The sequence below is a fragment of the Carya illinoinensis genome, chromosome 3 (assembly GCF_018687715.1).
Source record: "Carya illinoinensis cultivar Pawnee chromosome 3, C.illinoinensisPawnee_v1, whole genome shotgun sequence".
Classification (NCBI taxonomy): domain Eukaryota; kingdom Viridiplantae; phylum Streptophyta; class Magnoliopsida; order Fagales; family Juglandaceae; genus Carya; species Carya illinoinensis.
In genome coordinates this window covers 9,181,828-9,251,605 of record NC_056754.1, presented here as the reverse complement: position 1 = coordinate 9,251,605, position 69,778 = coordinate 9,181,828, and the positions used below count along the sequence as shown (strand labels likewise).

General features: G+C 37.1%; 7 protein-coding genes across 53 annotated transcripts in view; 4 read left to right on the top strand and 3 right to left on the bottom strand.

Moving 5' to 3' along the window:
* The window catches only part of LOC122303111 (F-box protein At5g07670-like), an 11,947-nt gene extending 4,828 nt beyond the window's left edge, over positions 1–7,119 (bottom strand). For 29 of the 43 annotated variants that reach the window (XM_043114680.1, XM_043114684.1, XM_043114685.1 and 26 more), the window contains exons 1-5: positions 5,533–7,119; positions 3,535–4,881; positions 2,866–3,284; positions 2,746–2,779; positions 1–263 (exon numbers count right to left, since the gene is read on the bottom strand). The exon at positions 1–263 is cut by the window's left edge. In XM_043114680.1, coding sequence (XP_042970614.1) covers positions 4,614–4,881; positions 5,533–6,602 — 1,338 coding nt within the window. In that variant the 5' untranslated portion in view covers positions 6,603–7,119 and the 3' untranslated portion in view covers positions 1–263; positions 2,746–2,779; positions 2,866–3,284; positions 3,535–4,613. Of the gene's footprint in view, positions 264–2,745; positions 2,823–2,865; positions 3,285–3,534; positions 4,882–5,532 lie in introns of all 43 variants that reach the window. The other 14 variants (XM_043114687.1, XM_043114694.1, XM_043114707.1 and 11 more) reach the window with 4 other exon arrangements.
* A 5,237-nt stretch (positions 7,120–12,356) lies between these two features.
* LOC122303110 lies at positions 12,357–20,044 on the top strand. Of its 3 annotated transcripts, none has more exons than XR_006240602.1 (5): positions 12,357–13,065; positions 13,911–14,152; positions 14,720–16,786; positions 17,714–19,334; positions 19,420–20,044. XR_006240602.1 is itself a non-coding variant. In XM_043114678.1 (4 exons), exons 3-4 carry the CDS (start codon positions 16,705–16,707, stop codon positions 18,907–18,909), a joined length of 1,278 nt encoding a protein of 425 aa, XP_042970612.1. In that variant the 5' UTR covers positions 12,357–13,065; positions 13,911–14,152; positions 14,720–16,704; the 3' UTR covers positions 18,910–20,044. The 3 variants fall into 3 exon arrangements, 1 of the variants encoding a protein (XP_042970612.1); XR_006240601.1 differs by having other exon boundaries at positions 19,416–20,044; XM_043114678.1 differs by having other exon boundaries at positions 17,714–20,044.
* Positions 19,136–23,253, top strand: LOC122304447 (pentatricopeptide repeat-containing protein At2g03380, mitochondrial-like). The gene is made up of 2 exons (XM_043116721.1): positions 19,136–19,664; positions 21,200–23,253. Exons 1-2 carry the CDS (start codon positions 19,136–19,138, stop codon positions 23,251–23,253), a joined length of 2,583 nt encoding a protein of 860 aa, XP_042972655.1.
* A 3,901-nt stretch (positions 23,254–27,154) lies between these two features.
* Positions 27,155–30,965, top strand: LOC122303109 (probable mitochondrial saccharopine dehydrogenase-like oxidoreductase At5g39410). Its single transcript, XM_043114677.1, has 2 exons — positions 27,155–27,880; positions 30,036–30,965. Exons 1-2 carry the CDS (start codon positions 27,215–27,217, stop codon positions 30,726–30,728), a joined length of 1,359 nt encoding a protein of 452 aa, XP_042970611.1. The 5' UTR covers positions 27,155–27,214; the 3' UTR covers positions 30,729–30,965.
* Positions 30,966–32,175: 1,210 nt separating this feature from the next.
* On the top strand, positions 32,176–36,211 carry LOC122303108 (tRNA (guanosine(18)-2'-O)-methyltransferase). Its single transcript, XM_043114676.1, has 6 exons — positions 32,176–32,400; positions 32,519–33,029; positions 33,826–33,964; positions 34,316–34,377; positions 35,066–35,204; positions 35,785–36,211. Exons 1-6 carry the CDS (start codon positions 32,265–32,267, stop codon positions 35,920–35,922), a joined length of 1,125 nt encoding a protein of 374 aa, XP_042970610.1. The 5' UTR covers positions 32,176–32,264; the 3' UTR covers positions 35,923–36,211.
* Positions 36,212–36,524: 313 nt separating this feature from the next.
* On the bottom strand, positions 36,525–51,490 carry LOC122303106 (probable ubiquitin conjugation factor E4). The gene is made up of 16 exons (XM_043114675.1): positions 50,318–51,490; positions 47,764–47,968; positions 47,414–47,565; positions 47,027–47,318; positions 46,793–46,945; positions 42,512–42,715; positions 42,297–42,409; positions 42,062–42,176; positions 40,735–40,824; positions 40,390–40,593; positions 40,182–40,277; positions 39,911–40,033; positions 39,466–39,558; positions 39,167–39,331; positions 37,064–37,153; positions 36,525–36,920 (listed from the first exon to the last, which is right to left on the bottom strand). Exons 1-16 carry the CDS (start codon positions 51,169–51,171, stop codon positions 36,741–36,743), a joined length of 3,129 nt encoding a protein of 1,042 aa, XP_042970609.1. The 5' UTR covers positions 51,172–51,490; the 3' UTR covers positions 36,525–36,740.
* A 7,150-nt stretch (positions 51,491–58,640) lies between these two features.
* On the bottom strand, positions 58,641–68,123 carry LOC122305621 (phosphatidylinositol 3,4,5-trisphosphate 3-phosphatase and protein-tyrosine-phosphatase PTEN1). Of its 3 annotated transcripts, none has more exons than XM_043118210.1 (9): positions 67,832–68,123; positions 65,877–65,919; positions 63,655–63,973; positions 62,496–62,672; positions 61,833–61,955; positions 60,529–60,717; positions 59,780–60,013; positions 59,154–59,255; positions 58,641–58,980 (listed from the first exon to the last, which is right to left on the bottom strand). In XM_043118210.1, the coding sequence occupies exons 3-9, from the start codon at positions 63,931–63,933 to the stop codon at positions 58,834–58,836; spliced, it is 1,251 nt and encodes a 416-aa protein (XP_042974144.1). In that variant the 5' UTR covers positions 63,934–63,973; positions 65,877–65,919; positions 67,832–68,123; the 3' UTR covers positions 58,641–58,833. The 3 variants fall into 3 exon arrangements, with proteins under 3 accessions (XP_042974144.1, XP_042974146.1, XP_042974145.1); XM_043118212.1 differs by having other exon boundaries at positions 61,833–61,946; positions 67,832–68,119; XM_043118211.1 differs by lacking the exon at positions 65,877–65,919 and having other exon boundaries at positions 67,832–68,122.
* Between the last annotated feature and the right edge of the window lie 1,655 nt (positions 68,124–69,778).

The following is a 69,778-nucleotide window of genomic DNA, read 5'->3' as shown; positions in this document are numbered from 1 at the left end:
CTCATCATTCATCAAATAAATGCTAGGATCTAAATGAATTCCCAGCCAATGGTTAAAAACAATGAAATTGGTTCATTCAGTAGATTACATAATATAAAATACTCCAAATGCATATGAAAATGCTAATCGTGGCAAAACACCACGAGGGGGAGAGTGGAGGAAGAAGAAATGAACTGCATAAATGTTTTACATCCACACAATTAGAATAGAAAACATACCTCAGTTATAATTGGCTTCCCATCTTTCATAGCCTTCTTCAAAACCTACAAAGATACAATCTTACTAGCACCAAGATATAATGCATACAAAGATACAATCTTAAACTGGCCGTTATCTTTTGCATAGAATGATAACATCTCTCTCTCTCTCTCTCTCTCTCTGACTTTTCCTCTCCGCATTCCCAGTGCTTCTCGCCAAGAATAATCCATTAATCTTCATCTTTCTTTCTTCTTCTAAATTGTTTTTTCTGTTCTTTTCGTTATTCACTTCTTCTTTTCTTTCTTTTATATTTCTCGTTGTTTTCTGGACTGTTCTTGGTACTGTTTTGTTTGATGGGTTTGTGTCGGTCTGAAGCTACATATTGATCAGAAGCTCTTCGAGCTTAGAAAAGAAAATGCACAGTAGTGGAGGATCACAGAGAGTAGTCATAGGGTCACTAAGTTCATTTCCATTGATAGTGCTGCTATGGAATGGTTGGCATCTGTGGTGGAAGCTTGTGGAGCGTCCGTTGGCTCTTCTGAGTTTTACAAAACTCAAAGGAAGGGGAATCAAGTGTTGGAGGTTCAAAGATATCACAATAGTTATAGCAGGTTTCTGTCTTTGTTGGAGTTTGGACAAGAAAGAAGGCATGGCTTCATCATTGTTCCAGAAGAGCCAAAGGGTGAGGGGTGGAGGAGATTTGAAGAATCATTGAGAGTGGCTGTTTCTTCTTCCTCTGTTTTGGGTGTTAAACATAGAGTACCTAAGAAGGTTGCATCACAGTCTTACGTTGAAGAGGGAAGAAAGGGGACCTTTGCAGAGGTTTTGAAGATGCCGCCTACATGTATGGAGGAAAGTAGGGAGGTCCGGGGGAAGTGTGGTGGGAAGATCTTGCATTCGGGAGGGCAGTCGTTGCAAGAGTCTGTTCATATTCTCAAGGGTGATGGTCTGAATTCTCATGAAGGGCTCATCAAGGGTTGGGAAGGATTTCTCGCTGAAGGCCATGTATGATGCGTTATTGGATATGAATTTAATGTGGATCTCATGCTGAAATGGGTTAAGTTGGGGTTGGGCCCTGTGGGCTCTGAAGGTAATAAGGGAATGGATATGCAGCAGGGTGTTATGAAGGGTGGGCAGGCTTCTGGTTTGGGTCATAAGAGGGATGAAAGTTTGAAGGGTAAAAATAAAGTGAATGAACTGGGCCTGGTTAAAAGCCCGAAACGGGTGTGGAAGGCTAAGACTTGATCAGATGGTCTTGGGTGTATCAGGAGTCTCAGGTGAGTCTAGCACGACGGCACTGCTACATGATCTGATGGTCTCAGAGGTTGCACAGACTATTTCCCCGGTCATTGGCAACTCCTCTGGTGGTGTGTCGGAAACATTTCTGTTGCCGGAGGTGGAAGAGGGTGAATTAGTGGTACGAGACTCTGAAAAGGATGTGGTGAGTGAAGATGTTTTTAATCCATTTGTGTCTTTGGCTCCTCTTGTTAATGGAGTGCATTTGTTGGACTCGGTTCCTCTGTTATTAAAGCCTATTCTTCCAGTTGAAAATCTTTTGCAACCTGAGATGAACAATAGCTCGATATTGGTTTGTCTTGGAGATTTACAACAGGAGTCTTCTTCTAAAGGGGATTTGGTTGAGCCCAATTTACAGTTGGAATTATATGAGGAGGAAAGCTTTGATGAGGAAGTGGGTAGCTCGATTCCTATACGTACCCTCCCGTCTCATGCTTCAACCAGAAATGCCTTGGATTGGGTTTTAAAATAGGTTGAAGATTTACAGGCATGTGTGGGGAAATCCTGTGAAGGGTTTGAAGGGCAGTTTAAGGCTCTTGTTGCTATTGAAGCATGAAGATCTATGGCTTTGAAGTCTGCAATGAAAAAGGACAGCGAGTTGAAACGATTAACTTGGTCCATTAATTACGATAACAAGGAGGGAAGTGTGGGGAGGGACAAATTGAAAGGGAGGGGGTCTTGGTCATCAAATGAAGCCTAAAATCCTCTCTTGGAATGTAAGGGGGATTAACGATGTCAACAAGCATCTCCGTATTAGATCCCTACTTCGTAGCTGGAAAATTAATATTGTTTGTCTTCAAGAAACTAAGTTGAGCTTTATTGATAGAAACATCATTCATAGTTTGTGGGGATGCTCTTTTGTGGGTTGCAGTTATCTTGCTTCATTGGGTGCTTCAGGAGGTGTGTTGTTGATATGGGATAAGAGAGTGGGAGAGTTAGTAGAGGAATGTATTGGGAATTATTTGGTGCCGGTTCTTTTAAAAATATTGGGGATGGGTGGACATGGGCTTTTGCGAGTGTATATGGGCCTAATGTGGATAGGGATCTCAGATCACTACACTACGCAAATACAACCTAAGTTGCACACTTATGACTTAACCTATCAGTGATCTTACTACCAAAAAAGTAACAGTGAAATGTCATTAGATTCCCACATACAAGGAAATATTTACCAGAATAACAAACCGAATATCATAAGGGAAACAAAACCCTTAAAAGTAGAAATGTGGTTAAATTGTACACACGGCATACCTTAAACAGATTAGCTTCCAAATCTGACTGAGAGCTGAAATATGATACAAGTATGCATGTGAAACTCTTAACTAAATCTGGATAAAAGAATATAGAAAAAATATAGTAAAGATGACATACATATCTAGAAGGCTGTTGTCTATGAGAGCAGCTTCTTGAGCTCGAGAGCAATTTTAATAGCTACATGATTTGGTATCTGCAAACATCAGGCATAACTATCCAACAGAAAAGGGCAACGAATACCACGTGACACTTAATCATGTTGATGTGAAATGAACGAGGCACGTTCATTGCAACAAGCTCACTATCAACATGATGTGATATTCATTTCCAACAACTCGATGCAAAAACAATAAACAAAACAAAATAAGGACTATCAGAAAATTAAGATCCCATAAATGGACTATGGAGCCAAAACTAAACAATCTATAAAAAATTATACAAAAATGATTGAACTGGGCGCGAATTTAGACCTTAGTGAGCAAGAATCTGGATAGAACGTAATAGTGATCAGCATTGTCACCCAACCAAACCTTTACCTATAACAAAAAGAAACGCAAGGAAGTTTGGAAAAAAAATAGTAAAAACTATTTTAAGGACTAAAATAATGCATAAAACAATCATCAGATTAACAAAACTAGTTTCTGACTGCTTGCAATGAAAGTACAGAAACAAGAAAGATCAAGCCAAATGCACCGAATGCGATTAATTGCATGGGGTATAAGAAGGGGAAAAAAAAGAATTAACTAAGATTTCATAGTTTTCCCAAGAATAAAAGGAAAAGAAAACCTTGACGAAGTCGTATTTGGAGGAAGCATTTCGGGAAGAGGGTCTGAAGGTTGGTACGGGTTAATTTTTCTCGGTATCATTCCCACTTTTAGGGCTTGAAACTGTCACTTCCTTCTCCTTCATCGCTCTTTCTATCACTAGGTGAACAGAAAAAGGTTCTCTCTCGCTCTGTGTCGCTTGCTCGCCCTCTCGTTCCACTTCAAAGTTTATACTACTATGGTTTTGCCACCTCAACGACAACGGAGTTACACTAAAAGCCAAAAAGCAAACTTCACGTCAGGAGTTTGATCGATACTCACGAAAATGGAAAATTTCAAGTGTGAGGGTTTCATGGACATTTCCTTTGTTCGTTTTCTACCCAAATAACAAAAGAATAAGGAAGCGAATGCCCCCCGAAAAAGACGAAAGATAAAGATACTTTCAATCAGCCGGGTTATGACTTATGAGTAGAAAACACCGTGGTAACATATTATGGTTCCTGTTGTACTGAATGAATTATGTTAAAAAAGAAGACAGTTTGCCCTTGCAGTGCTCTTTCTGTTGCAGTGCTCTTTCTGTCATCTTGCCTACATCATTATCTTGACAAATATTCTAGCAAAGTAGCTTTTCTTAACTTCAGCGCATTGGCAATGTGGCAATGTTTCTCGTGTGCAGCATCAGTTGCATTACGTGGCAATGAATTTCCAAAAACCAATCTCAAGATTGATTTAAAAATATTGTTTCAGAGTGCATACGTCTGGCACGCTTAAAAAGCCACCTACATAGATAATGAACTGCAGCAAGCCATTGACGTTACAAGCATGCTCGAGTATTATTGACTGAACAGTCAAAACATGACCTAGATAATCTGCCCTGTTGAATCAAAATTGTGGTGGGTGGGGAAACCCCCGAGAGAGCGGGTCAGGCAAAATGTACGATGTTTACAATCTTTCTTTGCGAACATCAATATCTATTCTAACCATCTAAATTAACGTAATGATTACAGAATATTGGTACAGTATCACAACTCCTTTAACAATGTTTGCCTGAATCATCTGTGTAAGATCAAGCTGCAGATTCCGGTTATCAGCTTTTAGGTCTCACATCCTCCTGAAAAATTTACCACCTTTCTTTCCCATGCCGGTCCCCACAAGACTCGATGGAAGAAGCGACTTCGTATCTGGCCTCCATTTCAACTCTTTAAAAACAGAAAACAGGGTTGAGAGTGAAGGAGAAATTTCACTATCCTTTATATTCTTGCAGGAGACGACTCTAAGTCTTCGAAGTTCTTTCCAGGAAAGAATTACAGAGGCCAGACCTTCGGTTGTCAGCAATGAGCATCCGTCCAAAGATAGGAACTCTACCCTCCTGTTAGAAAAAGCAAGACCCATTAATCTTCCTATCAAAGAACATTTCCCTGCAGATATTCAAATCCTTGAGATAGCATCTTCCGAGTCATCAGAACCTTCTCTAATGATATATCGATCTATTCAATAGATTGTGATCCGTCAAGCAGAATTTTTTTTTGAGACCGGTTGTGGACTGTCAAGCAGATATGCCATCACCTTTTTTACATAATTAACACTTGATTTTGCATAACAGACTTCAATGGAGGAGCACTTAAGCATAATTATTCCTATTTCCAGGCGAGCCCATGAACATAAGTTGGTAGCATAATAGGCCATCTATCATTCTTACTATGTGTGATCAGCATTGTACACATAAAAGATAAGAACATAGGAATTCCATGGTTCTCATGCTTTATGTGCAGAGGTACGTGCATATACAATAGAATTAAAAAGTAATACGAATAGACAACATTTCAACTTGAATTATACATTATAACCATACACAACAATATTAGAAATGTGAAAATGAATATATATATAAAGACTTTAATCAGCAAGGGAGTCTCACCAACTGTATACTAAAAGTGGATGCTTTATTATCAATTCATTGTCACAGAGCTTTAAGGAGAAAACGAAAAGTACGCACTAAACAGAGTCAAATAACGATAACCTGCAAGTACTAGCGAAGATGAACATGTCGTTATCCAAGCCCCAACAGTCCTGAAAAACCATCTCCCTCACAGCCCCACACAACACAAACAGCGCTCGCAGGCTATTCTTATCCCGCAACTGACACTTCTGCAAATGTAACCGTTCTAGAGCCGGGCAACAGCCCAAAAACTCGTCTGGCCCCGGACTCGGATCGATCCCTTTACAGGACTGAAACTTTAAAGTCTTGAGATTTTCACAATATGAGAGCCCCGCTAACCATCCACCATCCATCCTATGATCACAAATTGTCAATTCCTCTAACATTAGGCAACACTGCCCAATTGCCTTAATCCCATCAAAACTCCCTTCACAACCATGAAGCTCGAGCGTCACCAACCTCTTACACCCTCGTGCCAATATTGTTAACCCAATATCCGAAAGCACGGAACTATAAAACCCATCCACATTGCCAACCAGCTTCAAGACTTGCAAATTCGTACACGCGGCAATGCTGCGCAATGCATCATCACCACACTTATGCAACTCCAACTCTTGGAGTGTCGAGCACTCCTCGGCCACATTCAACAGCCCCACTTCACTAGCGCCAATCACCGCGAGTTTGCGCAAATTGGGGCAACCACTAGCCAACACGTTTAGCCCCATATCAATAACCTCAGCAGGCAACAGACTATCTTCGCATACCTTCCACATCTTGGAGAACGTGGATCCGATATGAACCGAAACAACTCTATGGCTCAACAGAATACCCGAATTTCGGGGCGAAACCAAACACCCAGAAACCAAATCTACATGGGTCAGATTTGGAAACCGAAAAACCAAGCGACCCGACTCGAGAAAATGCCAATCCAAGAGCTTCAGGGAGCGGACAAGGCGACCTTGGAGGTTAAGCCAGCGCTTGCAAACGAGGGAGTTGGGTTTGCGCTGGGAATCAGGGAGTTCGGCGAGGATTTTGAGGAGGACTGCGTCGGGGAGGAGGAGGGTAGGGTCTGATTTGGATAAACTGGGGGTTAGGGTTTTGGAGATTTGGGGGGAATTGATGGTGGGGGAAGAGAGGGACTGTAGCTGCATGGTCAACACCACATGCTTGAGAGGCTTCTTGGTGTTCTTGAGCCAGAGGTCGGACCAAGTTGGAGACCGCTCCTTCACAGTTGGGGGGCTAGGGATTTCAGGTTTCTCCGCAGATAACGATATCGTTTCTTCCAGATTCTTCAATTCGAAAGACGAACTTTCTCCCTTTCTCTGGCTCTTCTCTGCTTCTAAATTTACATCCCCAGCCCCCAGCCCCAACACGCTCTCTCTCTCTCTAAAATCTTTTTCTCACAAGAAGTCTCTTTTCACTACCTCTTACTTTCTTCCTGAACCAGCTTCTCTACTTCCAATTTTCTTTCACCCCCAAGATTTTCTTTCACGGACCCTCGATTCTCTCTCTCTCTCTCTCCCCCTCCCTCTTCCGTTTCTCTGCGGATATGCTTTTCTTCAACTTGTTTCTTCTGCCATGAAATAGTTCTGTGTGTGTGCGCGAAGACTTGAGGGCCAACGGAAGGCAATGGAAGCGGTGGGGGAATGAGATTTGAACATCTCCAGCCATTTGTTTTTATCCTCACTCCTTTGAAAATTTTGAATTTTGGGGCCTACAAATTAATGTTTTCAGAAATACAATTTTTTTTAGTAATATATATTCAAGGATAATACAAACGTCATATATTCTTTAAAAAAAAATTTTTATTATTTAAAAATTATTTTTTTAATAAAAATTTCATATTTATTATTTATTTATTTAAATAATATGCAACGTTTTCATATTTTATGATTATAATCATCATTTCTCTATATTATTTCTCATCTTAAATGTATTATTTTTAATAAATCTACTTAAAATTATTTAGTATATTAATAAATATTATCGAAGATGATAAGGTATAAACCGTGTAAAAAAAATTTATTTTTTAGAATAATTCTATATATAATCATAAAGTGCGTAAACGCTACATAATTATTTTTAAAAGAGTGAGATATATTATTAAAAAATTAATTTCTTTATATTAATCTTATATTTTATTCTTTTATTTCAAAACGATTGTATAATTTATGGTTACAAACATCTTTACCAGCTTTTGTTTCCTTTCTTTACTTTTTCATTTTTGTTTTCTTTTAGTTACTCAATTGACATGTCTACCAAGTGAATGGTAGTTATATCCCAAGGCATTACCCTATTATTGTGAAAATAAAACAAGAAATTCCTTAATAATCCAGCGTTGAGTTGTGATCCATCGCTGAAAACAACCTGTTAGATGACAGTATTAAAAAATTCTGGTACGCAAATAGGAACAAAAACTCCATATATAGACAAAGCAATGCATAACAAACGATTCACAGACAACAATCATTGAAGGGATACGATGTGATGATATCTTCAGCCTTACAACAAAAGAAATATTCATCAGAAAATGTTCACAAGACTCACTAGCTTACAATAATGTTAGCTGAAAGTGTTTGGATCTCAGAAAAGTTTGTGTGCTGGAATAAATTATGTAGGACAGACAGGGCATCCCAAGACTCGATAATTTAATTAGTCTGAGAAATAGACAGAGACACACACTCTTCTTAGCTGGCCCTTCACTGGCCTTTTCGTGTGGGATTTTTGTCCAATTTGATTGCTATTATGGGGAACCGAGGCTGTGCACAATACCCAACTTGACCCATAAAATAATGCCTTAAATTTCCCAACAGCATTTCAAGAAAGGAAAATATAAGTAAAAAAGTTTCAATATTTAACCCACGCCCTAATGGGAAGTAAACTAGTACACTTTCTGTTTTGTTTTTTGAACCTTAAATGGGAGTGTCTTGAATTCATGTAAATGATCTGAAAGTTTTGGTTAATGCGAGATTAATGTCTCTGTGCTTTTTATTTGGATCAAAACATTTATTTTTTCTCTCTCCTTTTGAGGTGGTGCAATTAGCCTAGCTGCTTAACTTCTTCTCATTTTAGCTCTTTTCAGTTTTCTGGGCCCCTTTACCTTTCTTAAAGTACTTTGATTGATGGGTAAAAATGACTCCCTTGAGTGTTTCAATACCAAACCCAGAATGCCTATCCATATTGAGGCGAACTGAAATCATACACCTTTCTCTCAATTTTTTTGTTTTCTTTGATTGTATATCAATATTTCCAACACATCATCTTGATTTGACGGTAGCAAAGCTACTTGCCTTTATCACATGGTCTAAGGAAGAAAACTACTGCACTTTTCTCTGCATTATTAAACATATATATAGATTAATAAAAGGGGGTGAAACTATAAGATTTTATATACAGAGAACACTGCCTTTCAAAAAAAAATATATATATATATATATACAGAGAACACTTATCATTTTCAGCCTTACAAGTGGATCACCTCAAAACCATATAACAAAAGAATTTTGCTATATACAAATATGGTCACGTACTAATTTATGTACCAATACTGATTCATTTATACTTAAAATTTAAATTAATATTATTTTTAATAAAATCTATTTTTTGATCAATCACATCACATTGGTGCAGATTAGTACATAATTATACTTGCAACTATATTTTTCCATAACAAAATATTTTAGTAGATAGAAATGATATTTATAGTTTAGGATCAGATTAGATTGAGAAATTATTTCATTTTATCTTATTTTATTATTATAATTTTTTTAAATTATTACATAAAATATAATAAATAATTTAATTTTTTTAATTTTTAAAATAATAATAATATTAAAAAAATAATAGTCTAATAATATTTTATTTAATTTTTAATTTTCATTTAAAATTATCTTATCTAATTTTATTATCTAAACGATCTTTTAAAATGTAAATTTCACGTGTTTTTTTAAAAAATAAATAAATTTAAAATTTATATAAAAAAAATTATTATTTTAAATAATAGACTTTTTTTAAAAAAAAATTAAATACGTAAGATTTATATATTTAAAAACTGTATCTAATATTATCGTTTAAATATAAGCTAAAAACAGGTTACAGATAGAGAGAGATGGAACTATTTTACGTGTCGTTTGCTTCTATAGACCACGTCAAAGGAAAATCTTTCTCGATAGATCTCTGGGCTATCCAATTCTTTTCTTGATATTTCCCAAAAAGACAATCGACATTAAAATGATGTCAATTCTAGGATAATCTCGAAGATATTTTTGAGTAGGCAATAATTTTAGGGTCAAAAACGTAAATTGATTGTAATTGCGATTAGCAATTTTGTTTCGTCATCCAGACAAGGACGTGACAGCCTTTTTGGTACAACAACCAAAAACAAAAAGCCCATCAGCCCTTTAAACGTGCAAACCCAATCACCATTAGATTCTAGTTATTATTATTTTTATATATAAAGGAGTTAAAAGTACATTTACTAATATTTTTGGATGAGAATTTTTTTTTTCAAAATTAAATTGGTGAAAATTCTGCCAAGTAATTTTTATAAGATTGTCCCTTATTCATTTAACAGAAATGCTGAGTCTACAAGGATAAAAAAAAAAAAAAAACGTATAATATAATATAATTTTATATAAAATGTTAAATTTATTTTATAATTAATAAAAATTTTATATACAGTCATTTTTACGTATTCTTTTATACACTTTATTAATATGATTTATTTTATTATTATTTTTAATACAAAATAATTATTTTAACTAATTATATTAATAGAATACATAAAAAATATATAAAAATGATTATATATAGAAGAGCTTGACAATACATAGCAACAATATTTCTTTGCAGTTTAAGATATCCTCTTAGGTACCTTAATAAGATTAGGTTTAAGGAGAGATAAAATAAGAATTTTGAAATTTTTGTAAATAGTATTAAAATAATATAAGTTGAAATTTTTGAGTTGGGTTTAAAAATTTATGTGGTCCCATAATAGATATGTTTGGGAGTAAAAGATTAAAATTTTATAACTTTTTGAAAAAGGAAAATGTGGCGGGTCCCACAAATTGCCTCTACCCTACAAAATCCTCACTTCAGAAACCCCAACCTTTTGTATCTTCCATCTCCCTATTGCTATTCCCCCTCTCCCTCGCGCAGCCAATATCTCCACCCCCTCCCTTGCATACCTAGTTCATCTCCCATCTCCCTCGCGCAGCTGATTTCCCCATCTCCTCCCTCCCTCTGAGCCCCGATTTGCCCACCACCTCCATTTCACACAAATTGATTTTTATTAAAGAATTCATGTTCACACGTCAAATTTCTCTTGATTGAGACTGAACGAAACAACTTTTTCTTTGAGATTCCACAAATTCTCAAGGAGCTGGGGTTTGCAACTTTGCCTCTCCTGGAAAGATTCACAAGGCCTTTAGGTTAGGGCTAGTTTATGGGTTCTTGCGGGATGGAGAGATTTTTGTAAAAAGGGCACAGATCGAATGGCATCATTGCATTTTTACCAAACAAAAATGCGCACAAGACGTTTGGTCACCTGTGTTGGGTCTGCATATATCTTGGATGAAGATCAAAGGGGGTTCATCGTGACCATTTTGCTAAGGAAGAGAGAAAGGAAAGCTATGATTCAAGGATAGGTTTCACTGTTGTTCTTGTCAATGTAGTTTCCATCAAGCTACAATATAGAGACAACAAGGGATAAAAATTCTTAGCTAAGTTGTATATAATAATGACTATTTGGTAATGTGGTCTTATCCGAGAATGAAATTGTGATAAAAATTTTGCGTTTTATCTTTGTTACCAAACCCAACATTAATGGTAGTGATTTTTCTTTGAGTCATTATATCAATACCTGTCTACTTTACTGCGCAACTAATATGATCACAAGTAGTACTGTAAAGGAAGGATGTATACATCACGTATTGAATGCTTCGTGTTGCTCCAATTTTTGCATCTATGATTCTATCTCACTTTCTTTGATACCAACTATATTCACTTAAAAATGTATTGTGCACATATTCGAAAAACCACATGATAATTTTTTAGGTATTATATTATTAGAAACTATACTCAACAAACTTATAAAACATTAATGTTTAGTATAAGTTTAATAACTGTATATAGAATTTTTGTCTTTCAATATAATATGAAGTGTATAACCTTTCTTTTCATTTAGAAAATGCTTCAAAAGGTTAGAAGGTACTCAATAAAGTATCAAATATAGAATGAAGAAATTAAGAGTCTTTTGGACTAAATGACACAAGGCCTTGTCTTTAAATAGAAAAATCATGTTCGAATCTCATTTCTGTATAGAAAAAATATGTATACGATGAAGAAAACCATAAAAGTATCCAATTGTTTATTTTCACATACTTCCCTAAACCAAATGATATGATTACAATATAATTAGCATTATTCTTTCACAAATTAGTGCAAGAATTTTATACTCTTCATATAATGTGATATCGACAAGCCATCCGTGAAAGCCCGCGAAAATTCTGTCTAAAAACCTCCATGAATGTTGCATTGTTTGTTCATCTATTCATCCTACGATTACAGTTCAAAGTTGGCAGAAGATTCCTCATCCCTGCATTGTTCATTTGTTTGTTCATCTATTTTACATTTATTTATTTACAAAATTCTACAACTAAAAAACAGACACCGAATTTAAGGAAAATCCGTTGCCACGCGTGTCCAAAGTATGTGTAAGATTGCCCTCGCAAACTAAATTCGTGAATAATAATTAAAAAATAATAAATAATTTATAAATAATTTTAGATGGATCACCTCACTAACTAAACTTGATGCTAGTTCTGTTCATCCGTCATCGTCATTCGTCAATGCGTTACGGGCACACGCGCGTGGCTGTAAGCCTATGACACTAACTAAGAAAATCCAATCAAGTGGGGTCGGATAGGTTACATACGGAAACTGTTAGGTTGTTGCTTCAGCAAACCCAGGTGCCAACATTTCTCTGGAGTACTTTTCCAATATATCTAGGTTTTGCCCAAAAAGCATGGAAGTGGAGAGAATCTAGAAAATGTGAAAAAAAAAAAAAAAAAAAATCAAAGAATAACAAAAAAAATACCCATTTCTTTCCCATTCAGAAAAGAAATGTAAATAATTAAATGGGGAAGAAATGATTGCACCACAGCCATTAGCAGTTAGGTGAAGCAAAGCGCATAGAATAATGGCGGACCGCAAGTTGACAAATCGAGACGTCATTTTTGTTGCTGTTATTTTTGGAGAGGTGTCATATGGTGCTGTGGCTTTTGTGTAGAGAGGATCTCCTATATGGGCTGTGGGATCTCTATATACTCTTATCAGATTATGGCCCATCAGATCTGAATTCCTGAATATTCTTTTCTCTGGGGATGATCTAAGCTTCTTCAATGTCTGTACAGAGATACCCAGACTGTCTTATTGGTTCCATGTGTTGGTTTCCTTTGTCTGTTGGTTCACGGTCTTCCTAGGTTATTCTGGTTTGTGGCTACTTTTTGTTCTGTACTGTGGCTGTGAAGGATCATGGAGCTGGTTCGTTGTTTGTTGTTGTACAAAATTTCGTGAATTGTGGGTGATCTTTGAAAAGGGTAGAAGAGGATTTAGGTATAAATTATTATTCTCATTTATTTTTTTGTCTATACTTGGTTATGATAATTTGTTACTACTGGGTCTGATTATTCTAGAATCTTGAACATAATAATAGTTTATTCCTTTTGATTTTATGGCTGATTTTCACTTCATACAGACCTGGCCATTTTCACATTATTCATTTACTCACTACTTCAATTATTCGCTATTGATGGGGTCCATATTGTCCATTTTTGGGGTGTGGTCGACGCATTGTTAGTTGAGCTTTTTTTATTTTCTAATTAGGAATTACACTGTTCCATGAAATTTGGTTATAAGGATGACTCACATTGCGTTTTAAATGCTATCATGTCGAGTTATCAGTGAATGGTGGGTAAGAAGTGGACCACGGATCGAGCAGTTTGTTAATAGGGATTTCTTCAAATACTGAACGCTTTCTGCTGGTGCTAGTTTGATCAAGTTCTATTTTTGATTAGGTTTTTCTTAGCGGGTGCATTTCGATCTCACTAATGCAATGCCGTCTTATGGGATATAATTTAATTTTTTTTTATGTAAGTATGGGATATAAATTTGGAACATCAAGTTTGAGATAATTGGCTTTTTTGTATTTGTGGAAGATATAGAGACGGTAACAGGACATTTGGTTGAAGTTTTGTCATGGTCCATGGCGTTAGAATAAATATTGTATTCAAATGAACAAGTTTCAACATTTTGTTTTTAGTGTGTGCCCAAACTTTGCGTTGGTGCCAATGGTGTATAAGCCATTCCTACTTTTTGTATTTGAAAACTGTGAATTTGGTTCTATTCTTAGCTTCCTTGGTTTGTAAGTTGATTAGTGCTTTTTCTTGAGTTGCTTGCAGAAATGGGAGCAGAAGTGCAGTGTAAGATGTATCTGCAAGGATATTATTCCTTGAAGGATTTAGATAACAATGCTGGCAAAGGAACCTGGCCTCTACATCAGGAACAGAAAATATTGAGAAGTGGGCAGCCGCAGTACCAGGACATGTTCTTGACAAGACCAGACATACATAGATATGAGGAGTATGAGAAGGAACTACTGAGACAAACTATATTGAAGCATGAAACCATATTCAGGCATCAGGTATGCCTTTTTTGAAACCCTCTTTTGGGGGAGGGGCCGAATACATATAACCCCTCAAACTACCACAATCGCAAACACTTCAGGAACTATTAATTTTGACAATTATCTCCCAAAAACGACCAAAAACTGCAATATACCCCTTATGTTAAAAAGTTGACAAAAACACGCTTCCCTAAAATTTATAAAACTCAATAATTTGAAAAAAATATATAAATAAAATGTAAATATATTTTTTCTTTTGGGTTAGTCTTTTGTAACTCTTTTAGGTGGTACATTGCAAGGTTTTGGTAGTTTAGGGAGTTTATTGCCAAAAATGATAGTTTAGGGAGTGATTGCAACTGGGGTGGTAGTTTGAGGGGGTTTTATGTATTTTTTTTCCTTTTATTTTGAGCTATGAACTTTGACCTGCGATTACTTATAAAAAAGAAATGAAACTTTGTGATTACTCATAAAAAAGAACTGAAATTTGACCTGTGATTCTTTTTTACTAAATTCAAATATTTGTATCCATGCAATATTGTTATATATGAACTTATACAATTATATATGTGTGACTTTTTCATCTAGCTCCATGAACTCCATCGGCTTTACAAAATACAAATGGACTTGATGAATCATATCAGAAGCAAGGAACCACACAAACATCTGATGTTAGCTGGGACATTACAATCGTCAAATGTATTTCTGTCTGAAGATGACACAAAGAGGTGGCATATTGTTAGGGACCTCGGTCTAGTCCCTAAATACTATGGTTCTCTAGATCCGCTTCACCCAACTATGACCGATGAGCCTATCTTTCTTGCTTGCCTTCTTACTTGAGTCTAGACTTGAGTGATGAGATTTGGTGAATATGGATGATGAGTGTTTGTGGTTTGTGAATTGGATCTTGGTGGGATGGTATGGTGTATGGGATGATGATGGTATGGTATGGTATGATGATGGTATGGTATGGTATGATGATGGCCGAATGGTGTGATTAGGCTATGGTAGGCGCCTCTTGGGTGGTATTATGGTAATTATGGAAGTGAGGCTAGGGTTTAAGGTTTCCTAAAATATAGGAAATCCTTATGGAGGCTAGGGTTTATGGTAGGGAATATGGAGGCACTAGATCTAGTGTAGGTCTAGGGCTTTATGATGAAAGGGGTTTAGATCTATGATTATGGAAGGTATATGGATGATAATATGGTGATGGAATGATATGGAAGTGAAGGAAATATGAAGGGAATAATCTAGCAAGGCTAGGTCTACTTGGCAAAGTAGATCTAGTGTGTTGGGATGATGTGGGGCGTGTGATATAATGTTAAGTGCAAAAAGAGTAATGCAAATAACAAGTAAATAACAAGATTGAAACTCAATAATGGAAAAGAGAAACAAACTTGCTCATAGATTGATAGATGAAGCAACACCCGTCCACAAACGTCAAGGTGTTGAATCTCTATTTGGGATTCACACAGGTTGCACCCAAATAGCCCAAGTGTCAAGCACCGAAGGAGATCTCAAGAACAAATAAGCCAACCACAAAGGGAATTTGTCAAAAGATAATGAAAGATGGGACTGGGGTGGCCTTTATATAGGCTTACAATGGGAGAGTCCTAATGGTGCTTGAACAAGGAAATAAATCCTAGAAATGAATTAATTCCTAGTAACACTAGCCTAAGGAATTAATTCCTAGTTGCACTAAAACAAGGAAACAATGAAATATATAAATACTAGATGATTTTATTAAAATAATAAAATGCTGATAAAATTTTGGACGTGGGGCCCATGTGGGACCCACGGCCTGACTGGTGCTAGCCGGTGCTGAAAATGGCCAATGGCATGGGCCATGGCGCTGGCTGGCTGGTTGGTCTGGTCCGTGGGCTTGCCATGGCATGGGCCATGGCATGCTGCTGGCTCACCATGGGGGCCGACTAGGCATGTCAGTGAGTGTGTTGAGGCTTGTCCCGGGGCAACTTTTCTAGAGGGTCTAACACATATGTCCACCTTGTCCTTGATGGATTCTTGTTATGGTAGACCATCCACACTGGGTGTGCATACCTTCCGATCTCATTTTAATTCTGTGAAAGGGACAATCATGCAATCCAATTTTGGTCCTACCCAAGGCATAGTAAAGCATAAGGACCACAAACCTCTGGTACCAAAATCCATTGAGCTTCAGAGAAGGTTTTTTGACCTAGAAGTTCCAGCTGATGAATTCATCAGCAATGATGTGGAACCGCAAAGAGTTTCTGAACTTTCAGGAGTGCATGATCATCCTTCTAACAGGGTTAATGGGATTGCCTGTAAGAGGGATGGAAATTTATCTATTTGTGCTGGGGTGAGTACTAGCTATAATACTGATGCTTCTAGATCCAATATGCATTTGAGGGAAACTCCTTGAGTGGATCTGAATGAAATAACTCGGGAGGAGGATGAAATAACTTGGGAGGAGGAAGCATCTGCTTTAGCTATTACAGGCCATAAAACCAACTCCAAAGAGGAGATGAATTCATCTGCAAGTGCATATTTGAGCCTCCAATTGTTGGCAAAGGAATTTTCTCAAAATCTGCGTAATGGAGGGGATGGAGCAGAGCAATTTGCATTGTGAGAATGAATGTCAACAACAAGATCAGTTATCTTCTCCATTTGAAGCTGGTAAGAGCTTATATACCTACACTGCTTTGAGTTGGCTTCTTTTTGTTTTTGAGCAAAAATATTTGCTAAATATCTGACTTTCTAATATATATTTCACCACATGACGACAGTACAAGCTTCTTAATCCTTTTCAAATTATCAAATACATGTAATACCCTATTTTTCATTTGAACTGATAACAAAGGAACTAACTGGTTTTCTCCATCTTCATAACAACATTGACGATGGAAATAATGATATGATTGAACCAGTAATATGAGTAGAACAACATAACAAAGGAAAGTCAGAAAAATAAGGCTAAGGTACACTCAGAAAAAGGGGTCACAAAGCTTATATCTAAGAAATGATCTTCATTATTTTCCCTTGTGTGAGAAAAGGATTCTTGGGCATATTCATTTGTATTTTAGAATTGTGATTCAATGTTAACATAACTTCTCTGGCGATAATCTTCACAACTTGCATGATTACATCTTTACAAGAGTCATCAAGTTGCAAAATGCACTGAAGTTAATTTTCATCTGCATTTCAATCTCCAGCTGTTAGGGAATTTATTCAATACATAGAAGAATACTCTTCTTTGAAGAGTTATTTTATTAAGAAAATTAATTTAGTTATTGCTAAGAGTTGTATGACAGAATATTATGTTCAAGAGTATCTCATGTTTATTTTCAGTTTGATTGAAAAAACTGGGTGGATGGATTTTTTCTTATCTAAAGGTGAAGGAGGGTGAAGAAGCAAATAAACCTGTGGTGGTTCTCCTTTAAAGACGTTTTTTTTGGTGTATAAGAAGTAAAATAAATTTTGAAAACCAAACATCCACGCATGATCTTAAGACAAATGGAGCAGAAATACAGAGGCGAGCAAAAGTTACCTTGTTCCGCAAGATTATTAAATTTGGATTTATGATTTATATTGCTCCCTTTTCAGGGAAAACCAGAAGCAACACAAGTTCTTTATGTGGAATTCTTCGTCCTGACGATTTTCCTAAGCCTTGCGAATCATCACAAACTCCAAAAGTTCATGATCCAGCAACATGTTTTCCTTTTGGTCGGAGTAAGATAGAGCAACATAGAAAGAGGACAATTTTTGGTGTGGAAAACTCTGACATAAATAGAGATTCCTCCTTTGTGGCCTCCCACGCACTTGGTCTGCAGAATGCTCTAGTTCCTAAATTTGATGTGGCCAATTCCGAGTCATTTACTATTTTGCCTGGGACAAAGCCTTCAGGCAGCTCGAGGCAGCACTTGATATCAACTGAAGGAAACCTTTGCAGTAATACCTGTCCTCAATCAAATAAGAGTTCAATAACGTTGATGCAAAGCTCTGAGATGATTGGGGAGTTGCTTAAAGATAATTCTTCAAGATCTCTTCCAGATGCAAGGGCTAAAGTATCCTACCAAAATGATGTGTGCCTTGGTTCACAGTCAGAGTCCAAGGAATTAAAGGGTTGCCACCCATCTGTTTGGCTTGGGTTCCCTAATGAAATCCATGATCGTCATTTTACTTTTGGAAAATTTCAGCAACATAATCCTCAAAACTACCTTGGGGTTTCAGGCTCTATCACGGATGTGAGCTCTCCAAAAGAAGTTGATATGGATGCAGTATCTCTAAATAATCCATTTAAAGTGATTTGTCAACAAAATCTCATTTCAGTTGACTGGTCAAGGAATCGGGAGAATTCACAGGGAGCATGTTCTTGGCTAAGACCAATGCCAATTTGTAATGGAAAATATTCAAGAGAAAGGGAAGGCTTGAGTTCCTGGCAAAACCATTGTCTGCAGGTTGTCCATAGACAAGAAATGATAAAAGATCCGCCCCAAAGTTTTGTTCAGGACTCCTCATCAGCAACACATGCTGATGATAGTGAGCATGGGAAAATTGAAATAGGTGACTGCTCAATCGATCAGAAGATTCTTGGGTTTCCCATTACGGACAAGCCTCATGTATTGAATGATCTTCCTTCTCATAGCTCCCCCTCAAAACCTAGTTGTCTTGCTTCTGCCATTGATAATGGCAACCTTGTAAAATTTGGGTTATCTATGACTGATTTGGCTGATGATCCTTTGTTACCTAGATCTGGAGTGATACAAAAATTTGAGGATTGTGTTGTAGCAAAGAGATGACCGCCCTGCTTCAAGATATCAGATTGACTTGAATATTTGTGTAACTGAAGAAGAAGTTCTATTTACACCCTCTTCTCCAATTGCAACTAAGATAGACTTGGAGGTACCAGTAGTCAACGAGACAGAAATTATTATTACTCCTGTGGAAGGATCTCCAGAAAGCAAAAGTAGAGAACCTTTTGATGTGTTAAAAGATGAATCCAGGGTGCTTCATGAGGGACCTATCATGGTGGCAGCAGACGCTTTAGTTTCCATCTCATCATCTCATATGCATAATCTTCCCGGCAATGCTGCTGATAATCTTCAAGAACATGCCACTTGTCACCAGTCAGAAGCTTCACTCACTGATTCCCTTCACTGGCTTGCAGATATAATCTCTTCATATAAGGGTGATAATGAGAAAGAGACCGTAGAAGTTTCAATGGGTAAGGGCAATTCCTTTCAAGAAGAGCTTATTCATGATGGGGTTGATTACTTTGAGTTCATGACGTTAAATTTGGTTGAAGGCAGGGTAGAGGACTATTGTTGTAAGCCTCAGACTTTGGAAAACCCAAAAGATGAAAACACCTTGCCAAGAAAGCATAGGAGAGGTCAAACAAGGAGAGGGAGGCAACGCAAAGACTTCCAAAGAGATATACTTCCTAGTCTTACATCTCTTTCACGGAATGAGGTGACTGAGGACCTTCAAACAATTGAAGGGCTGATTAAGGCAACTGGCGGCACTTGGCAGTCACGTTTGGTCCACAGAAATTCTGGTATGAGTTGTAGTGGAAGGGGAAGGAGGCGTTCAGGTGTTTCTCATCCCTCTTCTATTGAAACTCCAGTTTGCTTGCGCTCGGCTCAGCAACTTAAATGTATAGAGGTGGGATTTGAGGAAAAAAGCCTAACAGGATGGGGAAAGAAGACAAGGCCCCCCCCACGACAGAGATGTCTGATTAACAGTCCTCTTCCTCTAAAATAGGTAGAGAGAATGAGGGTGCCACCGGAGGTCCATTTCTAAGCAATGGGAATTTTATTTTAGATCGTGCATGTCTTCTTAATTCAAGTTCTGCTTCTGTAATGATAAACTGAATCTGATAAGTTGAGCTTGTAACATAAGTGAAAGAAGTGTGAAAGGTTATCATTGTCTGCATAACCAATATGTTCCAGAGTTTTAGAGCTCTTCAAATATTCACTCCCTCACATATCCGAGGTTGTTCCGCGGCTTCAATTTTCCACAGAGATTACACTTAGATGTTATTTTGTGGGTGCTTATAAAGGTTCACTGCTAAATGGACCGTGGATGCTGAATATATTCTCCTAAAGTCATCAGCCTGAACAACAAACACCAGAAAGTGAGTCTGGGAAGCTCTCACTTGTAGGCAATCCACAAATGCTATCCTCGCATGCCTGTTTCTACGACCACCCTACCAAGCTTTATTTTTTATTCACGAGGACCGTAATTTATCCAAATTTCATGAAAAGGTTTTAAAAAGAGATAAACACGAATAATATTATGTTATGTGAAACTTGTTTCAATTATAAAAACATTAAAAATATATACTTTTTTATATTAATTAAAGAGGCATGCCTCCACGATAATGCCTGGGGACGTTTATCGCGCAAGGTGGGGTGTAACAAGAACCAGTTACACATGCCACAATATACATGCTAGTTTCCATCGAATGTTAGGAGCCCCTTGAACCATTTGAAACAATGAAACTTATAAAAACTTCTTCCCACATTTGAGATACTTGGAATAAGCGGCTGATTCCGAGGCAGCAAACACAATTACGCCATAGTCTTTCCCTAAATTAATTTACTCCACAGTGCACCTTCGACCGTAAACCAATTAGTCCGTAGTCTTTCCCAGAGAAACAAGGCCATCCGTGAGAGAGATGTGTGATTGAAAAATGGTAGCTTTTTCTTCTGAGATTATCTTTCTCAATACAATAAGCTCTTCCCTTAACAATTATGCAAGTTTTTATCTCTGGGTTTCGTTCACTAGCCCATTGCAACGACCCGATACTATACACCACAGCTCAAACCAAATTTTTCTTGAACACAAGTAGCAAAGAGCAACTCTCTCAATCTTGGTTCATATCTGAGAAATTTGCTTCATTCTTGGATAATTGTTCGGATGTTTTCTATCTAAGAAAACTCCATGCTTGCATTTTCGCTCATGGGCTTGGAGACAGTATTTTTTTGGGCTCTAAGCTCCTGAGTTGCTACGCAAAGTTTGACCATTTAGCTGACTCCAGATGGGTATTTGATAGAATTGTAATCAATAATCTGTCTCTCTGGAATTCAGTTCTTGTTGGGTATTTTAGGACAGGTCACTTTGATGAAGTTCTTAGACGGTATTCAAATTTGAGACAATGGAATATTGGTTTGAATAGTTCGGCCATTACATTTAGTTTGAAAAGTTGTATTGAGCTGGGAAGTTCAGAATTTGGAAGAGGGGTTCATGTGGATGCTTTCAAGTTTGGGTTAAATGGAGATAGGTTCGTGGGTTCGTCGCTTATTGGGTTGTATTGTAGACATGGAGATATTGAAGACGCATCTAGAGTGTTTGATGAAATAACTGAAAAAGATGTTGTGGCTTATACATCAATGATCACTGGGTATGCTCAGTGCAGTGATCACCGTGGATTTGAGCCTTTCTGGCTGGCTCGTTGCATGCAGAAGCAACAATTAGATCCTAATCGGGTGACTTTGGTGAGCTTACTTAAAGCTGCGGCACTATTGGAAGCTCTAGAAGAGGGTCGTTCTATCCATGCTTATGCTATAAGAAGAAGCATTGGTTGTTCTGATGAAGTCTTTGAAACTAGTCTTATGGACATGTATATCAAATGTGGGGCCCCAAGAACAGCGGCATGCATCTTTGGAAAAATGGAGTTTAAAACAGTTGGTTCTTGGAATGCAATGATTGCTGGTCATCTGCAAATGAAGCAGCCCTTGGTGGGTTTCAACCTCTTCTGTGAAATGGTGGAAGAAAACCTCCTACCTGATTTGATAACTTTAGCAAATGGGATTTTGTGTTGTGCTAACTTGAAGTATTTGCGTCAAGGAAAGAGCATTCATGGATACATAATTCGAACAGGAGTTCACCTGGATTTGGTTGCCATCACTGCCTTGGTCGATCTGTATTCTAAATGCAACAACTTAATCCAAGCCAGAGAATTGTTTGACAGCATGGAGAAAAGGGATTCTGTTTTATATAATGTGATGATGGCCGGTTATCTCCAAAATAAGTTAGCTTGTGAAGCTATAAGGACTTTTATTGAAATGGTTGGAACGGGTATTAAACCAAATATAAGTTCCATTCTGAGTGTTCTTTCTGCGTCCTCTGATCTGAAAGAAATAAAACGAGGCAGGTGTATCCATGGATACATGTTAAGACATGGGTTTGACTGGAGCACTGAAATTGTCAACCAAATCATTTCTATGTATGCAAAATGTGGTCTTATGGTCTATGCGAGGCAAGTCTTTAACAGGATAAAATATAAGGACCTGATCTCTTGGACTTCAATGATGATGGGTTATATTATTCATAGGCATGCAGATGAAGCCATTATCTTGTTCCGGCTGATGCAAAGAGAAAAACTAGAACATGACTCAGTCACTGTAATTAGTCTGCTTCAGGCATTTTCTCAGCTTTCATCTGTAAGTTTAGCAACGGAAGTTCATTGTCACTTGTATCGAGTTCACATGGACAGAGAGATACCTGTAATCAATTCTCTTATCACTACTTATGCCAAGTGTGGTAGCTTAGATATGGCCAGAGATGTGTTTGAGCACATGAGTGAGCGGTGTTTGACATCATGGAACACAATGATAGCTGCTTATGCTATGCACGGTAACTGTGTGGAGGTGCTAAAACTATTTGATCGAATGAAAGAAGAGAAGGTCGAGCCCGATGAGGTATCCTTTACGTCAATACTCACTGCTTGCAGTCATTCAGGCCTGGTGGAAGTGGGTCTGCAAGTTTTCAGGTCCATGACCGAAGAATATAATATGGTTCCATGTGAAGTACATTACAGTTGTATGGTAGACTTATTGAGCCGTGCAGGACGGCTTGAGGAAGCATCTGAAATGGTTAAGTGCCTGCCATCAAGAAAAAGTACTTCGGCACTTGGTGCTTTGCTTGCAGCTTGTAGAGTACATAGAAATACAGAAATGGGGGAGGTTATAGGGAGGCAACTGTTGGAACTGGAACCTGAGAATTCAAGCTCTTATTCTTTGGTGTCTAATTTATATGCAGAAAGTGGACAATGGGATGAAGTAGTCAGAATAAGAACCATTGTAGAGGATAAAGGCTTGAAAAAGATACGTGGGCATAGTCTGATTGAGATAGCTAGATAAGTAGTACGAGATGTGAATCCCTCCTCCTGGTAGAGATTACTTTGTTTTGAGCCGAGGCACAATATCAGTGACTCGGGTTTTGCTTGCTACGAAGTTGGTTCACACTGTAAAGTTAATCAGTACATTAAAGGAAGCTTCAGGGCATCGGCAATGATTTATGCATCTTCATATGTAAAATCACATCTTTTGAAGATTGATTTTACATATGAAGAAAAATTCCAACATTGAATTATATATTTTTTGACCAAATAATAATAAAATAATAATTTTTTTTTTCATAAATATGGAGAGTCCAATAAATTCAAGTCAAATTCCACATCAAGTCCAATAAATTCAATATACCCATATATATATATATATATATATGCAGTAACACAGAAAAATCCACACATACAATGTGATTTTTAATTTCAAACAAATTCACAACTTAATAAATTCTAAGCATGTACAAATTCAATGTTTGCAAAATATATGCCATACAAATTCAACTTCCAACCAAAAGAAACTCTATACAAATTTAAATAAATCCCATGTATCAAAAGTAACTTAATAAAAAATCCACAAAGTTGATTTTAATACAACTTGGTAGCTCCACAGCAACTCCATGGCAGCACCATTTTGCTCCACAATAACAACCACCAGCTCCATAGCAGCTCCTAATAGTTTCTATGTTATTGATAGCAACCAACAGTACAAAAAAATGATCGAATTTGGTGCAACCAGCTGTACAAAAGGACTCAAAATATGTCACCACAGTATTTACAATTTCAAAATACCCAAAATATGTAACCATGGTCAAAACTATGTACGAGATATGACCTTATTCCTTTATTCCTCAATGATCTCCATTTGAAAATTATGGAAATACTCTTGATGCACACCATTCAGCGAATCAATATCTTTGGACATAATTTCAATATCAATCTTTCTCTTTTTAAGAGTTACTAAGTTAGCCCTATCTTCTTTAGCCTTAATTTTCAAATCAAGCTTTCTCTTCTTAAGAAGTAGTAACTCAGATCTTTCATTCTCATACTTCAATTGTGATTATCTTCTCTCCATCATACAAGTCCTCCTATCATCTGTCATTTGACTTAAGACCTTCTTAATTACTAGATTTTATCTTTCGTTACATTTTCTTTCTTTCTCTTTTACTTTTTCAACTTTCTTTCTCGGAGGTCTCTCACAATCGATAGGCACATTTTCCATGTCTTCCCCTAAATGTATTGAGTTTGGAGTAATACCTGAACTTGATCAAATTTTCTTTTTTATGAGGTCCATGTGTGCTTGCCATTTCTATTGGTGCCTCAATAGATTCCAACAATGATCCATGATAAAGTTATGTTTGAGATTCTCTTGGTACAAGATTTTTACCTTATCAATCTACAAAATAGTTTCCACAATTAGTACTAATGTCATTACAAATACTTAATAATTAGAACCACAAAATATAATGTTAAGCATTATACCTTGTCATGTTCGGTTGCACTACTTGGATGCATTCCTTCAATTTGGGCTAAGCTACCACATAATTTATTGACGCATTTTTGAATGATTGACCACCAAGTAGTCAAAGAGGTTATAGACCATTCTTGACAATTAGGTTTTTTATATGTAGAGTAGTACTCATAAATTCTACTCCACATTTGTGTGAATGATTGGTCAGTCCCTCGTATGAGATCCATACTAATGTTAAGTCAAGCTTAAACGCAGATAGTATCTTCCTCTGCAGTAAATGATATACTCCGTTGGGATTTTTGTTTCCTTTTTTCCTGTTGGGGTTGTGTCTCTTGGACATCAACACTTGCATTGCCTATAGGGAGATTGTTAATATCAGCTTCACCACTTTCCAACAGTGTGGTGAAGAATGGATCATCATCAATTAAACAGTTCATCCTTCAACAAAATATTGAAGGATAAAGTGTTACTCAAACAGCACATGAGAAACAATGTATACAGTGCACATGAGAGATTATATGGCTACTGCATGCTGAATATCTTTGGAGATTACATAAACATATTGTGCATACAAAACAATCCATGTGGCTAAAGGCATACATAAACATGGATAGAAACCAGCTGTATTTTGTTTTTATAAGCATGCCAATATCAAATAATGAGTTACTAATGAAGTTTGACTTAATCTAAATAATTATGTTTGTTACTATACAAGAAGGTGCAACCTTAGAAAATTACAAATAGGGAATGAGAAAGAAACAAAAAAAGAAACAGAAAAACAGTTGACTCTTACGGGTAAGGTTATTGTGTCTAAATTCAACAAGGTGAAAGTATTCCATCTAAAGGCAACAAACGTGAAAGTATGCCAATATCAAAAATGTTCATTGATTGGAGGTGATATTTTGTAAATTATCAGGTTCTATTTGGTTGAATTAATTCCAGATTTGTCATATGTATCTTCCTTTTTATTTTTTTATTTTTTATCCTCAATTTTTTTGCATTCTTGTTTATGCATGCCAATATCATGAGTGATTGATTTCGTGCAATCTGAGTTAGTGATTTTGTGCAATCTACATCCTCCAATGTACAACTCATATTAATTTCCTACCAATGTTCCCAGAAATTCCCAAAATTAGTATCAAATTCTCCAATCCACATCCTCCAATCTAGTCTAAAGGCATTTACAAGATCATTAATCATCAAAAAAATTGAGAGAAGAGACTACTAATTTCGTGTAATCTAACTTAGTGCATGCCAATATTCCTAGAAATTTCCCAAATCAGTGTCAAATTCTCCAACCTATTTCGTGCAATCTAGTCTAAAGGCATGTACAAAATCATTAATAAAAAAAAAAAAAAAGTTCGAGAGAAGAGGCTACTGCATGTGTAAAATCAAGGGAATTAGGGGAAATCACAAAAAAAAAAAAAAAAACCTAAATCGTTCTAGGGTAGCACGAAATAAAGGGAAATAAAGAAAAATTTGTAACATCAAAACAAGTAATAGAAGACGAAATCACATTCGGCTAGGGTTTTCAAACAACATTGTTGATGGATTAGCCGTCGTTGATAAAGGTAAAGAGAGTAAAGAGAGCCGTGAAGAGCAGAGAGAGAGCTGGGAGCAACGATTGATCGCTGTGCTGTGAGCAACGACAGAGCAGAGAGAAGAGAAGAAGAAACAAGCGTAAAGAGAGAAGAGAGAGAGGAAAAGAAACGAGTGAAAGAGAAAGAGAAAGAGTTGTTCAGGAAAGAGCCGTTTCGATAGAGAGAAAAAAAAATTAATGTTTGAAGAAGGAAAATGATATCTTTAAAGATAAATAAAGACTATTTATAGGTATTCATAATTTTACATATAGATAAGTCAATGCATATGATTTTAAGAAAAATTTATTCAAATTTAAGAATAAAGATAAAGATAAATAAATCATTACTAGTGCTTTAATGTTTTTTCATCAACTTAAAAGGCAGTGGCGGTTCAAAACTTCAAGCTTGCGATAGTAATGCCCCGTTGATTCCTGAGTTTTATGAGCAAGACCATCATTTCACTTCTATTTTAATACCATTACTCAATTTTAAAAAATTAAAAATGATCTAAGAGTGATAAGAATATTATATTTATACAGTTGGACAAAAATGTGTTGTATAGTGTGTACGAGCCAATCTGAATTAACTTTGGTGCATTTGGCTGATGCACTCCCAATACATTGTCCCAGACGTAGCTATAAAGAATAATCTACCATTAATATATAAATTTTTATACCATGCAACCTAATATTTTATGAAGAATAATCTACAATAAATATAGAAATTCTTATACCATGCAGTGCATTAAAGCTTGACACGTCACTTATAGTTGGACTTATTATTATTTAAAAAATAAAAATTTAATTATTTTTTAATATAAAATGCATAAAAAATATAATAAAAAAATTGCCCTTAATTCCGAAAGCAATTCTGAAACATATATCAAAAAGTTTTTTTCTTTTTTTGGAAACTCCTGTCTCAGAGCAATGGAAGAAAATCAAGAACGAAATCCTCTCCCCTACGATCTGATAATTCTGGGAGCTTCAGGCTACACAGGCAAGTACGTAGTGAAAGAAGCCCTCAGATTCCTCGATCACCCACCACTGAAGACCCTAGCCCTAGCTGGGCGCAACCCCACTAAACTGACACAAACCCTTAGATGGGCCTCACACCCCAACCCCCCACTCCGCATTCCCGTCCTCACCTTCAACACCTCCGACGCCCAATCCCTTCTTTCCCTTTGCCAACAAACCAAGCTTGTGCTCAATTGCGTCGGACCGTTCCGCCTCTACGGCGAGCCCGTAGTGGCCGCCTGCGTTGAGACTGGGTGTGATTATTTGGACATATGTGGGGAGCCCGAGTTCATGGAGCGGATGGAGGCCAAGTACGGCGAGAAGGCGGCGGAGAAGGGTTCTTTGATCATTTCGGCATGTGGGTTCGATTCAGTTCCAGCTGAATTGGGCTTGATGTTCAACTCGAGGCAGTGGGTGGAGCCGGCAGTGCCGAATCGGGTTGAGGCGTATCTGAGCTTGGAGTCTGAGAAGAGGATTGCGGGGAATTTTGGGACGTATGAGTCGGCAGTGCTGGGCGTGGCCAATGCGGAGAGTTTGCAGGAGCTGAGGCGGTCGAGGCCGAGAAGAGCTAGACCGGTGGTAAGGGAAGTTCTCTTTTCAATTATCATATTGATATGTTGGATTCAATTTGTAATTTTTTGGCTTAATTATTTGTAGTGGTTTCATTGAAGATATGTTTGATGTTTAGTGGTTTGGCTTTGCTGGTTTTGATTTGGTTGATGCTAAATTTTGCTAGGTTAAGGTAGTACTTGTAGAAGCTTACGAAGTTAGAAAATGAGATATATATATATATATATATATTTGATAAGTAAACGATAGTATTAATAAGGATAGGCATAGCCCAAGTTCACAAGATGGTATACAAGAGATAAGATCTATCTAGGTCGCTATAGAGGAAACAAGAAAATCATGTACATTTAGGCCATTAAAATCTATAGCTATAGCCCAAAGAAATCAGATGCTGAAAAATAAAGAACGAAGCTCCTCTAATGTTTGCTCCTTATCTTCGAAAGTCTGATCATTACACTCATGTCAGATGCACCACATAATGAAGATATGGACTATTTTCCACATAACTTTGATTTGTGGAGCGCCACTTGGCATCACCTAACTGGCCAATAATTCAACCACTGTAGCAGGCATCACCCAATTTAGCCCTATTCAACTTAATACTTTGTACCACAGGGCTTTAGCTGTCTCACAATGTAGCAGGAGATGATTCATTGTCTAGCCATCTTTCTTACACATACATCACCAATTTGAAATAATTACCCAGCGCTTTCATAGATTATCGGTAGTCAAAATCTTACCCAGGGCTGCTGTCCAAGTGAAGAAGAGTGCTTTGGGAAGCGCCTTATTCCTCCACAGTCTTCTCCATGGAAAATGAGAATTTGGTAGAAATGTAAGGGACTTATAGAAAGAGCGAACCGTGAAGGTACCCTTACCTGCAGGTGTCCACCACAGTTTATTGTCACGCAGTCCATTCAGCTTCGTAGAGTACACTAAGCTGAAAAAAGCCTCGAAACTGTCTATTTCCCAGTCTTGGGCTGCTCTACTAAATGACATATTATTTTTATCAACATTATCTATTATACATTCATTAGTGATTGAGGTCATACTGAATGATGTATGTGTAGTTATGAACTGGAAAGAATATATATTTTTTTAGCAGTGGTGGCAAGTGTCCTAGGTTTTAGCAGATTTGGAAGTCGGAACTTCTAAGAGAAGTTGGGATATTGGTTGTGTTGAAGGTTTTATCGGTAGAGGCAGTGGAGGAAATGAAGCCAGAAGGGAAGTAGTGGCAGTGGATTGAATTGTACCACCACTTCTATTACACCTTTCTACTGTCCACTCTTGTGCCTTCGCCACTGCCATTGTAAGTGGTAGTCAAGGCAAAACTCTGGTTCGACTGATGTAGTGATATGGTGGGCAGTCTTTGTGGTATTTGGTGGCCATAGTGGCAAGTAAGACTCAAGCATGGGCAGAGCAGTAAAGGTGCAGGTTATGATGGCTCATGGTAAGATGATAATGGTGATAATTTTATGGTAGCAGTGGTTGTAGAATGGGGGTGTCAAAGTTAGCTTGGTTGTTGATGGTTGCAGTAATGGAGGTAGGGACAAAAAATATAAATATTTCAATTTTTTATTCAATACATTATGTTAATAAATATCGGAATAGTGTGTATATGTACCTGACATTGAATATATATCTTTTGATTTTGCAGTCAATCTCTAATTTTTTTTTTTTTAACAAGTAGTTTAGTCAATTTCTACTTGGTACTCAATACTGACAATCTCACGACTCCTGCCTCAGAGATTTGTGTGGCATGGGACAGTTGTATACTGAAATTATCATTGTGATTCCTCTTTGAAGATTGATGGTACTATTAAAGTAATATCCCTGAACTAGCATGCTAAGGCGACGCTCTTGTATATGTCCATACACTTGGGCTTTTGCCTATTCTTATGATCAATAAAATTTTGTTTACTGATAAAAGGAAAAGTAGTGTCCAGATATTCTGCTAGAAATTATCTATGTTATTCTATCAACAAGCTTTTTGACTGGAAATGACAGTCATTTTCCTTCATTATGTAATTTATTCTGTAACACTTTGTTGGAATCATGATTTTGCTGGTTATCTACCCATTTATAATAAATTTGTCTTGCTGTATAGTCTTGCTAGTTGGCCCTCGAGCTGCATATATTGTATTAAATATTTCTTTACTGGTTGTAGATTCCTGGTCCTACACCTCCTAAAGGACCTCTTATAGAGTATCAGAAAAAGATTGGGGTTTGGGCCGTAAAGCTACCTTCAGCAGATTCTATTGTTGTTCGAAGAACACTGGCATCTCTGACAGAAAACCCCGGTGGACTTCCAGGAGTTAATGAGAGTGTTGAACAGATTGAGAAGAGGGAGGCCTTCTGGTCAACTGTGAAGCCAGCTTATTTTGGGGTGAAGATAGGCTCCAAATCTGTACTGGGAGTCTTGCGATTCATCACTGTTGGGGTGATTATGGGGCTTCTGGGTAAAACTGCTGTTGGAAGGTGGCTTCTCTTAAACTTTCCCGCAATTTTCAGCCTTGGATGGTTCAGGAAGAAGGGTCCCTCTGATGATGAGGTCAGAAGTGCTTCTTTTAAGATGTGGTTTGTCGGGCATGGTTTTAGCAACGGTAGTCTTGCTTCTCAGGGAAACAGGAAACCTGATATGGAAATAATAACAAGAGTAATGGGACCCGAGATTGGCTATCTGACCACCCCAATAATCCTCCTTCAGTGTGCGCTTATCCTTCTGAGCCAGCGAGAAAACCTACCAAGGGGAGGGGTATTGACTCCAGGAATTGTATTTGGCCCAACCGATCTCCAAGAAAGACTTCAAGAGAACGGAATATCTTTTGATGTCATTTCGAAGACTGCTCTTTCTCAGTGAGTCGTGTGAACGCAAGCCCATAATATGCCAGAAAATTGCGTTCATTTTCCCCTTTTATGTGGCTCTGCTCATTTGTGCTCGTGTCGTGTAAGAGCTACAATATGGTTTGCATCTTTGTATATAATCTGATAATTTTTATTTTATTTTATTGTTTTTATCGGATCTGGATGCTGCAATGAGGGTTTATATCTTTTGAATCCAATCTGGATTTGGAATGGAATGAGTGCTTTGTAAGAATGAACTGCCTTTCCTAGCACTAGCAAGTCTTTTTCGATCTATCATCTTTATCGAATTTTCTTGTGTTCCTGAGTAGCCACTGGAATCTCGTTTTTGATAATTTGAGAAGCCCATTTAACTTCCAAAGCTCACGTAAACTAAACATTCTACTGGATGGTTGTGTATACATGACAGGCTAAAGCATTTCTCTAATAAGATGAATTTACAAGAACTTGAGGCAATTCGAGGCTGCCTTCTCCTCTAAAACACACAATGACGTGGTCGTGTTTAATTAGCAAAATAGATCGATCTCATTTATTTCATAGCTAACATATTTATACATCCCAGCACGGTTACTTATTCGACCGACAACACTAAGGTGCCGTTTGGATAATGAGTTAAAATGAGATGAAAGTTGAATAAAATATTATTATTATTTTAAGATTTGAAAAAGTTGAATTATTTATTATTTTGTGTGAAAATTTAAAAAAATTATAATAATAAAACGAAATGAGACACTTTTACCTTCCAAATAGGCTAAATAGTAAATAATTAGTCTAAATCGTACTATCATTTTCCATTGGGTATTGCTATATCTCCCGAGAGATGTAGCCTGAATACCTACCCAAGAAGGTAATTTTTTTTTAATTTTTTTTCATTCATTTTTTTTATATTCTTAAATATTCTTTTAAAAAAAATTTACATCATCACTAAAAAACACTTTATTAATCACTAAGTAAAAAAAATCTTTCGGGACACAATTTGAGTTCCAAATTATTTTTCTTTTTGGTTTTGAAAAATGGCGAACAAATCGACACTACCATCAAAACATCACCGTTTATGAGAGCTATACTACTAAATTACTAAGGGTTGGGCTATTGTGCGCCCAGCTCTTACCATTGGGGCATGCCGCTCAGTTTTTTTTTTTTTTTAATTTTTTTTTACATTTTTTAATATATTTAAATATTTTTAAAAAATAAAAAAAAACACAAATATACTTAAAATTACTTTCTTAAAAACCAATTTTTACCGCTGAACGTGGCGTCTATTTTTTTCATATTTTTTAAATATATTTAAATATTTTTCTTAAAATAAAAGAATATATCAATATGTTTAAAATTATTTTTTTAATTATTAAATAAATAAAATTACCGAACGGTAAACTTGAGTGGTACCGCTCGGGCGGTACAGTGGCATTATGCAACTACTAATAGGACCGGAGATGCTATCCATCCATCCAGAAAAAGCCCTCAGCCATCTTCCATTGTCTCGACTTGTTGGCGCCAAACTCCTCTCTCTCTCTCTCTCTGTGCGTGTGCAATGAACGCCTACAAAACCCTGGTCGGTACGTCTCTTACTTCCCTCGGATGCAGTCTCCGAAGCAATCGAGCAGCCTCCTCTCCAATCTCCTTTCGACCTCTTACTTCCTTCACTTCCCTCCTCTCTCTTCCTCTCGGTACTCTCTCTCTCTCTCTCTCTCTCTCTCTCTCTCTCTCTGTGTATACTTATATTTGGTCGAAATATCGAAATATTTTGCTTTTAATTGTTTTTTCTTCAATTTGGCATATCTATAGGACCCAGAATCGTATGCTGCAGAGTTCCTTCCAGATCTTATGCTTCTTCCGCTGAAGGAGCCGCGATTTCAATTGAAGCCACAGGTTTCACGGACCAACTTCTTTCCACAAACCCAATCCTCGAGACATCGGATGAGGGACTTTTCAACGACACCGTCGAACACCTCCTTGCAAACCCCGACGACGTCGCAAGACTAATGAAAATGGAGCGCCGGTCCGTTAATCTCGATGGAGGCCAATCCGTACGAGCCAATCGGTGGTTCCCGTACCTCAACAGGTTCAGGTGCGGGACCGATGAGTATTTGAGCAGCGGTGAGGTGCTGGAGGCACTTAATCCGTACATATCGGATGTGAGGAAGGAGAGATTCCGGAATGTAGTGAGGAATCGGAGCTATTCGGTCTGCTTGGTAGTCGAAGGTCTTTGTGATTTCGGCAATGTTTCAGCTGTGTTTCGGTCCGCCGACGCCCTTGGGTTTCAATCGGTCCATGTTGTCTCGTGCGACTCGAAAAGGTGCAATGCAACGACGGTCGAGGTGAAAAATAAAAAATAGAAGCAAAAATGTATCTCTTTTAATTTCTTTTTGATTAATAATTTCTTTCGTTTTTACTTATCAAAAAAATAATAATTTCTTTCGTTTTTGGAAGTTCAGTTATTTACCGTATTTGTTTTTCGATGTTCATTTACTTGTGTGATAGTAAGTTTCTGTAAGTGATCATGGCTAGTTTTGTGCCTATAATATCTTTGTTCATTTGCTTATTTTAAACGTGAGAGAAGTGAAAGGGCATATTTGTTTTATGAGGATTTTGGACAAGTTATTTCTGAGCCTTGGTAGGATGTTCTTTTCAGTGGGAAAAGAAGAAATTTCTTTAATAGTATTTCATTGTAGAAACAGTAGTGTGTCACATTCCATCAAATGATTGAAGAGTGTTAGTAATTTTGGGTTGCATTCAAGTATCTCATGGGGACTCAGCCCTCCCATCTGTTAGTTTTGCAGCTTTGGATTTAAATCCATACTGTGTTTGGTTATTCCATCAAAACATATGGCCCATATGGGTGGTTGTGTTTATCTGGATATTGTTGTAAACTTGGCCATTTTGAATGTGACCAGACATGAAACTGCCTTGAAAACTGATGCTGTGGTGCCATTTCGTGGGTTGTTTGAATTATTCCTGTTCTAAAATTGCCTTCATTTGTATTGATGGCTGGTGTTTCTTTTCAATTGTAACCTCTTGTCAATTACAATTAGGTGTTGAATCTTTTGATCCAAACTGGCTTACTTTGCCAACATTACCTGTTGTGGTTGCAGGTATAGAAATAACCGCCATGTTAGCATGGGTGCAGAGAAATGGTTAGACATTGAACTTTGGAACTCCACCCTAGAGTGCTTTAATTTTCTTAGGTCACGTGGTTATCGAATTGCAACGACGCATGTGGGAATGGATGCGGTATTGATCAATCTTTCCCTTTTGTGCCATTTTACTCCTGAACTATCACCATTTTTTTCAATTTGCACCCTAAACTATGAAAACCATCAATCTGGACCCTAAGCTACTAAATTTTTGCAACTTGAACACTTGGTTGAGATCTTAGCTAGATCCAAGGGTGCAAATTGCCAAAATTTGGTAGTTTAAGGTGCCAATGGACATTTTAGGGTGAAAATTGAGAAATGGTTTGGGGTTGCAAAATGTAGTTTCCCTTTTTGAAAAATTTCCCAATGAAAAATGTTCTTTGAGTATATAATATTAGGTAGAGAAATCTGAGCCTGCGTTTGGCTGACTCTTTGTTACCATAATTAGGTATCCATTTACGAGATGGATTGGTCATGCCCAACTGCAATTGTGGTGGGGAACGAGAACAGGTAATTACCTTCTTTCTAATTAAATGTTATTATCAAAATATGGAGATATATTACGGTTTCATCAATTGATGTTTCAACGAGCTATGGAAGAACTTGAATGATCTAAAATAAATGAATATAAAAGGGAAATTAGTATGCATTTGAGTCTTTTGTATGATCTCTTATGTTCAGTAATTAGTTAAAGTCCCATTTTTATATTTATATTTTTAGTTTTTCTTGGAAGAGAGAGAGTAGAAACAAAGGGTACGCACTCTAGAAGATTTGCTCAGGGCTGTTCACTTTCACTTGGTTGCCTGGTATCTTGAAACCCCTCTGCCTGCGGGGGCAGGAGTGGAAATGTCTGAGAGAGTGCTTCCCAAAAGAATTGTGTGGTGTGGTGAAAGGTTTCCCATTGGGGTTTCCAGACCCCCTGCTCCCCACCTAATTGTGGAAGAGGGGAGGTGAGTTGAGTATCAACTCTCTCTCTTGCGCCTTTCTTCAGCTTGTTCCTGTTTGTTAACTCGGGGGGGGGGGGGGGGGGGGGGGGGGGGGGGGGCGGGGTTTCTTGAGATTAAGCTGTCAAGGCGGTTGAAGAAGGCCACAAGTGGAAGCAACCAATGCTTTGGTCATTCAGTTGACTCATTTTCTTGAAAATCATAGTTATCTAATATGTATATTGATAGGTTAAATTGGCTCATTCTTCTTGCAGGGGGATAAGTGAGGAGGCCCTGGAGTTATCAGATTTGCATTGCAGCATTCCAATGAAAGGCATGGTAGACTCTTTCAATGTGTCAGTAGCTGCTGGCATCCTCATGCATCATGCTGTTTGCGACAGAACGTCACGCCTGGTAATGACTGGTGCTGTAAAATCTGCAGCACATTATATAGTTCGAACTGTCTCATTTTGGAAAAGATTCATGGCTTCTAATTTCTGCTGATTTTGGTTTCTTGATTTCAGTTTAGATTCATTTATATTCAAATCAAAGGAACTTTGAGGTTGATGCCTTTGCTATTGGTCTTTTTGTAAAGCTTCCATGCTAAAACTCAAAACCAGATGCAGCTATTTGTCCTAGTTAAAAGTTGTAGCACATTTTCTGCATCCATGAAAGGAGCCAATTTCAATTTTCAACCTATTTTGAGCGGGTTTATATTTACATGTTACCAGAGCTTGCTGGAGTTGCTGCTATGTATGTCCTTTCAAACATGCTAGGGAGTGCTTAATGTATTCCTAGTAAGCTGGGATCACCATTGTAGGGGACTGGGCTATGTTGAATGCCCAGTGAATAAGTTCATATTGCACACGTTGTCAGAAATTGAAGTTTCCTGCCATCGAGTTATGTTATAATAGTAAATATTAGGTTAGATATTTTGCATATGCTCTCTATTTCCAATTTTCTGAAAGTAAGAAATGTTGCACCATGTTTACAGGGCTGTCATGGTGATCTGACAGTGGAACAAAGCCAAATCCTACTTGCAGAGTTTTCTCTACGTCATAGCAGGAGTGCGATTAGCATTGCCAATGAATATGCAAAGCGAAAGGCTGGCACGTTCACCCCCAAGCTTTGATAGAGAATCACCACTTCAATGGTTCTGCTTGGCCATTGAGAATTCTCAGATGAGAATTTTGAGTTTTAAGATTAAATATTAAAATATTATATTTTAATATTATTATTGTATTAGAATTTGAAAAAGTTAAGAAAAAGTTAAATTGTTTATTATATTTTAGGGCCAAGCAGAACCTAATGTATGATTTTCCTCATGAAGGATGTGACTTTGATAATTTCTGTAGAAGATGATTTAAAAAAATGGCACAAAAAAATAAAAGAAAAAAGGAAAGATAGAAACTTTAAACCAATCCAAAAGGAGCAAGCACTTTGAGAAAATGTTCAGTCAGCTGTGATACGAGGCTATCTGGTTAGTTTACACAAGTGTACTGTATGGCATTCTAATGCTTGGATTGGAAATTGTGGTTAAGAAGTAATCCAGGGGAGACATGCTTTTGTTGTTATTAGACTCTCTTTACCATATAATGATGCCATGAATGTTGGGGGTTTATCTTAAAAGGTAACAAAGAAAAGGGAACGACTATCACACCAAGGCAGGCATTTTCTCTTTCCTCAGAGGAGGAGAGGCACTAGCTGAGCCACCGAGACTGATTTGGCAAAAGATTTGGAAAACTGAAATATCCTCATGAATTGAATTCCTGGCATCAAATTTTTACAAAAGAAAATGTAGAACTCTTAACAAATAAAAATGCTATATCACTGGGCAATAATTACAAACCACTATCCATGTCATGGTATAGAATGTATTTCCACCGACTTGGCATGTATGAGAACCTTCCGATTAAATCATTGGGAATTTCAGAATCATATACCAATATGTTAATCAATTAACATTTCACTACTCGTGGTTTGTATTGTCGCCTTTGTTCTGTCCACGCCAAGGCTTTCCCCATGCTTCTTCATTTCTTGGGACTTTATGAACTCATCAATTCTTGCCTTCAATTCATTGTTTGGAATCAGCATGTCCGCAGTAAGATGGGAACGGTTGAAAGGGTCCGTCTGCATATCAGATACAATATATAAGAACTATTATTATTATTATTATTATTATTATATCATTATTGCTCTTTTAATCAGGTATATTATTATCATTATTGCTATCATTATTATTTTGAAAAATAAAAAAGCAAGTGCAGATGTACATTATCACTAAGCAGATGCCTTTGAATGACAGGTCGGTCTACGGTGATCCTTGAAGAAGGCAATATAACTGGATCCTTCATTAAAGTGTACTGCAAGAGAGAGAGAGAGAGAGAGGTCAGCGAGGAGATAGAGAGGGGAGGGGAATAAGCATAACCAGATAATTTACCACAACAAATCAATGAGGAAGCAAACCCCTTGGCATACCCCAAGGTGGACACGAGTAAAGAATAAGGTGGGGGGGCCTTGGATTCATAAAAATGTCTAGTGCAATTGCACATAATTCACATGTTCAACACCGAATGTGCCTTGATGATGTTATCAGTGCTCTTCATTGTAAATTGGCTTGGAGATTTTTGTCTTCTAATTCCCTCTCGGTGAACCCCCTTTCCCAAAAACACATGAATAATTTTCACTCTTTGGGTCTCATTAAGGCTAAATCTTTCCACTCTTTAACTCTTGGAATATTGTTTGCAACTATCTGCCTATTATTCATCACAAAAGCCAATGGGAAGGCACCTTGAATTTTTGGCATGATAATAGCGCAGGGAATGGTTCGTTGACCCAAAAAGGTTTCAATATCTCTAACCCTAACCTTCTTCTTAAAGACGTGTGCTCTTCCACGGGTTGGAACATGAAAAGCTTATGGCCCTAGGTGACCTTGCTCTCCTTTAGGAATTCTATTTATCCTGTGAGACTTAAGTTGGGCCTTGATTCGAGGGTTTGGAAACACACCAATGAAGGCAATTTTAGTTCCAAATCTGCTTGGAACCTTTTTAGGTAGTGATTTTTAGGGATCACTACCCCTCTTTCCCATTTGCTACTTATATCTGGAATATTGTTCTCCCTATCAAGGGTTCTGTTTTCGTTTGGAAATTATGGCATAATGGCATTCCTCTAGATGATCGGATCCAACACTGGTATCTTTTTGGCTTCCAAATGTTCTTGTTGTTTGGCTTCCAAATGTTCTTGTTGCTGTGGGGGCTTTCTAGAGACCGCTAACCATTCCTTTGCAGACTGTGTCCTCTCCAAACGGGTCTGACACCATTTTTCCTCTATTTTTGGTTTCAATTTCACCACCCTTGGTAATTGAAGGAATCAAGTCACTTAGTGGTGGCTTGCCTCTAGAGGTTCGGACTAATTTCGTATTCTTGCTAGCCTTTTCCGTCTCTCATTCTTTGGGAGATTTGGATTGCAAGAAACAAAGCTAGATTCGAGGACATTCTCACTAACTCTAATACCATCATTTATAAGGTTGTCAATTGGCTTAGGAATCTCAACATCCTCCTAAAGGCTTGTTCTCTCTTCCTCAACTCATATGCTTCCACCCTAGAGTCTCTTCACATTTCTCAAATCACCATCCATGCTAAGAGGCCAATCTTGGTGAAATGGATTCCTCCTCCTTTTGGGACCCTCAAATCAAATATTGATGGCACTTCCAAAGGCAACCCTGGTCCTTCTGGCTGCGGTGGTATCCTTAGGTCCTCTAATTGCTCCATTATTGCTGGTTTTTCTTGTTTCTTGGGCTTTGGTACTAATACCCTTGCAGATTTATCAGCTCTGAAATTTGGTCTTACTATGTGTTATCAGTTAAGTATTTTTGAACTCATTGTTGAATCAGATTCTCTTCTTATCGTAAATTGGTTTAATACTGAATCCCAACTCCCCTGGCAACATTTTGATATTTGGAATGATATTTTACAGTTCAAGCAACATTTTCCTTTTAATCTCAAACATGTTTACAGATAGGGCAATGCTTTAGCGGATAGTCTCGCCTCATTTGGAGCCCTGGGCAACATGGTAAGTTTTGGCATTGACTCTCGTTCTTTATTCCTTTATAGACTATTTATAATCTTCTTTTATTAATTTTCTCATTTCATTTTCTTTAGGAGCTTGGTTCTGGAATTTTATTGTAGCCCCATGCTCCCTTCGTATATGGTATTCCTCCACCATAAGTGAGGGTTATTAATCAAATTGGGGTATTGTCCTCTTCCTTAAAATAAATAAAATAAAAAATAAAAATAAATAAATAAATAAAAAGGAAGAAGAAAAAATGACTGCAATTTAAATGCAAAAACAAAAAAAGAAAAAACAAGTGAACATACTTGAATTGGGTCAAGGAATTCATCTGGTATCTCTCCAAGAGCAGCTTCAGTGTCCATTGCCTCAGAAGCTGCGACTTTGGCCTTAGCACCTAGCTGAAGAAACTCCTGTATTACCCTCCCATTTTCCCCAATTTTTCGAAGAACATCTGCTGCAGCGCTAAATAACTGGCACAAGCTCCAATTGGGAAATTATGTTAGGCCAACCACATCTTTCAGGGAGAACCAAAACATTCTCTTACTAAATATAAACAATAGTTGTCAAATAAGCGAACCTAACGAACTCTTTGCCTCAGCTATACCTGCTCATTGTATGAACGACCATCTTTTGATATAGCAGCTGGGAAAATATTTTCCGTATCACCCCTTGCCAGATGGACATATATGTAGACAATCTAAAAAAAAAAAAAAACATTTAAAGTCAGCAACACCTTTTTGCCAGGATGTAAAAGCTTTATTAATTTAAAAAAAAAAGTTATTGTAGTGGAATAATCGATAAAACCATGTCATTCCCAGGCAGCCTGTATATAACTTTTTCATTGCACTTAGAAACCTAAATAACCAGAGTCAGACCTAGTTCAATCATATTGGTATTAGAAATATAAATCCACCGAGGATTTTTTTTATCAGTATCAAAACTATAAATCCACTGAGAATACCCTGATTATATGGCTTGAAATCATATATCACTCACCAAAATATAACCCGTTTAACAAGAAGCAAATGTTAAATTTACTAGATACCAACCTGCTTCAGCAACTGTTTTGGACGAAATTCATATTTCTCAGGGTCTTTCAGAGTAAGAGATTTTCTTTGGGGACCCACAAGTTGTAACAAAAAGTAATTAAGCATGCTGGCCACTCTCTCAACCTGAAGAGAAAGAAGGGGTGCAAGGGTGGATGGGCAATCAGCAACTGTTATAACAAATAAGAACATAAAAACTTGTTGAGAAAAGAAATTTTAGCAACTGAGACTGAGGTAACATGCATAGGTAAGGAAAACAATGAAAAGATGTTACCATCTCAGGAAGTAGGAAAGGCACTGTAATCTGCTCTGAAGTAAATGCCAGCATACTCACATCCTCGTTTGCCAATTTCATATCGATCCGAATAATCTACACACCCAGTAATATACATTTTATAAGGTTATCCGGAACAGAGTACATCGTGCGCATGTGCACACATGCACATAAGTATATATTATCAGAAAGAAAAAGTCAAACTAACATTCTCTTGGGAGTGGAATAATCGGGTTCTCTCCTGCCTCTCTTGAGCTGGTCTCTGCTCCCATTCAGTCGTATTTGACATCTCAGCTTCCAACTCTTTGAGTTCAAGAATTTTGTTAAGACTTTCATCAAGGAGATATATGCTATCATTGACCAGGAAGTTTAAGAAAGTCAGATATACACCCTTTTCCTCCTCCTTCGCAATCTGAAAAGGTGATAAATTCAAAGCAGTTAAACGTAGCAACAAGGACGTGTGCAAACACACCACCTACCTACACACTTTCTGCCCGCCGCCCCGCCGGGGGGGGGGGGGGGGGGTTTAATTATAGGTACATAAAGACTATACCTGTCTCCAAGCATTACGATGACTAGGGACCTGCCACAGGTACTCGAGAAGTTCGGCAATATTATGACGGATGTTAAACTTGTCATAGAACTGCACAGGATGAAAAACAAATAAGCCTATCAACAATGAGCTTCTGAAACTCATCAACACTGAAAAATAAATGAGAACCCAAACGCTTTGACAATAATTTTGATTGAGTTGATTGCAACAGCAATACAACAACATGCTTCAAGAATTTATTCAAAAAGCAGGAAAAACAGATCACTAGATTGAACCCAATTGTCTGCCCATATTGCAAGGAAAGCAATCTATATTCCAGAGCCAAGCAAGTACAGGATCATCAGCCAAGAACTAATGTCATGAAAGATATTTGATAATGGACCAAATCAGTCAATAATACTGAGCTCCTCTAATTAAACAGACCTGAGATAACAGCACAAAACTTATTGTATCATCGAACTTGAACTAAAACCTAAGGTGCTCAAGAAAATCAATCTATATATTCAGATTAGAACTTTAAAATTCTCCCTGAACACAAGAGTGAGGCAAAGTCTTAGCCATTGGTGACCAGCTGGATTTGCAACACACAACTCCCTTAGTTTTCTAATGATGCATTTTCATCAATATCCCCTTTACTTTAAAAAATAAAAAATAAAAAATCAATATCCCCTTCTTGGCCAGATAAGTCGCATTCAGAGTCCAACTACCAACTAGTCATTAATAAGATTAGGTGGGCTTTGCATCCAATGTATCCTTCAGGTTGACCCTTGCAAGGGCAGATTTGATTCTGCACCTAATACCTACATCCGTTTTCCCAAGCATAATTTTCATCTCTTTTTTTGGGTTGAGAGAGAGAGAGAGAGAGAGAGAGAGAGAGAGAGAGAGAGAGACCATACAGTGAGTTGAAGAGCCACAAGAGACTCCAGTATGTTGTGTCTAAAGGAATGTGCGAAAAACTCATTGAGGAAACAATCTTTTTTTTTTTAAGGAAACAATCTTAAGCAAATCACCATGATTATAGAACTGTATAATCAACTTGAGTCTTGAAAGAAAGAGAAGTAAGATATCTTTGTTGCAAAAATTTGATAGGGTATAACGATTTCGCTGTGCGAACAGCTTTACATAAATTTGCCTACAATTCCACCTTTTCACCCTCTCAAAGCAATTATCAAGAAGAACAGTTGCAAGCAAGTAAAATAAAGCATATTTCCTGTTTGCATCTAAAAATGTATGCTGTCACAAAACTAAGTGACTAATCTAGGCCACCATGATTGGCTCAAACTTCAACTACCTCTACACCCTTAAAAAGATGTCTGCAATCAATTACCTGCGTGTGAGAACCAGTGAACTCAATGTCGACATAAAGTTTCAGAAGATTTCTCACAAGATACTCGAGAGACAGTTGGTGCCCTTCAAACAGAGTAGCAGTAACAGAAGAGCCACTGCACATGTAATAGAAAAAAAATGAGCTAAGCTAGGAAATTTTTAGAGGCACTCAATCTCTCTTTTGATTAAAAAATTCTCGAAAAAAAGGAAAAGAACAAAGGAAGATGAAAAATCACCCTCCACGGGGCATCCAGCAGTTCAGCACTTCAACCATCTTCGCTCTAAGGTAAGGGTTTCTAATAAATTCCGGACTTGCCATGAACATGATAATAAAGTTCATGAAGTCATCCTGCCAAGCCAAAAAAAATTGCATTTTACCACAGATTGGAAGAGATTCTGCAGAGAGCAAAAGGAATAGATTGTGACTAAAACTATGCAACAAAAAGTCTACCAGCAAGACCCCGTCCAAAGCTTTTGGAATCCGTGAAGCAAATATAAGCAACTCCATTGCATCTTCCACAAAATGCTCTGGCATAGCTGCAAATTCCATTGGGCATGTGGATGGCAGAGGCATCTTAAATCCGCCAACAAGGCTAACCAACCAAACCACCATTAACCGGTAGAAAGAAAGAGCATTCTGAATAAGTGCTCCATCCTATGAAGAAAAAAAATAAGAGCTTCATATAGTTTAACACATTAAATTCATATTGTAAACGCCCTTCAAAATCTTGGAGCCAAAGGAAAAGGGAAAAAAGTAATAATATTAGAACGATCCCATTTGAGGCAGGGACTTTACAGGAGGAAAACCATGAAACAGAGACATTATCTGATACTTCAATATATGATAAAAAATGCAGTAAGTGAAAAGTCCACACTTCATATGTATAAGACATAATCTTTAAACTTTTGATCCTTTTCCCAAGGTAACAAAATACTTTAATGGAGGAATGGAAGAAAAACAGGAAACAAAGATTAAAAAGAAAGCGGACCCCAAAAGTACCAAACCCTGGCCTGACCACTCCGAAAATTAGGCTCGATTGATTCTTTGGGGTTCTAACCTGACATGGATGCTAAAAAATTCCATAGTCCAACCCGAAGCTAACCCAAACAGTTTTTTTTAATAACAAATTTCCAAAAAGACACTGTTTTATTGTTCTGAAAACAAACATTAACAAACAATTAATTTGTTCCAATCTGACTTCCTTCTGACTTAACCCGTTAAACCAATTCTGACCCTAACTCGGGTCAGGTCAGAATAGTGAAACTGAAACATGACATACAATGACTATAATCCATCAAGAACAGGTATTATATTTATATGTATATACAAGTAGTGAAGGGTTTCATTGTTGAAACAATTTTTTTTATAATTAATAAAAGATTTTATTCCCAAGAAATAGGCATAAGCCCAAGTACACAGGACATATACAAAGGAAATACCTACTACTTTCCAAAAATGAAAGGAAAACTAAAACAGATTCTGGATTATCTTCCATTACAAAAACTTTAGCCCACAAACTCAAAGTACTAAAAATAAATCCCTAAGTTCTCCCAATGATCGTTCTTTGTCTTCGAAGCATCTCCCATTCCTTTCAAGCCATAGGCACCGCATGAGACACGAAGGAATCATCTTTCAAACACAAACAGCATTCTTGCTACCCTTCAAACCCTTCCACCCTACCAATAAATCCACTACTTCCTTGGGCATTACCCAAAGTAAACCAGTCCTATTCAAAACCTCATTACACAAGAACCTGGCCACTTCACAATGAAGAAAGTGGCGACTTATGGATTCCCCATCCTTCTTAAACATGACACACCAATCAGCAATGTACATACCTCTCCTTCTAAGATTTTCAGTTGTCAACACTTTGCCCAAGGATGCTACCCAACAGAAAAAGCAACCTTGGAAGGAACTTTCACTTTCCATATGTTTTTCCAGGGAAATTCACAACTCCTGTGACTAGATAATATTCTGTAGGAGGAGACTGAGAACTTTGAATTTCCTACAGGAATCCACAGCATGCTGTCCTCCCTATCTAGCATCAACTTTGAACCATAAAGTCTTTCTAGAAAAGCCTTTACATCTTTCCACTTCCCAGTCATTAACATCCCTGATAAAGATAACACTCCACTGAATATTATTGTCAATGCAACAGAAAGACTTTCCTACAGCTGGCATTTGATCCCTTGCAATTCTGAAAAGAGAGGGAAAGTCCAGCTTAAGTGAAGAATCCCCACACCACAAGTCATGCCAGAAAAGTGTCCTCTTCCCATCTCCCACCTTCAATCTAATATGATTTGAAAAAACCCCCCATCCTTTTCTAATGAACTTCCACAAACTCAGCCCATACGCACCACTAGTATCTTTAGAACACCAACCTCCCTACAAACTACCATATTTTACATCAATAACATTTTTCCAAAAGGCATTACTTTCCAAGTGGTATCTCCAAAGCCATTTCCCAAGTAATGTTCTATTAAACAATCTTAAATTTTTTTATCCCCAACCCACCACAATCAATCGGTTGACAAACCTTCTTCCAACTAACCAAATGGATTTTGTTTTCAACTCCTATACCACCCCATAAAAAATTCTGAAATAAACTCTCAATTCTTCTTTCAATCCTTGCCAACAATGGAAAAAGAGATGAGAAATAAGTGGGAAGGTTAGACAAAGTACTTTTAATTAGAGTTAATCTTCCCCCCTTAGAGCATTAGTAGTGGCCCAGCCAAAGTTAAAATTTGGCCAAATCATCACAAATTGGTGTTGCATGTGTAGAAAGCGAGGTGAATCGGTGAACCATCTCTTAATACACTGTGAGGTAGCGAGTAGGCTATGGAATGAGGTACTTGGTAGAATGGACTTGGCTTGGGCTATGCCGGAGACAGTGGTCGAGGTATTGGCCAGTTGGAAAAATATGAGAGGAAATCAACAGTTAAAAGCAGTATGGAAGATGATCTCTATATGCATCATGTGGTGTCTATGGAGAGAGCGCAATGACAGGACATTCGAGGACAAAGAGAGATCATTGGAGGAATTGAAAGTTTTTTTCTTTGGAACTCTTTGTACATGGACCTTAGCGGTTGATTTCAATGGTTTGGGGCTACATGAGTTCCTTATATCCATTGTTCATACCTAGATGTGGTCTCTAATCTTTGTATCAGGCTTTTGCCTCCTTTTGATAATATAATTTATTTTACTTATAAAAAATTTGGCCAAATTATAGCTAAGTTGCTTAAAAACCTCCTACACCAAACTCAACAATTCTACTTTAATTTTAGCCATCCCCTTTCACTAGCCAAATATAGTCAGCCCAAATTGCTGGCCAAATAATACATCGACCATTGTTGTTGTAGCCTCCCAAAGCTTTTTCGGTTCTTTTTTCAAGGACCCCAGTTCTTTTTTCCGGTAAGCTTTTGCTACTTGATGTTTATTGCCACAACAAATTCTTCGGATTGCATGATTTCCTTTTAACATTTCAATAAGTTAATGAACATTTTCTAATTTTTCTGAATAATGAAATTAGACCAAGCAGGTTTTGTAGTTTTTCTTTTCCTTTACTGTCTTCCACTTTTTAGGTTGGCTCTGCATTGAGATTTTTTTGGTAGAAATTTTAGAGTTTGGAGGATTTCATATATAGTGGAAATGGACTAGATAATCAATATTTTAATAGAATAGTGATAGATTTAGAGAGTTTGCTATTTGGTGTTGTTGAAAAGTGGCTAGCTAAATTTATAAAAGTGAATTTCGTAGTCAAATTTTGGCCAAACTTTGATTAGGCCACTACTACATGCTCTTCGACAAGTAGATCATTTTCCAACCAGCTAACCTCCTTTCCATTTTCTCAATCACCCCATCCCAAATATTAACAAATTTAAAAGAAGCCCCCAAAGGAAGCCCAAGGTACCTCTTGGGGAGTAAAGAAATTATGCACCCCAGAATATTTGCCAAGTCAGAAATATTCTGAACAGAACCCACAGGAACAACTTCAGATTTTGATAAATTAACTCTTAACCCTGAAACAGCTTCAAAACACAGCAGAAGTGCTCTTAAAACACGTAGATTGTCATATCGGGCTCGCTAAAAATCAAAGTATTATCAGCAAATAATAAGTGTGAGACCTTTAAACTACTCTATACCTCATTACCTACTTTTTGATAAGTAAAAGTACAACATTATTAATAGAAAAAGGCATAGCCTAAGTACATAGGAAGTATACACATAATACACCTAATAACCACTAAGCACTAATGATGGATACAAGCAAATTATTCATGAAACATAATAGGCATAGCCCATGTTCTTGATGAGCTATAGTAATTGTATGACAGCCACACAATTTCGTTGGGTCAGAATGGAAGGCCTATTGGGTCGGAATGACAGGCCTACTGAACCTGAAACAAAGAGGCTCCTAATTTTGAAGTGTTTGCCCAGACTGATCATTCAAAGATGTACAATGACTAGATGGACGACAATGGCTAGAAGATACATTGAGCACCTAACCAATTACCCTTAGAAAGTGACCTTCCACCATATAATAGATTCAAACCTTTGCCCTCCGTGATCGACCATAATATAAATCAAGGAGCAGGACGTCAAAATCATTAGTAGAGCCAGACTGTCTCCATGCAAGTACATTAGGGGGGGGGGGGGGGAGATAGAGATATATACAAATATATATATATATATATAGAGAGAGAGAGAGAGAGAGAGAGAGAGCTGACATACCCTCAACATCTGAGCTTCATAACAAAGTTTCTCCTGTGAATACGACTCCATTTCTTTCTCAAGGCGAGATACGTCCAGCTCCAATGCCGGTGTAGGAGAATGCTCTTGCATGGCTTTAAGAGTAGAGAGAGTATCTTCACACCTTTGAATGTCCTAAAATAAATCCACTCGAGAATAATTACAATCTTGTAATGGAATTTGAAAATTGGGCATTTATAAAGGATGCATTCTTACCTGAACTAAATGTTTAAAGTCAGAAAATGCTTTTAATAAACCCAAGTGGAGCACCCTTGCAGTCATAAAGAAGCACTCGCAAATAAATGGATATTTAGTTTTATTGCCAGTTGATCCCAGCTTTGCATTAGAGGATCCACTGGCAGTGCTGCCAGAACTGGTGGCGCCTTGAGATTGTAGCAACCGATTTTCAACTTCAGTATCTTGTCTAGAGCCATCAGTTTTACCCAAATTGTTTTTATTAAGCCATTCAGCAACTTCTTCTGATGATGCATGGAGTGCAGTCGACGCTCTAGTACAAAATCATCATGAAAAACCAGGAGAAGAGAATAAATATCCATATAAACTTATAAAAGAAAATCAATCCATAAAACATAAAGCTCTCACCTTAAATCCAATCTGTTACTGTTAAAGACATATTTGGGATCAATCTTATCCCTTTTTGTTAAGTTCACGTCTAAAAAAGGCTCACACAGGCGAAGCATGACAGCACTGAGACTGACAAACATGCCTGAGCTTGCACAAGATAGAGGATCAACCTATAACAAATGTAAGAAAAATTCCATGTAATTTATTTATTTATTTTGATAAGTGAACAATGCCATGTAAATTAGGAAAAGAAAAAGTGAAAATATTGCCTTAAGTATTCTTTCCATAGAAAAGCAGGGAGAAATATATCAAGTCAGAAATAATACTACAGCTGCCACTTAAGCAATCTATGAGAAATGGAAAAATACCTGGATATGAGCCCTCGACGAGTTTTTATTGATCACCTCTGCAAGATACTCAAGAACATTTTCACGAGTGTCCATATTTTTAAGGAGTGAGAGAAGAACTTCTGCTAGACCATCATATAAGTTGTTCATAACTGATTTAATTGTGGTGAATGAGGATGATAAATCAGTTGGTCGGCGAGTTGATGCTTCTGAAAAGCATTGCAACCTGGTGTTTTAGAGAGAGTAATAATGCAGGAGTAAGAAAGCATTCTTAGACATCACAACCAAAAGTCGTCCATAGCTATAGGTTCACATGTTCAATAGGCATAAAATCCAACAACAATGAAGATTTTAGGGGTGCCACGCGCACCCCCAGGGTGGGGGTGGACCCCTAGTCCGTCTGCCCCCAGTCCGCCGCCCACATTGACAAGTACCAGGAAAAACAAACAAAGATTCACAACAAAATACAAATCCACAACAAAATCCACAAAAAATATACAACAAATCGGAAACCAAAAAAAAAAAAAAATCCTAAACTAGTAAAAAAATCCTTCGCAACTAGTAAACAACAAATTGGAGAGAGAGAGAGAGAGAGAGAGAGAGAGAGAGAGAGAGGGTCTAAGAGAAGAAGAGGAGGAGGAGTCGCCAAATAGGAGGATGAGAAGAAGAGGACGGCGGATGCAGCGACTTGGTGAGAGGGAGAACGGGAATGAGAGAAGAAGAAACCAGAGAGAATAAAGAGGGGGGAAGAGAGACTGTCCCCGGGGGGGGGGGGGGGGGGGGGGACTAGGTTTAACTTAAACCTGACCCTAAAATGATGCAACTTCATTGTTTATTGTATATATAATTATATATATTTAGCTAGGCTCAAAGCCCTGGGCCCAGGGTGCTGGATTGCCCTGCTGCCGACGCGGGGCAGGGGCTGTGGATGCGGGGTGGCGGGGGGTGGTGCCCCGCCGCCCACCCCTAGAAGATGCCAAGAAGGGCGATCGATCCCCTAGCTTCATGGAGAGGTCTTTAGGGCACTTTACAGATTGCAGCAATTTGAAATACAGTTCCGATTTGCCTATGGCAGTGTCTTTGGAGGAAAAGGAACTAGAGAATTTTGAAGATCATAAGTCGTCAATGGATGAGCTTAAAAATTTCTTTTTTAACATTTGTTCCATCGGTAGATTGTAATTGATTTTATGGCATGAACATTCATAAATTTCTTGTATCAGTAGAACATTGTGCATAGGCGTTGCTCTTGTATATGTCCTGTATAATTGGGCTCTTTCCCATTCTTATGATCAATAAAATCTTGTTTACCGGAAAAAAAAAAAAAAAAAAAAAAAAAAAAAATCCAGCCACCATGACAGAACATGGGGGAAAAAAATAAACAGTGGAATTGAGCATAGGATTTCAAACATAAATAAACCATCTAATCTTAACCGTAAAAATACTCTATAATTCAATTGCATCCAAGTGGGCCCATCCTTTCAGTTTTCCTTCTTCCAAATGTTTGAAATCTAAGAGAGAATATAACTTCCTCGCTGAAGACCAGAAAAAGATCTGGAGGTACAAAACCAAGAAAAAGAAAAGGCCCACGAAAACTAAAAGAGATTTGAGTGTCTTTTTAAATTAACAGTAGCATATGCACAACAATTCAGTAATTTCATAACCTAGCTTTAAGATGGTATATAGCCAACATCTCGTTCTGATAAAAGATCATTCAATCAATCAAAATAGAAGATACAATAAAACCAATTTTAATACATCAAAGAGTCAATCCCCTGATATCATCAGTCACTGTTTGACTTAAGGAATCTTTCCCAATATCGATAACACCCAACAATGTACCGTAATTGCTATAACATTGAGACCCCAATTGGCTCTATAATTAATTTGATCAGCCTAACTGCAGCCCCTAATGCTGTCTACATAAGCTAAAGAAGATCCAACCCATAACATTTTATATCCAGTCATCATTTTAGAGCTTCCACCCAGAATATCATGCATATATTCAAATGGATGAAAAAGATCCCATTCTTAAGTTATTTCACCTCCCCTGACCGATCCACAGCAAGCTGCAGTTTACTGAAATCACTCAAACGCTGAGCAGATTGGGAGGTTGAAGAAGTGTGATAAACGTGGCACAATATTAGGCATCCATATCTTCTTAATTAAGCAATTTTTTAAGACGACCGAATTGAATACAGGATCCAGCTTCCTAATATACCAGAAACACGTAACATGCACCACCCATATACTACTTATTCAGAAACTGAAGAAGCGAGGGAAGTACTGGAAACAAGAAGAAGTGACTCCTTTACTACTGTTTGTGCTCTGAAAAAATAAAACCCCACAATTTAAGCAAGCCAAACACATGCATTATGTTCAGATGGAAGGGAATTTCTGTTTTATACAAATAAGAAATAAAATATTCTACATTTTGATTGTTCTATCCCTTCCCACATTTCCTAGCCACTACACAATACCAAATCAAAACCACGATAACAATAAAAATTGCAACCTACGATAGCACAAGCACCAGACTTGAAAACTAAACCAATAAACGCATAACTCCACCACTTACCCCACATCAGGCTGGCTCTTGAAAATGGCATGATCGGGCAGAGCGCTAACGTGAAAAAAGGGGCCCAATATGCTCGTCATCTCAATAACCCGGCCGTTCAAATAAAGGCCTTTTGGAATCCACCACGGGTGATTCACTAGTGATTTGGCGCCAACCGGGAAGCTAACCAAATACAGCAAAGCCCTTAAAGGCTGCTGAAAGTTCCCCAGCGCTGAAACCTTAATAACACTGCCCCTCAAGTCCTCATACAAACCCTTCAATATGGAGTCCAAGCTATCGAAATCCGAGTCCCTAAAGAACTCCTCCAAGAAACCAGGTGGGCATTGAGTGCTCCCAGCACTACTACCTCCGAACCCGTCCACCGAGCTCCCAACCTCAGAGAAAATCAGCGGCAACAAAGGTGATTTACTCAAACGTGACTTCTCATTCGAATCCAGCGGATTTGGGAACAACTCAGGGTTCCCCAAGTGAATCCTACAATACGAGACCGACAATTTCTTGGCTTGCTTCACCACTGACTCCATCTCGGACTTAACATTCTTGTCCTTCATGGAAGCGATCTTCTTTCCCTCGTCGAAGGCGCGGCGATAGCAGCCGATCAGGTACTGGAAGGGCGGTTCTGCCGAGGAAAAATCACCGGAGAGACGATCGATCAGGACCCGCTCCATCAAATCCCTAGAAAGTCTCAAGTCCTTGCCCTCGCTCAGAATCTCGGCCGCGGTCATCTCCAAGTACACGATCCGGGAATCGGATGATGACTCCGCGGTATCGGTCAGAGATACGAGAAAGACTTTCCGGAGGATTATGTCCTCGATTTCCTCCGGAGACCTCTTTTGAGGTTTTGGGGCGGCCATAGAGGGCAAAGGTTCTTTCCTTCTCCGTTAGACGGTCCTAAAAACACAGAAATTTTCCCAATAAAGCAAAAAAGAAACCGCAAACCCGATTTTATAAGGAATTCTTTTGAAACTTCTCCGGGAAACAAACAGATGAATGAGTGAATTAGATAGTGATATCGGAGTATAGCAGGAAAAGTCGCGGTGTAGAGACACTGTAATCGGGAGGGTAGGAGTAGACACACGGCATAGAGGTTGTGCCCTTTTATATGTGAAACTCGCTTTGCGTCACGGAGAAAGACCCAGTCGTCTCCAATATTGGAGAAAAAGGAAAAGAAAAAGAAGCTATATCTAGCAAAAATAAATAAATAAATGTTGATACGCTTCAATTAGTTTTGAAGAAAAATCGAGAATATCTTTCTAAAGTATCTTTCTAGTAGAGTTTTGAATTATACACTCGTACTGTTTTAATGGGCATTTAATATAAGGGAGATGGAGTCCCAAATCCCATACGATCTTAAAAGATAAGTGAAAATAACGTCATCGCCCATCCCAAAACAAGCATATTGTACTTGGATAGAGGCTCTCCCCGTATTTAAGATTATGTTTGGATATTGAAATAATTTTAAATATTTTATAAATAATAAGAAAATAATAATAAAAAAATAATAACATAATATTAAATAATAATAAATAATAATACAAAATAATAAATAATAATATAATATATTGATAATGCTCCATCATCCAAATTGACCCTTATTTCAATAGAGGTAGAGAATTAAGATAAATTCATTTAGAGAGTCGTCAGAGCTTTGGCAATGTTTTAGCCAAAGCCAAAACTAAAATTTGGTTAAAAACTTAAAACTAGATGTTTTGTCTAAAAGTCAAAGTCATTCAAGTATAATGTCACATTGAATTAGGTAACTATAAGTCAAAATAATAATTTTTTTAATAATATTATATTATTTTTTCTCATATATACACAAAACTGTCCAATCCAATTTTTATAAGATTATATTTAACTAATTATGGTGTGGCAAATGAAATTTCTTGCAAAAATATGAACATAATAGAGCTATTGGCCCATTTGTAAAAAATCAGAACTTCAAATATTTGTTTGTGGAATAAAATATGTGGATCTTTATTGGTTTGGCTAGTCCAATACAAAAGGTTTTATGATGGAAAAATCTAGTTACAAACACAACTGCATACTAATATGTGCATAAATCTAATGTGATTGGTCAAAAAATAGATTTTATTGAAAATAATATTAATTTAAATTTTGAATATGAAAGAATCAATATTAGTATGTAGATTAGTATGCAACTTTACTTGTACGTAATAAAACTCATAGCGTTAGTTTATGACTATGAGTCCCTGATAATCTAATGTCATATTATAAAATGATGAGAGGATGATGAAAATATTTTTTTTATCATTTAATCTCAACAGTGAGATAATTATGGATGATGCACATCTCAAACAAACTTTCAATATTTTGTCTCTATTTTCAATTTAAATAAAATAAAAGAATAGAGAAGGGCAAAAGTACCCCGAGACGGTGCCCTTCACGATTGATAAAAGGAAATTCACTTTGGATCTTAAACAAAAAATTCTTCTCTCTAATGGTTTTCTCTCTAAAGAAAACAGAAAGAGGTGAAGTGGGAGTCAGTTTTCTCGTCGGACTAGGAATCTTTTCTGGTACGATGGAGGAAGGTGGTGAAGGTATGAAGGAACTAGAAGGAAAGTGGAAAGGGCTACATATCTCTAAGGAAGAGAGTTTGGCAATTGAGGTAGATGAGAGAGTGTTAAAGGGGGTGGGAAAGAAAGAGGATCGATGTTTAGTTAGAAAAATCCTGACAAAGAGGAAGGTTGGATAAGGCGTGATAGGAGCCACGATGGGGAAAGTATGGCGTGTTAGCAGGCCTGCGGTGTTTCAGGAGGTAAGAGTAAATGTTTTCGTTATCACATTTGCAACAAAGGAGGATAAACAGAGAGTGTGGGCAAGAAAACCTTGGTTATTCGATAACAGTTTGATTGTCCTTAACCTGTTTGATGGTTTTACTAAGCCAACAAATATAAGTTTTGAGAAAGAAAATTTTTGGATTCAGTTGCACGATCTTCCCCTAGCTTGTATGAATGACGAGTTTGGGAAGATGGTTGGCGGTACGATCGAGAAGGTGGTTGAGATAGATGTTAATGAGGATGGTTGTAGTTGGGGTGAATTCCTTAGAGTAAAAGTGGAAGTGGATCTAACAAAACCGATAACTAAAGGAAGAACTGTCAATGTGAAAGGGAAGGGGTTGTGGATTCCTATAAAATATGAAAAGATGCCACAAATTTGCTTTGAGTGTGGGAAGTTTTTCCATAGTAATCTGGAGTGTGTTGGGAAGGGTGGAAGGAAAAAACTACAAACGGAGGGTGATGGTCAATATGGTGTATGGCTGAGAGCTGGACTAAACCAAAAAATGCCTGGGATGGATGGTTACAGAGGATTTGATGCTAGTGGTCCTAAGGGAAGTTATGATGTTGGAAAAATGGATAGAAGCGTGAGTGATGACTTATCTGTTACAAATGAGGGGAAGGAAATAAAGAAAAATGATACTGAAGGAGATCCAGATGTTGGCAAAGGAGCGGCAGAGGTAGTTGCTAATAGTCTGGTAGCCATAAGGAAAGTTATAGTAGAGGGAGGGGGGGAAAGTTTCATGACAGAAGGCATGGGAGGTGAGATGGTGGTTAAAATAAAGGAAGGGCATGGAAAAACAGAATTAATGCAAGATGGGGAGGGACCTTTGGTGGAGATTGAGGTGCAAGAGATCCAGCAAAAGTCTAATGAGGTTTTATGTGGGGTAGTTAAGGGTAGTGAACAGAATTATGTGGTGGAGACGAAAGGTGGAAAAAATGAAGGGAAAATGAAAAATCTCAAGGGGAAGGAAAGTGGAAGAGAAGGGCAAGAGTAAAAGGGATAGAGTCAAGACTTAAAATAGGCAAGTTCTAAGGTAAAAGACCTGTGGATGAAGTTACACATGTGGCTCTGGAGGGTAAGGGGGGGAAGAAGGTTAGAAGAGATGAAAGTTTGGAATGTGAAGTTACTATTGTGGCAGAGGCTGCTGTGCAGCCCTACCAAACACAATGAAAATCTTAAATTGGAACTGCCGAGGGCTTGGGAACCCTCGGACAGTTCAGGACCTTTGCTTGTTAGTGAAGGATAAGAAACCCAACATTGTCTTTGTAAGTGAGACAAAATTGATTAGTGGTAAAGTGGAATGGTTGAAAAGAAAGGTGGGGTTTCAAAATTGCTTTGTCGTTAATCCAGTGGGGTTAGGGGGAGGATTGATTCTGTTTTGGGATATGGAGGTGGAGCTAGAGGTGTACAATTACTCTCAGAGACACATCAACTCATGGATAACTAATAATGATTCCAAGGTTAGCTGGCTTTTAACTGGCTTTTATGGTCATCCTAAGGTGCAAAAAAGGCAGGAGGCCTGGAGACTTTTGGAATCTTTTAAACCTTCAAGAGGGAAATGATGGTGTGTCCTGGAGATTTTAATGAAATAGTTATAGACACTGAAAAAGAAGGGGGAAGGCCTCGGAATGAGTCTCAAATGGCTTCATTTAAAGAGGCTCTGGAAGTGTGTGAGTTGCATGATGTGGGTGGAAACAGGTTCACCTGGAGTAATAAACACAGTGATGAGACTTTTACTAAAGAACGTCTAGATAGAGCAGTGGTTAATCCTAAATGGAATAATATATATGCTGGCAGGGAGCTTGAGACACTAGTTTCAAGATGTTCTGACCATAAACCCATTCTTCTTTGCTGTAAAAAATCTACGATTCTTGAAAGATTCAATAGTAAGGGTTTTAAATATGAAGCATCATGGGCTCTTAAGGAGGGGTGCAGGAGTGTCATTGAAGTAGAATGGAAGAAGTGTGTGGATATGAGAGATACGGAGCTGAGGGTACAAGGATTGCTTAAAAACTGTAGTGTGGCCTTGAGGAAATGGAATAGGCAATTGGTTAAGGATAGAGGGAAGGAAATACTTGAGAAGATTGCGAGTCTCAAACAGCTCCAGGATGAGGAAGGAATGCACAACATGTTAGAAATAAGAAAGCTTCAGTAGGAGGTGGGGCTGTTGTTAGACAAAGAGGACCTAAAGTGGAAGCAAAGAGCAAAAAAAAGCTGGTACCAGTTGGGGGACATAAATACTCGTTTCTTTCACACATGTGCAACTCAAAGGAGGAAGAAGAACACCATCAAACAGATTCTAAACAGGGAGAATAGAATGGTCAGTGAGTTAGCTGAGATTGAAGGGGCCTTCAAATTCTACTTTGATGATCTCTTTAGTTCCACCAATCCTATAGAGTCTGAATTGAGATGTGCACTAGAGATGTTGAACCGAGGGTTTCACTTGAAATGAATGAGAATTTGAGTAAGAAGTTCACTAGATTGGAAGTGGAGGAGGCTGTTTTCAAGATGGCTTCATTGAAATCACCAGGACCAGATAGTTATGAAGCTAGCTTTTTTCAAAACCACTGGAGTATCGTGGGAGATGAAGTCTGTGATGCTATGCTGAAATGCTTAAATGATGGTACTATTCCTTCCTCTCTTAACTATACTTACATTGCTCTTATTCCAAAGGTGAAAGAACCAAGATTGGTTAATGAATACAGACCCATAAGTCTTTGTAATGTAGTATACAAGATAATATCAAAAGTAATTGCAAATAGGCTAAAGTTTGTGTTATCTAATGTAATCTCCCAAAATCAAAGTGCTTTTCTACCTAGGAGACTTATTTCTGACAATGTAATGATAGCTTATGAAGTTTTGCATACAATGAAGTCAAGACAAAGGGGTCAAGACAAAGGGGTAAGTATGGAAGTATGGCTTTAAAACTTATATGTCCAAGGCATATGACAGAATTGAATGGAAGTTCTTGGAACAAATGATGAGGAAGTTGGGTTTTAATGAAAAATGGATTAAGCTTGTGATGGGCTGTGTGTCATCAGTCTCATATTCTGTATTGGTGAATGGAGTACTAGGTGAAAGGTTCAGTCCAGCAAGGGGATTAAGGCAGGGAGACCCCATATCCCCTTATTTGTTCATTTATGTGTTGAAGTGTTGAACAAGGCTGATCAGAGAGGGATAATCAGAGGAGTTTCTGTGTCAAGAAGAGGGTTGAGGGTAAATCACTTGCTATTTGCTGACGACTGTATCTTGTTTGGGAGGGCAAAGAAGGAAGAATGGAATAAAATGATGCAGATCCTTCAGATGTATGAACTTGCATCGGGTCAAGTCCTAAATAAGGAAAAATCTTCCTTGTTTTTTTAGCACCAACATGGGGGTAGTTGAGAAGAATAGAATTTTAAAAGAAGCTGGAGGAGTAATGTGTGGTAGCTATGAAAAATATCTTGGACTTCCTGCTATGGTTGGTAAGTCTAAATATAACACTTTTATAAGTGTAAAGGAGAGGGTGTGGCAGAAGATGGAAAGTTGGAAGAACAAATTTTTATCCCAAGCTGGTAAGGAGGTGTTAATCAAAGTTGTTTTGCAAGCTATCCTCTCTTATGTAATGAGTGTGTTCAAGCTACCCAGAAACTTATGCTATGAGTTGAATATGCTATGTTCGAGATTCTGGTGGGGTAATAAAGATGATGCAAGGAAAGTACATTGGTGGAGTTGGGAGAAAATGGGAACACGGAAAAATAGAGGAGGGATGGGATTCAGAGATTTAGAAAGCTTCAATTCTGCCATGTTAGCTAAGCAGGGCTGGAGATTTCTACAAAATCCACACTCATTGGTGGCACATGTTTTCAGAGAGAAGTACTTTCGAAATACAGTTTTTCTAAATGCAAAACTGGGAAGATGCCCCTCATTCATTTGGAGGAGCATGTGGTATGCATGAGGTTTATTGAAAGAAGCTTTGCAGTGGAGGGTTGGCAATGGTTCTAAAGTCAAGATATGGGGGGAGAAATGGTTGCCAACTCCTTCATCTTTTTGTGTGCAATCTGCCCCTAAAATCCTGAATAGAAATGACAGAGTGGAAAGGCTTATAAATGGACAAACTATGGAATGGGATGAGGCTCTAATTCATGAAATATTCGAGGAAGGGGAAGCAAACCAGATTTGTAGCATTCCGATTAGTAAAATGGGGGTGGAGGATAGAATTATTTGGAGATACACGAAGGATGGTAATTGTACCGTAAGAAGTGCATATCATGTGGACATGGACAGAAAGAGGAAAAGAGAGGGAGAACCTTATGAGGTTGTGTCCAATGGGGCTGAATGGAAAAGTATATGGGAGATGAATGTGCCAGGGGTAGTAAAGCATTTCATATGGAAGACAGCAAACAATATTCTTCCCACAAGAAGCAATCTGTTTAGGAAAAAAATTGGAGATAATTCTTTATGTCCAATCTGTCAAAGCCATGAAGAATCAGTGATTCATGCTGTATGGAGTTGCCCTTCTGCTAGTAATGTATGGTCAGAATTCACAAGTCCAGTGCAGAAATGTGTAGTTGCAAAGAATAATTTCTTAGAACTATGGGGAAAACTCATCAACAGGTTCAATAGAGAAGAGTTAGAAGGGATAGCAACGACCATGCACAGAATATGGTTAAGAAGGAATTTTTTCATCTTTGAGCATAAGTTCTATAGCCCACAAGAACTGGTTTTGAAGACAAGTGAAGGGTTGGAAGACTTCAAATCTGCTCAAATGTTACCTAAGGAAAATAGACAAGGTGAGGTGAGGGGTCGGCTGTGCAGGAAATGGAAGAAGCCTCGAACAAATGAAGTCCTTGCCAATTGGGATGCTGCTCTAGACACAAAGAATAAGATCAAGGGTATGAGGATTATCATAAGAGATGCAGATGGAGAAGTTCTAGCTTCTGTTTGCAGTAAGAGGTTCAATGTTGCTCACCCAACACTTGCTGAATGCCTTGCTCTTTGGAAGGCAATTGAGATCTGTAAGGATCTAGCTTTTTCAAAGGTGATCCTGGAAGGCGATGCAGAAGCAGTGATCAAGAAAGTGAACAATGTGGAGAAAGACTTATCATGGATGGGGCATATCATTGAAGACGTTAAAATAGTACTAAAAGATAGGAAGGACTGAAAGGTGAGATTTATACCTAGAGAAGGAAATAATGTAGCAAAGCATGCTTTAACATTAGAAGGAGAAGTTATATGGATAGAGGGTCCAACTGTAATTACAAGTTCTCTTATTAGAGACAAAGGTTGTAATAGTTGAGAAATACAAATACATGAGAATGGAATTCTTTAAAAAAAAAAAAAAAAGCAAATTCACTTTGTAATGCATATTTTGGATAAATCTACCAAAAGAATGTATTTCTCGCCACATGCTCTCAATACCAAATTACAAATAAAAATAAAAATAAATAAATAAAAATCCTCCTATTAGGCTATATATTCACACTGCTTCCCGCCAGTGAAAAAAAAAAAAAAAAAATAGACGGCAAGACAGCCAGATGAATATGGCGGTATACAGTACTAGTGTTGTAGTAGTATTTGAGGGATTTAGCAAAATGGCCCATTAATGGCCCATTCTGGGACAGTATTTTACAAATTACAGTGAGGGAGAATATGTGTGTATAAATTTCAAATTCCAATCTTGTGATTCTCTAAATTCAGAACCACTGTATAAAAATAAATAAAGAAATTCACCACTAGTTATCACTTTCAACATCATCCCCAGATGTAGTCCGTGATGACTGCTTTGCATTAGCAGGACCAAATAGCAACTCCAAGCAGAAATTAGGGCCACATATTGATCTTCCCTTTTTCCCAACTTTATCCATCTCTCTCACTTTGAGCTGCAATGTTTCACGAAGTGTAACTCAACTCAACAACTCCATGAATTCATGTTTATAAACCATTACTGTATATTCAATGTTAGTGAAAGTGTGAAACTGACTCAGATGCTATATTTTTAAGGACTCGCCCAAAGTGACTAATCTATAAGCCCTGTGGCGAACCAGAAAAGTACCTGTATCAAGCTGTTCCTAATAAAAGCTGTATTGAAGCAACAATAGAAGAGACGCCCTCCAAACATTTTTTGGTAGAATATAATGCGCACATCTCCAGTAACCTGTCCAGTAAAACATGGTCAATTACCTAGTCTTGGGTATGGAACAAGTGGACAATGATAAAACCTTACCCACCCGCCTTATGTGAAGGCCATGTTTATATGTAAGATGAGATGAAGATGAGATCCTCTTTTGAGATGTTTGATGAATAGTAAAAAATAATAAATAATTGAAATTTATTAAAAAAAAATAGAAAACAGACATTGTTGCCACTGTCTGATCTGGAGCACCAGTGACCACCATGGGGTGGCTTCCTTTTTTTTTTTTTAAAAAAAAAAAATAGTTTTGTTTCAAATATTATTTTTAAAAATTATATTTTGAATTTTTTATATTTATGAAAATTTGAGTAAAATTTGTATGTTTAGGAGTAAGATTATCTTTGGCTGAGAAAAATCATTGACTAAGATGAAGCCCCCTCTAGTCCAAACCTGGCCATGTCATCACAAAACTTGATCTGGCAATCATATAAAAAGATGTGTGATATTGTTGCCTTTCTATGGTCACAAGCTTTCTGATAAACACTTACTTGTAAAGGTTTATCAAAATAATGATCGAGACAGCTCTTCTGGTAGATTATGGGACTTTCTGTGTCCATTTGGACTACAACATGTTCTTCTTCTGACTGTGGTTTGTCCTCCTTATCACCGTTGGTGAAAGAGATATAGTACCGAGGACTGTTTGCTCTTTGGTAACCCTTCTTAATTGGTCTGCAACAATTCCGCGTAACTTCCACAGACGGACGATACATCTGGTTGGGTTTCTGGGAACAAGGGTGAGAAAGGTCATGTGAGCAGATAAAGAAAAACAGCTAACGAAATAACATTCACACTGGCTAAAGTTTGGAGGTACTAAATCAATAATTGAGGTAAGTAAATAAAAAATAAAATAACAATAAAAAATATATAGCAACAACATGCATTTTTCAAGACGTGGTAAACAACTTAACTCAAAAAAAATAAAAATAAAGTGAACTTGCAGGAAACTTCTTGCCGAGGGTACACATACCCTCGGGATTAGTTGGGACTATATTGTTTGTTACTAATCTTGAAAAGCACTGATTAAGATATGAGGTAACAATTAACCAAGAGTGGAAGTAAAATAATATTTCATTCAACTTAGTGCTAACACAGGAAATTTCAAGGAAGTTTTAGAGATATCAATATTTCCTTCTGAACGTTAAGAAGTGAATTCTGCAGATGAGAAACAAAATCCATGCCAGATTATAGATTATAAAAAGCCTTTCTGTCTATAAGATTTTGACTAGGAAAGAGCTACCTCTTGCAATTCTGAGACCACAAAGAAGATTCTGTCAATGTTAACCATGTCATGTAGTCGGATTCGCCGCAATTCTCTGCTACATGGTTGAGGCAAATTTACATCTGGCGGTTCATTATCAATTCCCCTAGGAAAAGAAACTATACTTTCCCAGTATCCCACATAACGGCGTTGGCTAGGTATTGAAACCTGTTCAACATAATGTGCTTGTTTACCAGGTTATGATCAGAAATGGATACATAACATTAAAGAACATTATAAAATACATTACCCTACCAAAAGTATATAAATTTTTTTTATAAGTAAGAAAACCCTACACAAAGTTAACAAAAAAAGAAATGAATTGGCAGAAAAATATCTCTACATGGTTGTCTGTTTGCAACTTGGACCTCTCTGATATAACACATATCAAAATTCATTTCTTTTTTCTTTTCAATGTTTCTTTGCGGGAGTAGGTTTGGCTCCTATAGCTCAGATGGATCTGTTCACTAAATTGTAAAATGACTTTTAAAAAATGCTTGTGATCTAGATCAACACATTTGTACTCAGATAGCCTTTGTAAGAAATTTTGTTTAGCTGGCCAACTCAGGGCTGGCAAAACTCTCTCTCTCTCTCTCTCTCTCTTCCTTAAAAAGAATAAATAATCATATGCTAGAATGGGTTTTTTATGATGTATCAACCAACAACCAATTTGTTTGCATCAGCTTTTAATCACGCTATGGTTTTCTAACTGGTGCAATTGCTGGTTTTCATTGAACATGGCAAACCGGTAATTGAATTTGGCATCTTGGTCACTATTGGTCCTTTCTTGTCCACCTCAACATCTGCATTACATAGATAAACAGAGGAACAGATCTAGGGATTAATTAATTGGAGGGTCTGCTTGAAAGAACCCTGAATTAGCTCTTTTAATATATGTCAAAACTATGGGGTAAGAAAGTAAAATCTACTTCTCAGTGGGGGAATATGCGTAAATAAAGCCAACTTTTATTTAGAATTTACTCCAGAACCACATGCAGATAAACAGAAAAGAATTGACTCCTTTCTAAGGCATCCATGTTTTCGTGCTGATCAAATTATTTTCAGAGTTTTTGAATTCACAATGTTTTCCTGCCTAATTCATATCTCCCAAACTATCCTGCTGGCAAACAATTCCAAATTCCAAATTTTCCACCAAACAAGTCAGATTCAGTGAGTGAAAGGGAGTTGATTCTAAAATTATCAAGCAGCTGACAGTGCATTCACTACTGTACATTAAAACTTCAGCAGTACATATTGGTCATCTTATACCTACAATAACTTACTCCTTCATTATTGGTGGTCCGTCTGTCTGCATATAACTGAAGAGCCTCATCTGCCGACATGCCAATGTAAACAAGATAGGCGCATACCATTAAGCCTGTTCGACCTTTGCCTGCCTGCAAAAACTTAGCGAGAACCACCAACACTAAGGCCAAAACAAAACATAGCTATGAACCTATAAACATATGATATTCAGGTTGCTCAAAAGTTGAATAAAAATTTTCATATTTTCTACTTCCTAATTATTGTGAGATCAATGGACTGTGTTCAGCAGTCATCAGTAAACTCGCACTGATGCCACCATGGGAAACAGAAACATGGGAAACATTTTGTGCTAGGAGCAGAACTGTTCGGATTAATAATCAGTACACTGCCGCAAGGATCTTGAGCTTACTAATGAGTTTATTGAATGTCATACAGCCCCCTTTTTGTAACTAGAAGAGACCAGTCTTGACATCACTGACCCATATACAAACAAAAACCAGTCTGTGTTATGGTCAGCTACGTAAGCATATGTTAATTTGCACATTCTATGCATAGACTCTTATAAGTTGACTCTTATTAAGCTCAAATGGACATAGGGAAGGTGAAAACTACAAAAAATCGTGGAAGATGACAGATAAATGAACCATTTGAAAGTTAAAGGGCATGTGTGCAACCAATACCATGCAATGTATGACAGCAATATTTTCTGGGTCACTTGATAGCCATGAATGTACACTTTCACAGAAAGTCTTAACCATTTGGAGAGGTGGAACATGGTTGTCATCAAAAGGATATGCCTCCACACGGCCATGAAAATGTGAGGGATCATAAGATTCTTCTATACAGAGATTGTAGATCTGCAAGACCGTTTAAGAATGAAACATTATATATATATACACACACACACATATATACCCAACCCTATTCCGGCCTATCCCGGTAGAGAGATGGAGAAAGGGATGAGATGAGATGTGACGTTATGATCAGTGTAATGCCAAAGGTTTGACAAGTAAACAACTCTAGGTAGTAAAGTTTTGAGTAACATTGGTAATTGTGGACATCAAGAAAATCAGAGTAAAGCATGCCTTCATATGGCTATTACAACTAGGAGTACCCCGAAATTTAAGTAATGCCCATTGACTGAGCGAAAAAAGTGACACAAAGTTTACCTATATGCAATATAATGTTTAGACATCATCATATAGTTTATGCTATACAAAAAATATGAAATTAATACAGCAACATGTGGCAAAATCAAGAAAAGACTGTTGAAGTGATATTGAGGCTATATCCAATTTCATGTTTTATTCAATGACAAAAACGAAGTCACCAAGCCTCAGGATCTAGGACATAGCCCTTCACCTACTAATTAAGAAATGATCACCCTGTATAATAGTTGAAAACCTGGCAGATGTTTTTCTTATGCATTCCTAATGGATCGAATTTAATATCTTTAATTTTTTTTATAGGTCTCTTTAATTATTTATATGAAAATTGCTGTTCAAAAGCAGGATTAAGGGCATAGACATTCATCTACTAGTTTATGAATTGTCCCCCCCTTATGATAGTTGAAAACATGGCAGATGCTTTTTCTTTTGCATTCCTCATGATCCAGTATTTAACTATCTATAAGGACAATATTGTTCAAGAGACGAGGCAAATTTCCATTTTTTTCTGTCAATAAGCCAATGATACAGTTATGTTATACAGAAAAAAAAATAAAAATAAACTACTCCAATGAATGATACAGCACTGGAATATCACGGAATCCAACATAAAGGATGGACAATCATGGCATATAAAGTGAGATAGCCGATTATTCAGGGTTGAATAGTGCACCTTATAGTGCCCCTGATGTCTCATGTCAAGCACGGACTGGACCTGCCAGAGAGGATTACGATACACTGCTCGCATTTGTTCTGCAGGAAATGACATTGCCAGAACCCGATCTGTGATAAATGACATGTCAAGATCATAACCAGCTACGAGCATACGCCTTCGCTGCTTAGATACCAAGTTACGGACATAAAGACTTTTGCTGAGACAATTAATCAGATGATTATGTAAACTTAGATCTTCAACCCTCCTTGACCCCTGCTTTGAAAGTTTCAATCCCATTTGGCTGAGAGGGCAGGCAATTTATGAATGGGTACGAGACCTGTCAGAAAAATGAAAGAAAAGGTATCCATAGATTATGAGGTCTAAGTCCACAAGCTTCGATGCATTGGCTTTCCACAATTATCAATCATGTTCTGAAAGTGACACATTCTCCTTGTTCGTACTTTTGAGCATTGTTCTTTCATTAACATGAATAGAAACAGAGTGGTAGGAGCAAAATGCTACAATCATCGTACACTCCATGAATGTCTACTGAATGATCTCATTCAATGCCATATGCTATTCAGCTTTCATTTTATCATTGTGACAGATATAAAATACAACGAAAGATCAAAACCGATAGAAGTTGGAGCGTAAAATGCAAATCATTTCACATTTATTATCTATCCCAACATATCTCAACCTCAACAAAGCAATTAGTTTCATTTTTATGATCATATAAAAAGATCTTATCATTAGAGTTGAAAAATCATGCAGTAACTCTTATTTCAACCCAGCAATATAAAGTTCAATATATTATAAATTTAACAATAAGGTTGGGTTCTTGAAAATAAGGTTAAAAAATTATTTTCCCGAACAATTTGACTAAAATAACATAAAAACTTGGATGTAAACTTCATGGAACAAAAACATTTGGATGTAAAAATAAAAGTGAAAGTTCTACCTGAGTTGAACATGAAGTTTGTGATTCACTAATATTAAATTACCTCCAATCTAAAAAAAGAAGTAATTATGAATGTAGAAGGAAAAGAAAAAAGAATTAGAAATACTTTCTAAGGCACCAAAGAGGAAATAAAAATCAAGATTAAGAGAAACCCTAGAAAGTGTTGGTGGAGAATATGGAAAAAATATTCGATTGGAGGTGGGCAGTGAGCGAGGGCAGAAGGTGATGATCATCTCCATTTTTAAACAGTAAAATTGGATTGTCTATGCCAAATTTGGAGGGCATGTTTGCACCATTTTACCTCAACCCCTAATTTGGAGCAAATCTGGTTGAGAAGTTAGGGTAATGTTTTGAAATTTTGGACCATTTCTATCCAACATATGTCAACCTCAACAAAGCAATTAGTTTCATTTTTATCATCATATAAAAAAATTTTATCAGTAGAGTTGAAAAATCATCCAATAACTCTTATTTCAACTCAGTAATATAAAGTTCAATATATTATAAGTTTAACAATAAGGTTTGGCTCCTGAAAATAAGGTTAAAAAATTATTATTCCGAACAATCTGACTAAAAAAACTCAAAAATTTGGATGTAAACCTTATGGAAAAAGAAAATTTGGATGTAAAAATAAAAATGAAAGTTATACCCGAGGTAAACATGAAGCTTGTGATTCACTAATATTAAATTACCTCCAATCCAAAAAAAGAAAGTAATCATGAATGTAGAAAGAAGAGAAAAAAGAATTAGAAGTAATTTCTAAGGTATCGAAGAGGAAATAAAACTCAAGATTGAGAAAAAATCTAGAAAGTGCTAGTGGAGAATATGAAAAAAAATGTTTGATTGGGGATGGGCAGTGAGTAAGGGCGGAAGGTGAAGATGATTTCCATTTTTAGGCAGTGAAATTGGATTGTCTATGCAAAATTTGGAGGGCATTTTTGTACCATTTTACATAAGCCCCAGATTGGAGCAAATCTAGCTGAGAAGTTAGGGTAATGTTTTGAAATTTTGAACTATTTCTATTCAACATATCTCAATCTCAACAAAGCAATTAATTTCATTTTTATGATCATATAAAAAATCTTATCATTAGAGTTACAAAATCATCCAATAACTCTTATTTCGACCAAGCAATATAAAGTTCAATATATTATAAATTTAACAATAAGGTTGGTAAGGTTAAAAAATTATTATTCCGAATAATATGTCTAAAACAACTTGGAAGTAAACCTTATGCAACAAGAGAATTTGGATGTAAAAATAAAAAAGAAAGTCATACATGAGGTGAACATGAAGCTTGTGATTCACTAATATTGAATTACCTACAATCCAAAAAAAAGAAAGTAATTATGAATGTAGAAGAAAAAGTTACAATAATTAGAAGCAATTTCTAGGGTACCGAAGAGGAAATAAAAATCAAGATTGAGGGAAACCCTACAAAGTGCTGTGGAGAATATAGAAAAAATGTTCGATTAGGGGTGGGCAGTGAGCGAGGGTGGAATGTGATGATGATCTCCATTTTTGGACATTGAAATTGGATTGCCTGTGCCAAATTTGGAGGGCGTTTTTGCACTATTGTACCTTAACCCCAAATTTGGTGCAAATCTGGCCGAGAAGTTAGGATAATGTTTTAAAATTTTGAACCATTTCTATCAAACATATCTCAACCTTAGCAAAGCAATTAGTTTCATTTTTATGATGATATAAACAAAAAAAAATCTTATCATTAGAGTTGAAAAATCATCCAATAACTCTTATTTCAACCCAGCAATATAAAGTTCAATATATTATAAATTTGACAATAAAATTTGTTTCCTAAAAGTAAGGTTTAAAAATTATTATTTCAAATAATATATTTAAAACAAGTTAAAAACTTGGATGCAAACCTCATAAAGCAAGAAAATTTGAATGTAAAAATAAAAAAGAAAGTTATACCTGAGGTGAACGCGAAGCTTGTGATTAACTTATATTGAATAATCTCAAATCCAAAAAAAAGAAAGTAATTATGAATGTAGAAGGAAAAGAAAAAAGAATTAGAAGCAATTTCTAGAGCACTGAAGAGGAAATAAAAATCAAGATTGAGATAAACCCCAAAAAGTGCTGGTGGAGAATATGGAAATAATGTTCGATTGAGGGTGGGCAGTGAGCAAGGGTGGAAGGTGACGATGATCTCCATTTTTGGATAGTGAAATTGAATTGTCTGTGTCAAATTTGGAGGGTGTTTTTGCACCATTTTACCTCAGTCCCAAATTTGGAGCAAATCTGGCCGAGAAGTTAGGGTAATGTCTTGAAATTTTGGACCATTTCTATCCAACATATCTCAACTTCAACAAAGCAATTAGTTTCATTTTTATGTTCATATAAAAAAAAAAAATCTTATCATTAGAGTTGAGAAATCATCCAATAACTCTTATTTCAACCCAGCGATATAAAGTTCAATATATTATAAATTTGACAATAAGGTTTAGTTCCTAAAAATAAGGTTAAAAAATTATTATTCTGAACAATATGTCTAAAACAACTTAAAAACTTGGATGTAAACCTTATGAAACAAGAAAATTTGGATGTAAAAATAAAAAAGAATGTTATACTTGAGGTGAACATGAAGCTTGTGATTCACTAATATTGAATTACCTCTAGTCCAAAAAAAGAAAGTAATTATGAATGTAGAAGGAAAAGAAAAAGGAACTAGAGGCAATTTCTAGGACACCAAAGAGGAAATAAAAATCAAGATTGAGGGAAACCCTAGAAAGCGCGGGTGGAGAATATGGAAAAAAAATGTTCGATTGAGGGTGGGTAGTGAGTGAGGGCAGAAGGTGACGATGATTTCCAGTGAAATTGGATTGTCAGTGTCAAATTTGGAAGGTTTTTTTGCACCATTTTACCTCAGCCCCAATTTTGGAGCAAATCTAGCTAAGAAGTTAGGGTATTGTTTTGGAATTTTGAATCATTTCTATCCAACATATCTCAACTTCAACAAAGCAATTAGTTTCATTTTTATGATCATATAAAAAAAATCTTATCTTGAGAGTTGAAAAATCATCCAATAACTCTTATTTCAACCCAACAATATAAAGTTCAATATATTATAAATTTAACAATAAGTTTTGGTGCCTGAAAATAAGGTTTAAAAATTATTATTTCAAACAATCTGTCTAAAACAACTTAAAAACTTGGATGTAAACCTTATGGAACAAGAAAATTTGGATGTAAAAATAAAAAAGAAAGTTATACCTGAGGCGAACATGAAGCCTGTGATTCACTAATATTGAATTACGTCCAATCTAGAAAAAGAAAGCAATTATGAATGTAGAAGGAAAAGAAAAAAGCATTAGATGCAATTTCTAGGGCACCGAAAAGGAAATAAAAATAAGATTGGGGGAAACCCTAGAAAGTGCTGATGAAAAATATGAAAAAAAATGTTCGATTGGGGGTGGGCAATAAGTGAGGGTGGAATGTGACAATGATCGCCATTTTTTTACAGTGAAATTGGATTGTTTGTGCCAAATTTGGAGGGCGTTTTTGCATCATTTTAACTCAACCCCCAAATTAGAAGCAAATCTGCCGAGAAGTTAGGGTAATGCTTTGAAATTTTTGACCATTTTTTCCATCCTACAAATCAGCCACTATTCCCTATGTACACCACACAACATGTAATTTTGTCCTTTTTGTCTTTTTTTTTTTAATTTTAATTTTTCCTTTTTAACTTTGAACGCTCATGAAAGGTGAAGAAGAGGCCATTTTCGAATTGATAATGATACTCTGCCGACTCCTTTACAACTTCTTTACCTATCATGTGTGTTTTTTAAAAAAAAAAAAAAAACTATTTTTAACAAAAGCGAATGGGCCCTTAGTTCAAATTATCTCATAGAAAGCTTCCAGCACACACTATCCTACGTTCTCCCGAGTCCCCTCCCCCTCGTCGTCTCTCTTTGCGATCTCTGCCCACCACCACTGTTTGGCATCATCTCAGGTGAGTCTCTCTTTCCCTCTGTCCTCTACCTCCCACCCTGATTCATTCTCTCTCTCTCTCTCTCTCTCTCTCTCTCTCTCTCTCTCTCTCTCCATGGATTTTGAGAGAAAATGGTTATGTGTATAGTTATTATTGCCGTTGTCGTCACCATCTCGACTCCACCCTTCTTTGCTCTCCATCCGTGCATGTGCCCTAACTTGTCTTTGTGCAAAATTCCTATATTATTGTCTAGTGAGAATTCCTTCTAGCATAAAAATTTTCTTGAACTATACTTAACAAACCAATTTCTACTATCCAAAAGATCACATCACCAAGCTTCATATTCCAATATCTCTTTACAAATTTTGATGGTACCTCTAAGTAAGAAGAAGAAAACTTGAAAGGGTTAATAAAATTCTCATAGAACTGGAAATATTGGCGGCATTGTTAAAAACAAAGCATCTTTGTACAAATTTGTTCTATTTTTTAATAGTAAATCATCTGGAATATAAAGGTGGTAGAATTCCTGATGATGAAGTGGGTTTTAAATTGAAAGCTTACTAAACACCATCCAAATTGCACATATGATGCTTGCATGACAACCATAAAATATGGGTGTTCTCTGTTTTAGCATTTGGATTCGTTCTCTTCATCTCGTGAGGCCTTAGATCACATGGCAACTTCTCCAAGTAAAACTTGGAGTGTTTGGTCCAAAATTTTCCTCCTTAACTTAGGAGCTTTGTGTGGGATAATCAATTTTTGATGCACTCTCATCAAATTTGAGTACATAAAAGCGAGAATTTCTTTCATATCTAAAAACTAGCTAGAAAGTGCCCTGGCTTCACAAAGTAATACTCCAAGAATTCTTGCCAACCCTTCTATAACCAAATTCCACCATCACATCTCCCAATTATACTTTCCATTTTGCACCATTTGGAAGATTAAGAAATATTAGATTTTACACCCTTCTCCATACTTCCTTGCAAACCTTCTCAGAATCCTATGTAAAGAAGCTATGGTTAAGTTTACATAAAAAATTCAGCAAAACACAAAAAATACATACACACAATGCTTCTTCACCCACATCTTTACAACCTCTTTACCTCTTTCATGGTTTTATTTGTTTAATAAACAAAAGCATGAACTGAGAGCTCCATCTTTTCCTTATTATTTTGTAGTTGATTTACCATTAGCATGTGAAATTATGTATTACATTAATGAACCATGCT

Excerpts from the sequence above, each read along its gene's own strand:
- LOC122304447 (XM_043116721.1), top strand. The coding sequence starts at position 19,136 with ATGGTGGCAGCAGACGCTTTAGTTTCCATCTCATCATCTCATATGCAT. Across the intron at positions 19,665-21,199 it reads TTTGGTCCACAGAAATTCTG|TTCTTGTTGGGTATTTTAGG; the intron begins GTATGAGTTGTA and ends TCTGGAATTCAG.
- LOC122303109 (XM_043114677.1), top strand. The coding sequence starts at position 27,215 with ATGGAAGAAAATCAAGAACGAAATCCTCTCCCCTACGATCTGATAATT. Across the intron at positions 27,881-30,035 it reads CGAGAAGAGCTAGACCGGTG|ATTCCTGGTCCTACACCTCC; the intron begins GTAAGGGAAGTT and ends TACTGGTTGTAG.
- LOC122305621 (XM_043118210.1), bottom strand. The coding sequence starts at position 63,933 with ATGGGATTGAAACTTTCAAAGCAGGGGTCAAGGAGGGTTGAAGATCTA. Across the intron at positions 61,956-62,495 it reads TTGCTGTCATACATTGCATG|TTTTTGCAGGCAGGCAAAGG; the intron begins GTATTGGTTGCA and ends GTTCTCGCTAAG. Across the intron at positions 59,256-59,779 it reads ATTTTGATAAACCTTTACAA|GTTACTGGAGATGTGCGCAT; the intron begins GTAAGTGTTTAT and ends TTTACTGGACAG.
- LOC122303110 (XM_043114678.1), top strand. The coding sequence starts at position 16,705 with ATGGAGGGGATGGAGCAGAGCAATTTGCATTGTGAGAATGAATGTCAA. Across the intron at positions 16,787-17,713 it reads ATCTTCTCCATTTGAAGCTG|GGAAAACCAGAAGCAACACA; the intron begins GTAAGAGCTTAT and ends CTCCCTTTTCAG.
- LOC122303108 (XM_043114676.1), top strand. The coding sequence starts at position 32,265 with ATGAACGCCTACAAAACCCTGGTCGGTACGTCTCTTACTTCCCTCGGA. Across the intron at positions 32,401-32,518 it reads CCTCCTCTCTCTTCCTCTCG|GACCCAGAATCGTATGCTGC; the intron begins GTACTCTCTCTC and ends GCATATCTATAG. Across the intron at positions 33,030-33,825 it reads GTCTCGTGCGACTCGAAAAG|GTATAGAAATAACCGCCATG; the intron begins GTGCAATGCAAC and ends TTGTGGTTGCAG.
- LOC122303106 (XM_043114675.1), bottom strand. The coding sequence starts at position 51,171 with ATGGCCGCCCCAAAACCTCAAAAGAGGTCTCCGGAGGAAATCGAGGAC. Across the intron at positions 47,969-50,317 it reads AAGAGCCAGCCTGATGTGGG|GTTGCAATGCTTTTCAGAAG; the intron begins GTAAGTGGTGGA and ends CTAAAACACCAG. Across the intron at positions 40,594-40,734 it reads ATCGTAATGCTTGGAGACAG|ATTGCGAAGGAGGAGGAAAA; the intron begins GTATAGTCTTTA and ends TCACCTTTTCAG.